Raw genomic sequence first — 72089 nt, forward strand, 5'->3', positions numbered from 1 at the left:
GGATCTCTGTGGCACATTATGACATCACAACTCTTTAGTTAATGAGAGATAAATGACTTGTTTTGGTGAGGGAAGTGTGTTAATCATCATTCGAGATGTTTTATTTTAAAAAACAAACACTAAGGATATGTGATACCACTTATTTCCTTTCAGGGACCTTCAATACGTTCTACAGATAATGATAGAGATTCATATGTGACATTTTATATTCAAATTCCTCATTATTATTCATGTCATATAATATGCAATAGGCTAATTATGAATATTAATCATACAAATATTTATCGTTTATGGTATTTGGCAGACACACTTATCCAAAGCAACTTAATTTTATCTCATTCACACTCAAGCCTCTACTTAACTCAGTTTATGTGAAAAGACTCGAATGTGACTCTCAACACACTGATCTATTAATTAAAACGATAATGACTCAAACACTGATTGATTTCTATTACAATAAGACCACGAGACCAAAACCTTCTTTTTAACTATTTAAAAAAATAAATAAATCACGTGGCGATTTCGAGTCTGGAGTTTCTTCATCATTTGTTCCTCTCCAAATGTTCTGCTTGATGTTGAACTGAATGTTGGTGATCAGTAGATGCACCAAGCGCCAATCAGAACGAGTTTAAAACAAAGCAAACGCTCGATCCTGATTGGTGGATCGGACTGATTTCACTCAAATGTAGTTGAGTAAAAAGATATCTGACTTTGAAATGTAGTCAAGTTAAAGTCTCCCTGGATGGAAATACTTCAGTAAAACACAGATACACGAAAAAATGACAAACACAGTAAATAGACATTTACTTCCTTCCTGTCCATTATTGTGGAAGTCTACAGAAGACGTGATTGATGATCCCTTGGTGGTCCTGGTGGTTCCCTGATGAAGAACTGATGTCATGTTATGGTTCAGGCAAACAGACGAATCTTTCCATGGAAATACGTGTGCACGTGTAACAGGAAATTTTGTTGAAAAATACATGGTTTTCACAAATTCCTCACCTACGACTGTCAGAGTTATAAAAAATTTAAAAAAGAGGTGTGGCTTTTGTTAATCAGGGCTAGTAAAGGGGGCGTGGCCTCCACCTCTCCTTAATTAATAGATTTAATCAAATCGCATTACAATTGCAGGAAACACACTCAAAGTCATGAATAACGAGAACAGAGACATGTTTAAGAATTTTTTTTATTGCTTGGCCTGCCATTGGGATGATCGACACCATAAAGGATTACGAACGACATCAGCACGATAAAAATGGAGGACAAAAAAAAAAAAAAAAAAAAAAAAAAAAAAAAAAACAAATCTGCATACATCACAAAAACTGAGAAAATAAATGGTCCTCGGCAAAGCGAAAGAGAAGCAGATGGACACGATCACATCACATCTGCGTTTATCAATAATATAACTCTGGAGATGACGGGGGGGGGCGGGGGGGGGGGGTGATGATGATGATGATGAACACGCACGAGGGGAGACGAGGGATGTTGCGGCGCGACGTGAAGTTTCATCATCGTCCTGCTGGAAAAGCCATCACAGGAATTTGAATAGGTTCCATTACAAATTTGAAATACACAGTGAGTCCGGATGCATGTTTCAATCCTCATCATCAAACCAAAGAATCCATTACAGAAACTTGATGATTCATGGCATCCTAATGGTCCCCAGTAGAGACCATCATGTGATCTACAGTTTGCCCCAGATGACTTCTATTGGTTCTTAATGGTATCAAACAGAAAAAAACCCCAACACCACTAATAGCAGGTATTGAATGACATTTTATACCATTATAACCAAAAATCTATGAAGGTTTCTGATGTTTCTTTTATCCCCAGCAGGATGAACAGGACCAGGATGAACATTTTCACATCACGAGAGTTCAGCACAGTTTACAAGATCTTTATGCATCGTTACCATTCGAAACTCGCGTCACCAAAAGTGTTGGGACACCCGACTTTCCCAGCCACATGTGGTTCTTCCTTCACTTGAAGTACGAGACCCAAAATTTCCCCTGTGCACAAAGCCAGCTCCATGAAGATACATGGGTTGGAGAAGAAGATCTCCTGCTATGAAGGAACACCTTTGGGATTATTTTTTTGCTGACTCCTCACTTCCTCACCTATATCACTACAGGGGGATTCAAACATTCCAGATTAAAGCTGTAACTCTCAGTTGTTGTTTCCCAGGTGAAGAACAGAAGAACAGAGAGGTAAAAAAAAAAAACCCAGGGAAGATATATTCCTACACAAAACGCTACACGTCCGTCAGTCCTCTGTGGTGTCCTGAACAACATCCTAGTCACTAATAAGGCCTTATAACCACCATCTAAATTTCCCATCCTTCATCATTCTGCTATGGATGTGTCTCAAACCACACCCTGATCAATAATGAAGCTTCATAACCACCATCTTCAATGTCTGTCCTTCATCAATTTGCTGTGGGTGTTTCCTAAACCACACCCTGATCACTAGCGAGGCTTCTTAACCACCTAAAATCCCCATCCTTCATTAGTCTGTTGTGGATGTGTCCCAAACCACACCCTAGTCACTAATAAACCACCTTCATAACCACCAGCTTCATAACCACCATCCTAAATGTCAGTCCCTCATCAATCTGCTGTGGAAGTGTCCCAAACCACACCCTAGTCGCTAAGAAGACATCCCAGAAGCCTCAAAAATCACACACACCATAGAAACAACGCCCCCTTCCCCCTACACTAACGCCTCATCACTAGTCTGCTGTGGACGTATCCCAATCCGCACCCTATTCACAAATGAGGTCTCTCGTTGGATGTGTCCCAATCCAAAAATCGTATTTACTGCACAAGCTTCTTATTCACCACAAAGCCTTTTTTCCTGAGCAATGGATGTGTCTCAATCCACACACCCCCACTAACAATTGGTCCCAAACCGCGCTTTATGCCACGTAACCGCCTCGAAAAACGGCAAGGCGCCGATCACTCACGATATGCAGGTTCTTCCCTACACGGGTGACATGAACACCTTTACCGGTGAATACGGATGTTTGTGTGGATCGAGTGAACACTGGAGTGAACACTGGAGTGAACACTGGAGTGAACACTGGAGTGAACACTGGAGTGAACACTGGAGTGAACACTGTGCGGATTTTAAATGTGTGTGTGTGGGGGTGGGGGTCGGGGGCAATAAAGACCTAGACGAGTGAGGAAAACGAAAGGAGCGGTAATAATAATAATATTAATAATGCGAAATAAGCGCCACAGATATATTTATATATATTTCTATATTTCTATAGAGAGACAATCTTCATATTTTTCCATTTTTAATATATACCAAAGTGTGCAAAAAATACAGTTATGGTGATTTACTATTGTTTACTTCTGCTATATGTGCAATAAAGAACGATAAGGAGCAAAGCGGATCGCTACAGTACATACAACACACACACACACACACACACACACACACACACACACACACACACACACACGTGCCTTTGGCGTCTCTACAGTCCAAAAACTAATTGTAAACACTGTTAAAGGGCACAAACGCGAGAACGCACAGTTCACAGCCTCGTCTCGGGAATTTGCCGCGCTCGATTTATTATTATTTATTTTCAAAGAGAGAGAGAGAGAGAGAGAGAGAGAGAGAGAGAGAGAGAGATCTGCGATTCCTCTGTGATCTTGTTGTTTTTTTATATTTGTTTTCGTGGATTAGTTGAAATTCTTTTGTTAGAGAAAGCGGGCTGGGAATAAAAGAAAAAAAAATATTCTGTTCAGGATCGTAGTCGTTTCGCAGAAGATCCTGGACTCACCGGGTTTGAGGCAGGAACACGCCCCCGGATGTTGACCCCAGGGGTTGAGTGACAGTAAATTAAATATAATAAATCTAATGTACCTATAAACCAGTTAACAGATTCATCTCTATGGAAGAGACTTCTTTTTTTTATTGGACTTCCTGTTCCACTTTCTCTCACACACACACACACACGCACACTCACACACACTTTCCCACCAGCATGTAGAAAACGATGAAGGAAAAATGTGCAGGAAGAATGAAAATGACTCGTTAAAGTGATGATGGTGTAACAGTTTGAGCAAAGAGAAGAAGAATTTAAAATAAACGACTGGATGAACTTTGAGACTCGTCACGTCCTGAAAAAATACAATAAATTAAAGAAATCGCGAATAGAATATCTGGTAAAAAAAAAAAAAAAAAAAGAAAGACGTGTCTCTGGGTGACATTTTGTATCGGTGGATCAGTTCAAGAATATGAGGTTAAACCTACAACACACACACACACACACACACACACACACGCACGGCGAGCATGAACGTACACAGGAGAGGTAAGAAAATAAAGCGTAGCTGGACCCTGCGATAAACAGGAGATAGAGGAGAGAAGGAAAGAAAGAAAGAAAAGGGAAGAGAGGGATTCAAACGGAGAGAGAGACGAAGCTGTTGTACTGCTGGATGTTCCTCTTGAGGATGTCGGAGCAGGGCCCGAGCACGCGCTCGAACCGAGGACGATCGAGTTTCACACACTTCAGGGGGCTGCGTGCGACCACGGTGGCTGCGCGAGGACGATTCATCAGCAGCGCGATCTCGCCTGAAAATCACACACACACCGTTCATTTCACAGCGAAACGCATCAAATACGCAACGATAAAGGAATAAAAACAAACTATTAACGCAATTAATAAACATAAATAACACTCACCAAAATAATCGGAGGATCCGAGACGGCCGACTTCCACAAACTCTTCATTCTCGGAGCGTCTCTGAAGCACCGCTGCTGTTCCCTGTGAACACCAGAACAGCTGAGTGTGAGTGTGTGTGTTTATCACGATATCTGCTCATTTCTAATATTGTTTCGTTAAAAGTCCAGAGTACAAGAGCAAAAGTTTATGGACACGTTTTTTTGGTCTCCATTTGGAACATCTCATTCAATATTCAGTCTTCATTTGCTGTTCTAAAAACCTCCACTCTTCTGGGAAGAGATTTTTAGCTTAGCATTATGTCTACCTCGAGGATGATGAAGAACTCGTCCCCTGGTTGACCCTGGACGACGATCTTCTGCCCGTCCTCGAACTGCACCGTCTCCAGGGCGTCGGCCACCGTTAGCCTCTCCCATTTATCCAGAGATTCTGAAAACGGGGAAAAAAAAAAAAAAAAGCTTTATTGGTGGATGTACGGATAAAAAAATTTTTTAAATTAACTAATTAAAATAAATAAATAAATAAAACGAAACGAGCGAAAACTCCCAACTTACCCAAAATGGACACCTTGCTCAGGAACTCCTCGTACATCTTCCTCTTCCTCAGCGTGCTCCCCTGCCAAACATGTACAACTTTCACGCTCGAGCTACGAGACTCATCATTCTTAATAACTGGAATTTCTTGGACTGGACAATATTGTTATTGAAATGGGAAATCTATTACATCATCCTTAAAGGTTTTGTGTGTGTGTGTGTGTGTGTGTGTGTGTGTGTGTGTGTGTATCTTAGGGTTGCAAAAAATTCCAGGGATTTTCAAGACTAGAAATTAAAGGGAAATGATGGGAACTTGGAATTGACTAAATTAAACGTTAAAATGGATTTAACACAATTCCAGTTTCCACACTGCACATTTACTGCGGGTTTACTGAGGCCACGCCCCCAACGTGCATTTCCTCCAAAACATAACGCACAAAATTTCCATTTTGGAGATCATTCACGTAAATATTAAACGTTTAAAACTTCCTTGTGCTGTGTGTAAGATACTGCGCAACAAAACGACACTAACAATTTAATTTAAGTCAAAAATTTAAATTTTATATTTGTATATGATACAGTTTATATAAATTTCCCTAAATTTCTTACAAATTCCCATAAATTCCTGGTAAGTTTCCAACTTGGAATATTTCCAAAATTCCCCAGATAAAGTTCCAGTGGAAAGAAAATTTTCCACCCTTTGCAACCCTAGTGTATTCTAATATATGTGTGTGTGTGTGTGTGTGTGTGTGTGTGTGTATATACCATCAGTATTCTCCTGTAGCTGTCTCTGTCGATGCCCCACAGTTTGACGTTGGTTTTGGCTCGCACGGTCGCGGCTCTCGGAGTGCCGTAAATCAGAGCCAACTCGCCGAAACTGCCGCCTTCTCCGATGCTCGTCACCCAGGTGTTGTTCACGTACACCTGCGCGACAAGAATCTCGTTACGTCCAAAACTTCCTTTCCAGAAATTACAATGTCGTCATGTGACAGGGGAAAAAGAAAATGCGTGCACGATTTACTTACATCCATTTCACCCTGATCAATAACGTAGAAGTTATCGCCCTCGTCACCTGGGGGAAAAACGGTAACGTGCCGTTTTTTTACAGTTCTTTCTCGTTTCAGTTTATTTGTACTCTTTTTTTTTACACACACACACACACACACACACACACACACACACACACACACACACACACACACACACACACGTGCACTGTGTACCTTGCTGAATGACAGTCTCTCCGGCGATATAATTCACAGGAAACATGGCATCAAATATATCACTGTAATGAAAAAATATAAATATATAAATATATATTGGGCACAATTCCAACAGTACAATCACTAAAGACCAAAAATTATCTTTATGAATTATCTATTATTCGCTTAATCAGAATAAGAAGCGCTTTTTCTTTATTTAAAGATTAAACGGGTCATTTGCTTCCTTTTCTAGAAAACGGTAACAATTTTATTGCTGATATTGCAGTCTGTAAAACTGAACCCATTTAGTGGATTTAATTGCCATATTACGTCAAAACGCAAATACAAATATAAAAAAAATCTATCCCGTGCTGTACTGCGTTTTCTTCGATCCCAAACTTTGTAAACTTTCTATCGCTTTTCTTCGGCCTGAATCTTCTCCTCGCCCCGTTCCGTTTTCTCTCCGTGCCTCGATTTTTCAGCGTCTTCTGCATTTACCTGTTCAGAGCGCTGCAGAGTTGTGCAGGTGGTGCGTCGGTAATAATGGTCCGTGGAGAAACAGGGTGCTCCGTGTGTAGTTAAAAGGAAGAAAAGAATTTGCCTTGATGTGTTTTCTGTATTCGAATTATGTGAGGTATCGTTTCAGCCCTACTCGTGTGTGTTTAGCTTTAATGATGTTTGGGATTCAGTTTGACAACATATCTGTGAGCACAAGAGGGCGCTGTTCACTTCCAAACTTACAAAAATTCCAGAACATTTAGATTTAAGGGTGCGCCTAAATGTAAAATACACCGTGGTGATTTAGATTTTCGTCCCTGCAGCCACTAAAACCTGATTTAACCCATCAAAACACACACACACGCACACACACTCTTCACCTTCTCTCATTGTCATCGAGGTGGGAGAACAGCACGTTCTTCTCGATGGCTTTGGCGAGAGCAGCCATTGTCTTGTAGTCTTTCGGAATAACCTGCGGACGAACGAGAACACGTTTTTACTGCATCATTGACGCTCACACGCTAAGAGGTTGCCAAAAGTATTGGGACGCCTGACTTTTCCAGCCATGGAAGCAGTTCCAGCACAGCTCCATAAAAATCTTCTACAGAGCTCTGACCTCAACCCTATTGAACACCATTGGAATGGATGTGAACTCTGACTGCACCACAGGCCTCCACACCTCACCTACATCAGGACCTGACTTTACTAACACCACTGTGGCTGAATGGATCTCACAAATCTCCACGAAATCCTGTGGATCTTCCCAGAAGAGTGGATTTTAGCAGATAAGGTATAACTGTGGAATGGGACATTAAAAAAGAAGCACATAGCAACTTACAAGCTTACGGTCAGGAGTCCACAAACTTTTGGCAAATTGTGTCCTATACAAATAATTTATCGGTTCATGTATGGAGAGAAGTTTAAATACTTTTCTGACGTAGGACGCGGCGTCTTCCTCCGTGTAAACCTCTGCACTGATGGCGCCACGGCGACGGCGGCCTTTAACCACCGGGTTCATGGGAGGAGAAATCTCATCTTCTCTGGAATCTGAGCGAGAACCAGACTTCTGCTGACTGAGCATCTGTTTGGCCTCCTCCTGACGGGTGAACACGAGGAATCAGACTCAAGATCAGTCAACAAGCTGATTTATCATGTACATCAATCAATTAATCAGAGAGAGAGAGAGAGAGAGAGAGAGAGAGAGATAAAAATCCAGATGAAGATTGACATATCTATATTTATCTATAGAGAAACAGATGAATAAATAAAGACAGACAGAGAGGAAATTGACAGTCCAGGATAAATGAAAATATATACAGACAGACAGACAGACAGACAGAAAATATACAGACTGAGATAGATACAGATAAATAAAGAGACAGATAAACAGATATACAGACAGACAGACAGAGAGATAAATATATAGACTGACAGAGAAATAGTCTGAAAGATGGATAAACAGACAGACGGATAAACAGATAAATAGATATACAGACAGAAAGATAAATATATAGACTGACAGATAGATAGACAAATAAACAGATAGACAGACAGACAGACATAGACTGACCAATAGATAGACAGAAAGAGGGATAAACAGATAGACAGACAGACAGAAAGATATATAGACTGACAGATAAACAGATAGACAGAAAGACGGATAAACAGATAAACAGATAGATAGATAGATAGATAGATAGATAGATAGATAGATAGATAGATAGATAGATAGAAAGACAGATAAACAGATAGATAGACAGAAAGATCTTTCTGTTGTTTTTTGCTGAAGACATGCAGTTTGCATTAAGCCTGTATATATAATCGGTGATGAATTGTTAACCTCGTCAGCAGTCCCAGTACACGATCTCAACATAAGAATAAAAGACCTCCTCACCTTCTCGAGTCTCTCGAAGTAGTCCCGGAGGAAGGCCATGGGTCGCTCAGGCCTGGACGTGCACAGCTGCACAATGCAGTCCTTCAGGAGCTGCTGGATGTTGTGCTTCTGTACGTAGAGCTCACATTCCCGCAGGCTCCTCTCCTCCTCGCTGCTCGAGCTGCCGGACGCCATGACGACCTGCAGACGACAAATCGATCAGAGAACTCTGCATTTAAGCTCAAGCTTTTGTTTATACGCTTTTTTGGTATCGGCTGGTCGTATTACAGGCAAACAAAAGATGGTATGAAGAGCAGATCGCTGAAGAATCAGTAGCTGTAGCTGGCAGCACACACTTTACTCTCCAGACAAATCCTCTGTTTATTTTTCACTCTTAACATTTTTTAAAATCCTCAGCAATCCCACGATCCAGAATCTAGTGGAAAATCTTCCCAGAAGAATAGAGATCATCATAACTACGAGGGACTAAATCCAGAAGAGGACGTTCAAAACCCATGTCCATCGGTGATGTGATGGTCAACAAACTTGTGCTCATTAGGTGTAAATCAGCAGGTGGGTTTGGGAAGAAAAACTGAAGGGTTTCTAGAACATGGAGCGAAGCAAAATAGTTTCAAACTTTTGATCAGTTATTAAAGAAATATATACAAATTACTAAAAAGGTGTAAAAGCACATTTTGATATGAACACTGGAGATCCAATGGTCTTGTTTTGGGGATAAAAATTAACATTGGCTCGTCAGCAAAAAACAAGCTCAGTTCGGGTTTTCTCAGGGTTGTCCAGTTTCCTCCAACTGTCCAAAAACAAGGCAGGATATGAACAAGTCTGGATTGCTGGGTTTGTGTGACCATAGGAATGAGTGTGTATTAGTGGTGTAGCGATACACAAAATTCACTACCAGGGGAAGAAATGCAAAATATACAATTGATTGTTTTTATGTTTACTTATATTATTATTATTATTATTATTATTAATAACATTAACATTTGTGAACATCAACAGTTCACACATTTTTTAAACTATTTTAAAATAAATGCCTGCTTTGTTAAATAATATATAAATTCATATTTTATCATATTTAGTAAACTAATGTAATATATAAAATAAAACAGAAGAAATTAAATTAATGCAATACACTTTTACTATAAAATGAATAAACTGAATAATTTATTAAATTGGCAACAATTAAATTGAATAAAAACAATAAAATAAATGAAAGAATTTAATAGTTCACATTTGTTAGACCCCATCTGGGTAACACAGATGTGAATATAAGTGTGTGTTTGTGTGTTTTGCATGTAATAGACAATTTTCTAATGATATGTTTTTAACTGTTCTACTTATTTCCACATAATTTAACAACCTCTTCATTCCATCCGTCCTTCATTCATTCACTCCATCGATATGCGAAATTAACAGGATTTTCTCTTTTTAAGATAAATTCTTGAAGCCAGTTTAACAATAAGTTTAACAATAATAAATAAAAAAGCTCATGTGCAAGGCAGAGACTTAAAAAACGTGCAGTCCGCCCCTTTATTCGTTCCTGAGGAAACGCAGATTTGAAACTACGTTCTGCAGATAAAGAATTGCGTTCGGTACACGTGTGAACCGAACCGAAAGCCGTGTATCGAAAAATTTCAATACGAATACGTGAACCGTTACACCCCTAGTGTGTATGTACAGTATGATCTCCTGACGTCTAAAACACAGTCGCAGTTTCCGAGAACGTCTCCGGATCCACTGCCACACTGAACGTGGTGGAGGATTAAACTCATACCAACAAAGAAGCCCGAAAATGAATCAAGAAGAAAATAAATAAAAACCGGAAACCAACCACCAAACCCACATCCTCACTTCCTGTACTTGTGGGAAATGCAGATAAGAGTATCAAACTGACAATATATAAATAAAGCTTTATAAACTAAACGACAACTAAACGAGTGGAAATTTACTCGTTTTATTGATTAGCATTTACATAAAACACACAGCTGTAACAGATGTTGCGTGTTTTTGTTTACCACATCCTATTCCATTGAGGTAGTTTCACCTATTTTTTCTAGTCTTAAATAAACCCATCGTGCAAATAACCGAAACAATTTTTATCTACAAACCTCCAATGCAAAATAAAATAATTTTTCTATTCTAAAAACAATTTTCTATTTCTCCTCAGCTGATGAGAAGCGTAATGCAGCTAGCCAGTTTTTTTTTTTTCAAACCCTATCCGTTTTCGCTAAACCCCGCCTCCCTCCACTGTGATTGGCTCCCTCTTTCCCGCTCTCTATCTATGAAAGCGCCATCGCGCGAACCGTCGACGCGCCGACCAATGGCATTGCAGGGGGCGGGATTCCTTCAACCAATAGCCGCGACGAACAGACGATGCGACGAAAAAGCGGTGGGAAAAGGTCACTGGTCCAGAGAGCTGCTGCGAGGACCGCCATCTTGTGAACGCTACCGTTATCAAAACAAACGGAAACCGCCGCATATTCTGACTCTCAGAATGACATTTGAAGGAAGGCCGAGGTTTTTATTCGGTGACATACCTGAGTAGACAGAGGGGGGAAAGTTTTCCTGGGTTGCTGCTGTTTTTAAATTAATATTTTATTGGAATAAACACTGACACTCCCGCTGGCTGCTCTCGGTCCCCGCTTGGATGGGTGCCTCAAACCGGAAATACGTCATCAGAGGGCACGCGCACACGCAGTGACGTCATTTTTTACCTCTCTCAGGGCTTTAAAAAGGGTCAAATAGCATTAAATTATATATATATATATATATATGTATACACAGTACTAGCCAAAGCAATTTCAACATTGTACATGAATAGTGAAGTCTTTCCAAACTCTGAAACGACACGTATGGAATTATGTAGTAAACAAAAACGTGTTAAACCACCCAGAAAACGTGTGATATTTTAGATTATTCAAAGTAGCCACATTTGCTGAGGTAACAACTTTGCAAAAATTTGACTCTCTGTCAGCCTCTGAGGGTATTTATGAGGTAGTGAGTGATTGTTGGCTGCTTTTCCTTCACTCTGCGGTCCAACTCAAACTATCTCAGCTGGATTTAGATCGGGTGATTGTGGAGGCCAGGTTATCAGATGCAGCCCTTCATCACCACAGATGACCACTCAAACACAGTCTTAAACAAACAACTTACATAATCTAGAGGTGTTGAAAACCATATAATGGTCCCACTAGGTGTAAACCAGATGGCATAGCATGTTGTAGCATAATGCTGGGTTACACTAATCCACAATCCACTAATCCCCCGTTTATCGCTGTGGCTACTTCCTAAAACCGCCCACGATAAACGAAAAACGTGAAAAAGACGCCATTGCAAAAAAACCTATATTTTTTATTGTTTAAGCCATAAATCATCCTCCCACACACTTTAAACACACACAGAAAACATTTGTAAGAATATAGCGAGATGGATTTTGTGTAAATTTGTAGAAATATAGTACAAAGTACCACATTTATAGTAGCCTATGCATAGTTTCTCTGCTTGTTTATTGGTTGAAGTTCTATGACATCAAAAAAGAGGCGGAGTTAAAGATACACGTCACTGCATTCTTTATTTTCTGTACTGTATTAACATTTTACTTCATTTTATAATTAATTCTTTTTTATTTCAACATAAAACGCCATAAAAACTTTTCCTTATTGGTCTATCGTGCTCTCCGTGAGAGATCGTGAAAATCAGACAAACTAATTAGTTATGTGGCAAACGCGATTCCGCAATAAACCGGGGGCGCCAGATTCCAACCGCGTTAAAGTGGGGGATTACTGTATTTTCATTGTCAGCTCTAGTTAAAGAATCTCTGATGTTCTGGGGGTTTATTTAATACAAGTTCCTTTTTTTCTTTGGAACTTCTCTGGGTTTACCAACCGTCTAAACGTTAATCTCTAACCACGGATTACAGAATCAATTCTTACCTTTGTCAATCGCTCCAATGAAACCGAATCTAAGATAGCCATGCAAATAAGTCTTGTTTTCTTTTTCCTGGCATTTAGCGATATTTTTTTTAAAGCTACGTCTTTTTTTAAGATACGTATGTATGTTCTGTCTCTCGCAATAAACTGCAAAAAATTCTCAAATCTTTTCATAAAAGAATTATCATTTTTTGGAATACTCAGATTCGAATTGTTTATCATGTTGTTATAAATTAAATAAACGAATACATTTGTTTTTAAAATCGCAAGTGCGCTTGGCGACCCCTTCGAAAAAACTTTAGCGACCCAAGTGCGAGTCGTGACCCAGCGGTCTAAAGCACATTCCAAAAGTAATAATGTCACATTTTAACTTTGGACAAGTCAAACCCGTGAACTGAAAACCATTCCAGTTGACTACCTCGTGAACTGGATAAGAGACTGGCACGAGTCTGCCGAGCTGTCATCAAAGCTTATTGGAGCTACTTTGGACAATGGGAAAAAAAATTCTCTACGTCAAATAAAATATATTCTACATGTACAAACACTTTCGTTATTTACTTCATAATAAATAATAATAAATTCTAAAATAAATTGGAAAGAACCCAATAAGCAGCCAGAACCCGATAAGGCCATTTATGGATGTAGCCAATTACATCAGAATAATTATAGACATGGGTGATGCACTGTAACTTTCACATGTTCAGCTGTTCTCTGGTTTCCTCCTTCCTCCCCTTAAAAATGTCATTAGGTGGCTTAATAAAGCGCAATTGCTTTTTTTTATGATGAATACCCCCAGTATGTACCCCTCACCCACGGTACTCTTTTTTTGATTGATCAGACCAGGAGAAAGCATTTCCAGATGAATGAAATGAAAATTGGCCATCAGGACACATTAAGAGCAACACAGTGCGTTTAAAACCTATTAGGAAACGCTTCAGAGTGCAATCCTGCATCCTTCCATTCTGCACATCTGAATGAGGAAACTTCCTGATAGCAGATTTGCTTCGCCTTGAGGTGTTTTTTTTTTTTTTTTTTTGCCAAACGATTATGTAATAAGCAAGCCGAGAACGCCCTTCATGCTGAAAACGTGTGCAGTTGGAAAGCAGGTGTGTCTTTGTGTCTATATATGGAGATCTTCGTAATGGTAACTGCTGTTGGTGTTGGGACATTTTACTATTGCTGCTGGATTTAGAAACAGTTCTGTGGTAAGATCGATCGATCGAACGAAGTACGGTGACTTCACTATATCTTTCTCTGCCAACATTTTACTCTCACTCATTAAATCTTTACACAAATACCTGTACTTTCTTCTTCTTACACTGTCAAAACAGCCTCATTACTTTACTTTTATTTAATTTGGTGATATGATCAATATCTTTTCTTCTCGTTGTGCACTGTTTTCAGACCATAAACCTGTTTCTCGATATTGCGTAACCTTTTCAACCTACCACTGGCCTATCATTTCCTGGCTCTCAAACACCACAGACGTGAGCGTGATTTTTACGAAGCAAACAATGAGCATGGCAGAAGCTAACAAGGAGTCTGTGGTTAACGTGGATGAGACAGAGGGAGTCAGTGATGTAAACATGACTGAGAACAAACACATTTCTAAACATCATCATGTTTTCTCTGCTTGTGTTCTATATGGTGGATCTTCACCCTGGATACATTCATGATTAATATGACGTGAGGTCCAGTTACCAGCATGACACTAAAACAGGTAGTAGTAAAGACTACTTTTTACTTGAGTACATAGTAGAGCCCAAACTTTTTTACTTCAACTTGAGTGAGAAGTGTAGTCAGAACTTCAACTTTTACCAGAGTCTTTTAAAACGTCTGTATCTGAACTTCTACATGAGTGAAGGATGTGTGTACTTTTGCCATCTCTGGTTGTTGCTGGATTGAGAAACAGTCCATCCAGCAGTTGTGTTGTAAGATCTAACACAGCTTAAAGGCTTTCAGATGACTAACTCACACACACACACATACACACACACACACACACACACACACACACACACACACACACACACACACACACACACAGGGTCTGGACAAAGGTAAGCTGTAACATTTACCTGTGCCTGAGGAGTGTGTAATAAAAAATTGCAATAAATTAATAACTTTTCTGACCTGCAACATGGCTGTACGTGATCCACTCTAATCATGAGCACACACACACACACACACACACACACACACACACACACACACACACACACACACACACACTCACACAAACACAGTGTCAGTGATGAGCTCTCCGGAGAAGCCCCACCCAATTTATTACGTTTTGAGGATATTAAGAATCAGGATGATATAAAATTGGGAAATGTTTAAAAGTATTTCTTACATTAAACACAGCGCCTTTTTGATTCATTCCTCACTCTATTGATCTCTACTCTGATAGAGCGATGCAGCAGCGCTTTAGTGTTTTAGCCTGTCCAAACATCTCATAGACTGCAATCTAAGTTCTGCACGTTCTCTCAGCACCGCTGCTGCTACGTGAATATGACGTATCAACACTACGGAGACCGAGGCGTGTCCTGAGAGTCACATAGAATACAGATTAACATGGCAGAGGTAGAGCTGTAACTTCCTGCAGACAGAACAGGAAAAAACATCTGGATTTATTTCATCATATTTCATCATCGTGTGTGTGAAAGGAACACGCTTTAGAAGTCTGAAGGCACTTAAGTAAATTGATGATTTGCTGAATTGATACGGAATCGGATCGCACTGCATCGTAATTGGGGGGAATCGTATCACACCGGTAGCTGCTTCATATGTATCTTTAATGTATCATTGGCTATGCATCAAGATGCGAATCGCAACACATCCAGACCGACTCAGGTGCTGTTTTTCAGTTTAGACACACCCACTTCCTTCTCCTCCTCCCTCACTCACTCTCTCTCTAGTTCTCTATATCATTCTGTTTTTTTTCCAGAGCCTCAGTGTCAGGCTGCACTTGTGTCGACTGCCCAGAGTCCACGGAGCCTCACGACTGACCTCAGGACTAGTTTGATTTACAGACAGGTGAAGTTTTAATTTATATACATGTACATTTATAGGCATATAATGTCATATTGGAAATGATTTAGTTTGATCATATTTTTGCAATAAGGAGCAAGCAAGAAAATGTATATATATACTTAGGTGATAAATGCTTTCTATGTTTTTATTAAGTTTGAGTAGAAATGTATTTGTTAGCAAAAAGAAAACCTGTAGCTTCCTACCTCTTATCGCTTATAAACCCAGTACTACGTGTGTGTGTGTGTGTGTGCGTGTGTGTGCGTGCATGGCATTCCAGAAGTCCTCTGTTCCAACATGTCTCTGTACAGCTTCGGGTTGGAGCCTCTGTCCTGTCACGCCTGGAACAAAGACCGAACTCGTAAGTGTGTGCACTTGTCAGCCGCAGAGCCGTCATTCTGTAGTGTGAGGATTGCCCCATTCCCTGCCCTGACTTTCCTTCCCCAACAACCCCCCCAACTCCATATACCCATATACCCATATAATCCACAATTACTCCACCACCGACTCTGACATTTCACTTTCTCGAAATCTCATACACAGCCTCGCAATCCACTTAAGCACGACTGAGAGAGCATTTAAGTGTATCAGCACATGTAACTGGAGAGCATCACTACCACCATCATCATCCTCTCCTCATCATCTTCATCATCATCATTGCTTTCATCTGCCTTTCAGAGATCGCCATCAGCCCCAACAGCAGTGTTGTGTACATTTACCAGAAGAAGGGGAAGGAGTGGAGCAAAATCCACGAGCTGAAGGAGCACAGCGGGCGAATCACGGGTAAATAGAAATGCAGGAAGTGGCTGCTCCATTAGTCACTATATCACTGATATACAGACACACACACACTCACGCACACACACATACATGGCTAACCCACAAAACAAACACTCCTGCATGGAGGATTGGAAATACACTCTTTACCTAAACACTTTGCCATTTACGCTCTCTCACACACACACACACACACACACACACACACACACACACACACACACACACACACACACACACACATATAACTGGCATGCATGCAGACAGACATATAGATAAACATACAAATAGATGACCAAAGAGACCAATTTTCAAAATGACCAAACAGGTCGGCAAAAAGACAGACAAAAATATAGACAAAAAACAACGTCATCTGTCTGTCAGACACACAGACAGACAGATGACCAGACAGAAAGTGGCAGACAAATAACTCTGACAGACAGACAGGCAGATGACCAGACAGAAAGAAATGAGATCACAATTCTTAAAGTCAGACAGACAAAAAGACAGAAGGTTGCAGACAAATAACTCTGATAGACAGACAGACAGACAGATGACCAGACAGACAAAAATGAGATTACCATTCACACAGACAAACAGACGAAAAGACCAAAAGTGGCAGACAAATAACTCTGACAGACAGACAGGCAGATGACCAGACAGACAGAAATGAGATCACAATTCTTAAAGTCAGACAGACAAAAAGACCGAAAGTTGCAGACAAATAACTCTGATAGACAGACAGACAGACAGATGACCAGACAGACAGAAATGAGATTACCATTCACACAGACAAACAAACGAAAAGACCAAAAGTGGCAGACAAATAACTCTGACAGACAGACAGGCAGATGACCAGACAGACAGAAATAAGATCACCATCCACACAGACAGAGAGACAAAAAAACAGAAAGCGGCAGTCAAATAACCAGACAGTCGACACACCGCGAGACAGACAGGGTGCAAGTGTAATTTTACTGTTGTTTCAGGAATCGACTGGGCCCCGGAGTCGAACCGTATCGTGACGTGCGCCTCAGACAGAAACGCCTACGTGTGGACACCGAAGGACGGCGTGTGGAAGCCAACTCTCGTCCTCGTCCGCATCAACAGAGCCGCCACGTGTGTCAAGTGGTCACCTCTGGAGAACAAGTTCGCTCTCGGAAGCGGAGCCAAACTCATCTCTGTGTGTTACTTTGAGAAAGAGAACGACTGGTGAGACACACACACACACACACACACAGTACACAGCACACACACACACTGAATTACAGAGCGTCAGTCTGTTCTCAGACCTTCTAATGACAAAAAACCTAAAGCTACACATTTTACTCATGAATTTGTCCAAAAAGCATTAAAAATGATTTTCCAGCTTGATCCAAAATCAATGGAAAATCTAATGCAATGCAATCTGTATAGCTAATTCATAGATCATATTTATAAGTGGTAGCTTAATAGTTAAAATGTTGGCTTTCTAATGAGAAGGTCATGAGTTTAAATTGCAGCACCACCAAGCTGACACTAGTGGGCCCCTTGAGCAAGGCCCTTAATCCTCAGTTGTATAAACTGTGTGCTCTGGATAAAGGCATCTGCTAAATGCTGTAAATGTAGATGTCTTATATCAGTAGGACTTAGGTGGAAGTCTGTTTTATACCATTGTACATGCCCACATGACGTCTGATTGTTACACTTTGAATGGTTTGTGATGGTGAGTTTTTTGTGTGTAGGTGGCTCAGTAAGCACATAAAGAAAGGGATCTGCTCGACGGTGCTCAGTCTGGACTGGCATCCTAATAACATCCTGCTGGCTGCCGGATCAGCCGATTTCCACTGCAGGTAAAAGCATGGTTCTGGCCAGAGTTTGCATCAAATAAAGGTTTTTTTCACCTCAGGAACAGTGTTGGGAAAAGTACGGTGTTTAGGAGGACAGAATATCGTATTGCATTAATGATTCAAATATTGTTCTCGTAGTTCAGCATTAGACTTTTGATACTTTTACTTCTATTCCCATTATTTTCTCTTCACCCAGATAAGGACGTGGGTCAGTTTTGAGTCAAAAACTGATTCCTTGCTTGTTTCCCTGCTCTGGATCGAAATCTGTACACAGATAGAGATGGTCCCCGAGTTATGATGGTTCGATCTTACGATGACGATATCGATACGACAAAATTGCTCAAATCTTTTCACGCAAACTGCCACTCGCAAACCGGTGCTCGTCCACACGCACTGCCACGTACATACACCGATCAGGAAAAACTTTATGGCTACTGATCAGGCATAACATTATGACCAAAATATTGTGTTGGTCCCCCTTTTGCTGGTAAACAGTCGTAACCCATCAAGCATCAACAGCATTCACTTCTTCAGCAGTTTGAACTTCAGGAGCTCATCTGTTGGCTCGGACCACACGGACCAGCATTCAATCTTCACATACATCAGTGAGTCTCGGCCGCCCACGACCCTGTCGCCGGTTCACCACTGTTCCTTCCTTGGAGCACTTTTGATAGATTCTGACCACTGCAGACCGTTAAGATCCCACATGAGCTGCAGTTTTGGAGATGCTCTAAACAAGACGTCTAGACGGCACAATTTGTTAAACTCTCAAATCCTTACGCTTGAACATTTTTCCTGCTTCTAACATCAACTTTTAGGACAAAATGTTCACTTGCTGTCTAATATATAAATCCACCTCACTAACAGGTGCCATGATGAAGAGATCATCAGTGTTATTCCCTTCACAGCTAATAATGTTATAATGTGGTAATGTTATGCCTGATTTGTGTATTAACTGTATAGTAGATACATTATAATAGTGTAAATTGCTCTCTTTTGCAAAATGATGTACCGTTTTTTTATGAAAGAAATTTATGAATGAAATTACGAACAAATTACAGTATACTACCGCATATTGATCACCATTCTCTAAGACTCCTGGGTGGGCTAGGCCATGTCGGGGTCATCGGAACGCATCTCAGTGACTACCTGTATGTGTGAAGATGCTTTGTGACAACCTCTACTGTTTAAATACGCTACTATACAAATAAACATGGGTTAAACTGAAGATTGTTTGTAGGGTATAGTGTGATGTAATGAATACTAAATGTCCATTTGCTAGTTCATGCTAGTTTAAATGATGATTTGCCAAATCATCATTTCAGGGTTCTAACTTTGAGTAGTGAACATTGAGTATTAGATTAGTAATGTTTCAGGCTGATCCATGATGTTTTTTCGATTCCGCAGGGTTTACTCCACATATATTAAGGAGATCGAGGACAAGCCCGGCCCGACACCATGGGGAGCCAAGATGCCGTTCGGCGAAATGCTACTGGAGAATAAAGACTGTAACGGCTGGGTGCACAGCGTGGCCTTCTCTCCATCTGGAGACACTCTGGCCTGGGTCAGCCACGACAGCTCCATCAGCGTCGCCGACGCCACGCAGGGCAAAGAGTAAACACCCCCAATTATCTACAGTCTGATCTGAGCATGAATTATAATTTTAATTACCAGAAGAACGTTTCTAAACCATATCTTACTCGAAACACGGAGAAACACAGCGCCACCTATAGAAATGTTGACAAAGATGTAAAGGGTTAGGAAAAAGCTGGAATGAAAAGATAGATAGATAGATAGATAGATAGATAGATAGATAGATAGATGGATAGATGGATGGATGGATGGATGGATGGATGGATAGATAGATAGATAGATAGATAGATAGATAGATAGATAGATAGATAGATAGATAGATAGAAAACATTTTTGAGACATTTTTCTTTTTGTTACAACAGATTTTTAGACTTTTTTTTTACTTCTTGCTGAGGTCAGCAACAATTTTAAAGCTGGTTGTAGATAAAAGAATGAGAGGAACCTAGAAATTATTAAAAAAATGCTTATTTTACTATTTCATACTAATATTATTACTGATGTGGCGTAAATGTGTGATTCAGGGTTACGCAGCTGACTACAGAACATCTCCCACTGCTCAGTGTGCTGTACACCAGCGAGACCGAGATCGTGGCTGCGGTGAGTCTGTGTGTTTAATAAATAGATAGATAGATAGATAGATAGATAGATAGATAGATAGATAGATAGATAGATAGATAGATAGATGGATAGATGGATAGATAGATAGATGGACGGACAGACAGACAGACAGACAGACAGACAGACAGACAGACAGACAGACAGACTGATAGACAGACAGACAGACAGACAGTTGTTTCCTCTCACCGGTATTGATTGTTGTTCTGTAAATCACAGGGCCATGACTGCTGTCCCTACCAGTTCTCCTACAAGGGGCTCGGCAAACTGGAGTTTGTGCGAAAGTTGGGAATCGCCAAACAGACGTCCAAGAACAGCATGTCGGCCATGCAGCACTTCCGCAACCTGGACAAGAAGGCCACGACCGACGATGAGGACGAGCTGACCTCTCTACACCAGAACAGCATCACGTAGGAACAGGAAGCATTAAACCCTGTTTCTTAAAAATATTTCAAAAAGTCTAACAATTTTCTCAAATATATTCATCAGCCAAGGTCATGAATTCAATATTTTGCACTCAAACCAAGTACACTATGGGGACAAAAGTATTGGGACACGACTTTTCCAGTTACCACATAGTTAGAGACACAATTACAGTACAGGACGTCTTTGGATGCTGTAGTATGAAATTTTCCCTTCACTGGAACTAGCAGACTCATGCCAGTTCCAGCATGATAATACCCATGTGCACAGATCCAGCTCCATGAAGATCTGCTTAACATGGGTTGGAGTTGAAGATCTCCTGCTATAGAGCTCTGACCCTCAACTCTAATGAACACCTTTTGGATGAATGTTTTACACTGACTGTGACCAAAGTACCTACAGCAGTACCTGACTTTGAAGCACAAATCTCCACAAGTACACTTCAAAATCTAGTAGAACATCTTCCCAGAAGAATGGAGGTTCTTATGATAGCAAACGGAGACTAAATGTGAAATGGAATATTCAAAAAGAAGTGCATACAAATCTTATACTCAGATGTCCACAAACTTTTGTCCACATAGTGTACCTCACTGCTAATATTATTATGTCCTGGCCCTTAGACTTTAAAGTGTCTCCATGTCCTCTACACTCGAGTTTACTGAACACTTGTGACTTTTTTGTGCTGCTTTTATTCATGTTTTTTAAATGCGTAACTGTCACATTAAGATGATCTTTTGTTTGATCTGCAGCCAGCTGTGCGTGGTGGAAGGAGAGAAGAGCAAAGTGGGGAAGTTCAGTAGCATCAGTCTAGATGGAGCCATGGTGCTCTGGGAATTCAAGGTACTGCATGTGTATGGCTTTCAATCCTTTACTTCATTATAATAAAAAAGTGCATAGCGTTTATACTGTTTCATATTTTTAAGCCAATAATAACATATCCACAATTTAGACTTTAGAGATAAATATACACACACACACTGTATTGCCAAAAGTATTGGGTCACCTGGTCATAAGTACGATATGTGATTTTTGAGCATCGCATTCCACATTTAGTCCCAATTTACTCTTATAATTCCCTTCACTCTTCTGGGAAGATGTTCCACTAGATTTTGGAGTGTGCTTATGGATATTTGTGTTCATCAAACACAAGGGTGTTATGAAAGGCAGGTACTGATGTAGGTGAGGAGACCTGGGGTGCAGTCAGCGTTCACATTTATCCCAAAGGTGTTCATTAGGGATGAGATCAGAGCTCTTTAGCAGCAAGATCTTCCTCTCCAAAGCATGTAAACCAGATCTTCAAGGAGCTCACTTTGTGCACAGGGGCATCACCATGCTGGAACAGGTTTTGGGTTTCCAAGTTCAAGTGAATGCAAAAGTGTATTATAGCGCCATCCAAAGACGTCCTGTGCAATTTAGTGCCTCCAGATTTGTGGTAACAGTTCAGATATATTTATGTGTGTAGGCTTGGAAGATTATTTACATTTCATTTAACCAGATTCATGTTTTTATGCTTTTATTTTTCATAAGATAATACCATAAATTTGGTTTGTGCTTTTTGGACTAGACATCCAGCCATACAATCAAATTCAGAAAATAAAATACAATATGTATTTAAAATACACTAGAAAACCAAACCAGACCATATGATTATGTGCTTCTTGAACATCCCATACCACACTGAGTCCCTATTTCCTCTTATAATAACCTCCACTCTTCTGGGAAGATGTTCTACTCGATTTTAGGGAGAATTTTGTGAGATCCGTTCAGCCAAAAAGGTTTTAGTAAAGTCTGGTACTGTTGCTGGTGAGGAGGCCTGCAGTAGAGTCAGCGTTCATATTTCAGTAGGGTTGACGTCAGAGCTCTATAGAAAGAGATCTTCCACTCCAACCCCTGTAAAGCAGATCTTCATGGAGTTTACTTTGTGCACAGGTGAAATGTCATGCTGGAACAGGTTTGGGTCTCCTAGTTCAAGTAAAGGGAAAATGAAATTGTAGCACCTCCACATACGTCCTATACAATTGTGTGCTTCCAACTCTGTGTTAACAGTTTGGGGAAGAACTGCATGTGGCTGGAAAAGTCAGGAGTCCGAATACTTTTGGTAATATAGTGAATTATGCAGTGTGAATAAGAAACAAGTCTTCTCATGCCTCTCTCTCTCTCTCTACTGTACATATACATTTCCTGTCTCATCCTTGTGTTTTTGTTTCTTTCATAGCCTTAAAACTTCATTACTACACCACAGAAAGCTTTTTCGGCCGATCCGATGTCGATGTCACTCCGCACCGAAGATCTCTGCCGTCAGTCTGCTGCTGTGCTCAGAAATCATTTGACGATCACATTTTTATTCTCTTTTACACAACAATTTTTTTTAATACCGTAATGTTTCCATGTCTGTACCTACCCAGTGAAAAGGTGTTAATCTCTACACTGGATCTTTTCACTGCCACTTTAGTTTCAAGTTTTCAAAGTACTCCAAATAAATATTTCGGATTAGGTTTTGTTTTTCGCAAGAAAATCAACCACATCAAATAAAAGACGTACATACAAAAGATTGTTGTTTATTGTAATGCATACACACATCATATCAACCCTGCTAGCCTTTAAGTTTTATAGTCATTCTGAAAAGCATGATGAATACGAAGCATTCAGTGAGTAAGAAAATGAAACAGAGAGAAACTGAAATCTGATCGCATGATGCAGCTTTGACCAGACATTTCTCCTCGTGTGGCGACTGCAACATGCTGATGAAAACGAATACAACGCAATAGGGAAAAACATTTGCTTCTGATGTGAGGTGATGTGTGTATAATCCTTAACAATCACACCCTGCTGATTGTTCTTTCTTAAAGGTATAAAGGACAGAAGAAGGAAATGGTAGCTCAGTGCTTAAAGCTCCGGGTTACTGATCAGAAGGTCTGGGGTTCAAGCAGCCAATCTTGGGCCCTTGTGCTTTAGGGGGTTCTGTATCATGGCTGACTCTGTGCTCTGACCACAGTTTCCTAATAAGCTTGAATATGCTAAGAAAGAATTTCAATGTGATAAGTACAAAACACATTGCGTTTTTTTTTTATTAAAATGACAAGAGCTTGTGCATTCCACGTTTTCCCCCCTAGTGGGATTGCTTTCTATCTGATTTGAAATCTTTTCCCGTGAGCAAATCATAACTCTGAGATTCGAAACAGCGTTACTAGAGCTGTGGAAAAAATCTTAGACCAATCTAAACCACCAGTTTAAAACATTTACATAAATTTTTCCTTACTGCCCTTACAGTAGCATACAAGCAAAAAGACTGCACAAGGAGTAAAATAGAGATACTGCATAGGGTCTAGATCATGTAACACCGTCCCTGACATTTCACACCAGATCCCCGTCCTTCATCTTGTAGATCGTGAGTTCACTAAATAGTCTCATGCTGAAATTTTGGCCTTGTTGATAAAACAGATGACTCCAGGAAGTGGATCGGGATAACTTTAGTCCAGGCAGGGTAGAGATCTATTTGTACTTTTCGTGAAGGTCTTTTAAATCACTCTAGTCTGACTTTCCTCAGATCTGTTCACTAAGGGCATTAGTGAACTGGGCATTAATTTCTCAGTAATATAGCTTCAAGGTTTATAAATAATTAAATAAACAAATAAATAAAGCAAATCAATCCATCAAATTAAATTAAATGTAAAAAGTATTTTTTGTCTACGTCTGTAAACACGCATATATAACAATACAAACAAACAAACAAATCAATCAACCGAACAATCAATCAATCAATCAATCAATCAACCAAATCAAATTAATGTAGAATCTTTTGAGTTTGGTTGTCCACTTCCATAAATACCATAAATAAATAAACAAACAAATAAACAAGCAAATCAATCAATCAATCAATCAATCAGTCAGTCATATTAAATTAAATGTAGACTCGTCTGAGTTTTCCATAAACACCCATAAATAACTTAACAAACAAACAAACAAACAAACAAAAAGCAATGAAATGAAATGTAATGTCTACCTCCGTAAACACCTATAATTACAAATAAACAGTCAATTAGTCAATCAATTAATCAAAATAAATTAAATTAAATTAAATTGTAATGTCATTTTTGAGTTCACTTTAGTAAACACCCATAAATAACAAACAGACGACAAGATCAATCAATCAATCAGCCATATTACAATATAACATCAAATGTAGACTCTATTTGTGTAAACACCTGTAAACTATTAAACAAACAAACAGTAACAATAAATCAATCAAATTAAATTCAATGTAGACTAGTTTTTATTTTTTTTCTTAAGTCCACTTCCGTGTTTGCGTCCAATCAGCGCACGACTTTGTCCTTTCGCCCAATCAGAACGACCCACAGCCCCTCGTAGCCCCGCCTACTGTGCGATGACGTGAAATGCCGTGACGTGACGCAAGAAACCATCAGCTGTTTTTGTTTTGCTCCTGTCCGGATTACGGGTCTGTTCTCACGCCGCCGCCGCCGCCGCTCACACGCACATTAGACCCGGTCACAGCGCCTCTGTAGCCGGTTTATTACCGGGCAGCGCCGCGGGGAGGTGGCCGGGAGGGATGTGCTCACGTGTGTGGGTTTGTTTTCCGCAGGTCCTCGGCAGCGTGAGACGACTCGAGAGGATCCGGGGGCTCCGGTGAAGGCGGGGCCGGGCGGAGGTCGCCGGCGTTCGGCATGGAGAGCGGAGATGCAGGCGGAGGAGCCCGCGGCCCGGCACTGCGCTGCGCCTCCTTCAACCAGGACTCCACGTAAGCACTTCTATAACCATTCAACCACACAAACATTACACACACACACACACACACACACACACACACACACACACACATACACCAGGGACTCCAGAGACCATCAAATACAATCTGCTCCTCTAAAAGGACAAGTTAATAATTTCTTCTTATAATATACTTATTAATAAATCGGTTTAAATGAATGTGAATACCAGAGTGAAAAAATCCCAAAATACCTGAATGCATGAATTAAGCATATTACAGGCTTAATTTAATTCATTGTGGTTTGAAATATAAAAAAAACACATCTATTTCTCACTCTGTGTGTGTGTGTGTGTGTGTGTGTGTGTGTGTGTGTGTGTGTGTGTGTGTATATATTTATATGTATATATATATTCCACCTACAATTCATATTTGTAAGTAATTACTATGGAATAACAACAACAACAAAAAGCAGCGTCCTTTTCACCTTGTCTCTCTGTAAGGCATAACACACACTCCAGGCAGTGCTGTTATGGGAAAATAATTCACTCTGAGGGGGTGGAAAATGCAATCTGGAGGCTGATATTAGACAACCTTTGGCAACCCTGAAAATGATTGGTGACTTTTAAACTGATTGGCAACCTTAAAAACAAAATGGTAATCTTTGAAAATGATTGGCAACCCTCCCTGAAAATTATTGCGAACCCATCCTGAAAATAACTGGCAACCCTGAAAGTGATTAGCAGCCTTGGAAATCGGAATGGACTTAATTTGTCTGATTCACAGAAATTGGGGTCAGTGGGGGCTTGAACACAAGACCTTCTGATTAGTAGCCAAGAGCTTTACACTTTTGAGCCCCCCACAGAGATTCTATATCCCTTTAATTATAAGGTCCTTAATTATACCTTTAATTATAGTTATATACAATTAATTACTGAACACCTCTCTCTTCTTTCTGGTTTATTGCTATTTAATGTAGTGGAATATCTGAGAGACGAATCAGTTCCTGTTATCATAGTCTGTATAGCCTTTCGAATAAACCGCCGTTCTCTCGCTAGACTTTCTCTCTCTCTCTCTCTCTCTCTCTCTCTCTCTCTCTCTCTCTCTTTTCTTTCTCAAAACAGATCATCAGTTCCTTAGAAATCAGATCACGGGAATTCAGCTGAGAAATTTTCCTGTTGCACAGCGTTTACATCCGGAAAGCTATCCGAAAAAAACTTTGCCAAAAATCAAAGATTTTTGACTTTGTTTGACTTAATGGTCCTGTAAAAAAAAAAAAGCCCAGGCGCATTGATGGTCTGTGTTCCCTTATTGCAAAAAAAGTACAGTGGAACCTCGGGTTACGAACGCCCCGGCATACGTATAATTCAGGTTACGAATCGCAGTTCATCAAAATTTTTGCCCCTGGTTACGAACAAAATATCGGGATACGAACGTCGCTCACCAAAAATCGCAGGCAAGTTGGTTGTTTTTGCTCTATCCACGCAGCTCGTCACATCAGTTAGCGTCCTGTGTCCCTAGCGAGAGCATCGTGTTACTTATCCGCTTGAACTTTTCCCGGCAGCAGCGTAACAACTCGTTAGTTGATGCTCGTGGAATGATGAGATGGACAACATTAGCCGATGCATAACCACTTTACTTGTTTTTATGAAGATAGATTAGCAGGGTTACTGTCTTTTCCGAAGTACAATACCCATAATGAATTTCACTCTGGACTTCAATACCAACTGATAGTAGCCTTAAAGAAACAGCTCTCATTTTCCCTCTAATGCAACAATTGTCTCAGCGTTCGTGTTAATAACACTGTCTTTAATATTCTATAATATAATATATAATAATATATAAATAATATAATATAATAAGATTCTCCTTCAAACAATAACTCTCCCTCCTCCCCTTCTCTGACGTCGTCTCCTGCAGCGAGTCTTCTCAAAGGAAAGTACCCGTAAAGATCTTTTCCTCTTTTGTATGTTTTATGTGGTATAATTTTAATATAACATGTTAAAAGTAAATAATATTAGTGAATATTGGCTTTATTTTTATTTAAGTAATATTTTTGGTTGTCCAGAACGAATTACCGAAGTTTCTGTTCATTATTATGGGGAAATTTGTATCGGGATACGAACTTTTCAGGTTACGAATAAAGTACCGGAACGAATTAAATTCGTAACCCGAGGTTCCACTGTACATGATGTATTCATTAAATCATCCCTGCTCAGTTCACCTACAGTGTCTGTGAAAAGTGTGAAAACTCCTCCCTCTTTGATTGTTCTTCAGAGACACGAGCACTCTGGGCATCCAGACAGTCAGTTTTCTGAAATACTTTGCTGTACCTCTTGTAAAACCGGCACGTTCTATGATAGACATCACTCCAGACGTCTGTCTGCTCTCTAAATAACACTTAGAGTTTAGACGTATTCGCTGCTTCGGCTCATCGTCTTGTCGTACGGTGAAGTCGCTTCCAATGAGCCTCAGTCCAGACAGAATTAAATGGTGTTGAAATATGGAAGGGTTGCCATGTTGGTTCCTTTCACCCAAAATAAGTCTCCAACATTCCCTGCTCCAGAACAACCCCAAACCATTAAGCTTCCTCCTCCATGTTTGACTGTGGGGGTGAGGGAGTCTGATCTGATCTCCTGATTCTTTTTACACAAGTTCTTCTGTTAGAGCAAGAAGTGTCAAATTTGGACTCCACAGAACTTCTCATCATTCACTGTTCAATTCTTGTGTGTTTGATGCATAGAAACGAAAGGAACATGCATGCATCTCAAAAACCACATGATTAGGTGTTTCCATGTTTTAGACATTAACTGTATGTAGAGTTGAATCCATTCTCATTAGCATCAGATGACCAGTCAAATTAACACCCAGATTTTAATGGGAACTCGAGCCGAGTGTTGGTTTGCACTGTATTTAATAACTCCTGTAATATTTAACGTCGTCTAGTTGTTTTTCCTCGCCTGGATTGGTACTGACATGTTTTTAAAGCAGAAAAACGTATTCTATAAATGAAAAGCTTCTGTACTGTATTAAACACCCGTCACGTCATGCTGCGTTCAACGTCTCGGCTTATTACCGAGTCTGTGTTGGATTTATCTGTCCCGCTTGGGAGATTATTCAGGAATTAGCAGTTCTACCGGCTATATTTACATCTCTCTCTCTCTCTCTCTCTCTCTCTCTCTCTCTCTCTCTCTCACACACACACTATAGTATAGTCTAGAGAAGGTAAGATTGACAGATTTGCAAAAGTTAATGATGCATCGATATAAAAAAGTGTGCATCAGATACAGGTTGCATAGCAATACATAGTTTTTAACGTATTTGCATCTGTAAAAGATTTATTTATATCAAATTAGATTTTATTATTCAGAAAGTGACCAATAGTTTCTGCCCGACTGCTGCTACGTGAATATGACGTATCGCAACACTACGGAGACCGAGGCGTGTCCTGAGAGTCACATAGAATACAGATTAACATGGCAGAGGTAGAGCTGCGTCTGGAGACTATACAGGAAAACAACGGGTCGTGCGTTATTTTCAGTGAAAAATCCTCCCTTAGCGTGAAGAGCAGCTTTCCACACTCTGGGCATCCTGGACAGTTCATATCTTCAAACATTCAGCTGAAATACTTTGCTGTGCCTCTTGTAAAAACCTACCAAAGAGGTTCTTCACTGTTTGGAGGTTTCTTTCTTGTGATCCAGTTCACTGGGTGTCAGACATCACTCCAGACGTATTCGGCGCTTCGGCTCATCGTCTAGTTGTACGGTGAAATCGCTTCCAATCAGCTAAAAGTCTAGAATTGCATGGTATTAAAATATGGAATGGTTGCCATGTTGGTTCCTTTCACCCAGAATAACTTTCCAACCTTCCCTGCTTCAAAACAACCCCAAACCATTAAGCTTCCACCTCCATGTTTGACTGTGGGGGTGAGGGAGTCTGATTACATCTTTTCTCCTAAACACAAGTTCTTCTGTAAACAGAACAGGAACAGAAAGGGGTCATGCAGTAGAAGTCAGAAGGCACTTCATGATTTTATGTATCGTAATGTTTGCTATGCATCGAGATGGGAATCGCTTCAGCCCCAGTTATAGAGATGCACATCCCTAATAAAAACTAGTCCAGTAACATCAGACTAGATGACTAAGACTGTTGCACTCCACCATCTTATGACCATACAAGAAGCAAATTTCTGTCAAGGTTAAAGAGTTCCATAAAGACCATGGCTGGAACAGAGCGTGTGACGCATCAAATTCAAAGTCCATATTCCACGAAATAAAAATAATTTCCAGCCACTTAAAAGATGTAAGTGGAACCAAGATCTAATATGCGAAGTTGTTCCTAAAATCCGTTGAATGCACCCTTGTATGTTTAGATGATACGTATCTAAGGACGAGTTTTATATATTTTTTTCCCAGTAAATCTGTATCTTTTGTCTCATTTAGAAAAGCAACGTTTCCACAACCCTTGTCACGTGTTTGTAATATGCTGAAAGGCAGCGTATGCGTAGGGCTGCAGAGGATTCGCTCAGGAACAGGAACAGACACGAAGAGGAATGAAGGCGGCTGGGGAACAGATGTAGGTCTGAAGACCTTGTTAACATGTTGATGGCAAGAGTTTGTGGCGCCGCCTGCACGGGGGGAAAAAAACAAAAAGCCCTAAAATTACATCCCGGTGTAAATGTTTCAGAAAAAAACTGAAACCACATTTAAAATAATGTTTACAGGTTAACCATGGAAACCTATCTGTCTGGAAGGGCGCGTTTACTTATTAACGGTTTAGTCCTTTTAAATCCGAGGTGCTCAGAGTTTTTCCTACGAAGAGCCGAATATCAAATTCCTGGAAATTTCTAGTTCAGCGTTTCATGTTTTTCAGCTGATTTGACATTTTAATTCCCATCAAGATTTTCCATCAGTGGGTTTCTGACCAACAATTGGGAGTCTTGCTACACACACTTTCTATCTTTTTTTTTTGTCTCTGTCTTCATCTGTTTGTGTTTATCGGTCAGGCTGTTTACACAACAGTCCATAGGTCACTGGACAGTGTGTGTGTGTGTGTGTGTGTGTGTGTTAAAGTCTCAGCTGTTCATTACAGTGAAACAGAACGTAGCTGTGCAGTGATAATTGATTATTGTAATTGATTATTATTGGTCTCTGATGTTTGAGGACAAAGAAAAAAAAGGTTGTGACATGAATCTTGTACTTGTCGTCCCACACATACAGAAGAGGTGTTAGCGCTAATGTAGGAGGCCGATCAGACTAATTAGTGAACGAGGAAGCAATAAATTATAGCCCAAGGCTCATAAGCGTTCGCTTTACACGCGATGAGCTGCATACCAGCGCTATGTGACTGGCAACCCAAACAGGAATTTCTACATCATCAGGTTTCAGCAGCATTTAAATGATTTTCTGATGTTTATATCGCTCGGAATCGAAGCGTTACTAGCTATACGATAAGGTTTTATCGATCTTGATGATGTGTGTGGATGAAAGATCTGTGGAGTCAAATGGGACATTTTTGTCTCTATCTGAAGAAGATGTTGATGGAGAACAGGAGAGAAGATGTGATCAGAGGTGAAAGCTTAATGGTTTGGGGTTGTTTTGGAGGAGGTAACGATGGAGACTTATACTAGACTTACACACAATGAAATCGTTTCCAATGAGAGACAGAATTGCCTGGTGTTGAAGTATGGAAAGGTTGCCAGGTTGGTTCAGGATTTCACCAACATGGCAACCATTCCATACTTCAACATACAACACAATATATGTATATATTGTTCTAGGAAGTGAAAGAAATCCTAAACCAACGTGGTGTGTGTGTGTGTGTGTGTGTGTGTGTGTGTGTGTGTGTGTGTGTGTGTGTGTGTAAGGTTTAAATCATATATGTATATAAGGCTTTATACTTGAATGAATGGAAAATATCCGAGTCACAACCTTTTGAAATGTCATAGGAATGTGTGTAAATGGCACATAAAACTTACACTACATTTTATTTTATTTTAATTTGTTGTATTTTCTGTGTTTATTTGTGTTCTGTGTTTTCTACATATTTAGGTCACTGGCTGTGGGAACTAAAGAAGGTTACAAGCTGTTCTCCGTCACCGCAGTGGATAAACTTGAGTGTATTCATGAAAGTGGTAAGAAGACCAAACTTCTTTAGATTTAGTCAAACGATTGGATTTTATGGACAAAAGTATTGGGACACCTGATTTTTTCCAGCCATGTTTGGCTCTTTTTTAAAACTGTTAGCACAAAGTTGGAGGCACATGATAGTATTGGATGCGTGATGAGGCGGTAGGATGAAATTTTCCCTTCGCCTTGAACTCCCAAATCTGTTCCAGCATTACATTACCCCTATGCACTAAGACCGCTCCATGAGGATACACGGGTTTCAGTAGAAGATCTCTTGCTATAGAGCTCTAAACCCTATTGAACACCTTGGGGATGAATATGAACGCTGCACTCCAGGCCTCCTCACCTTCTTACCTACATCAGGACCTGACTGTATTAACACCCCTGTGGCTGAATTTCTCCACAAAATCTAGTGAAACATCTTCCCAGAAGAGTGGAGGTCCTTATAACAGCAAACGGGGTGTAAATCTGGAATAGGATGTTCTAAAAACACCTAAGTATCTTTATGCTCAGGTGTCCACAAACTTTTGTCTCTTGTTTTTCTGAATAGTTCTATAACTGGGGTAATAGGGAATGTTTCTTATTGGTAAATAACCAGTGATGCAGCCAAAGAGGAAGTGATGTTACTGTTGAGCTTTTAATTTTTTTATAATATGTTCTGGTGTGTTTTATTGCTCTTATATTGCAGCATGATGCTAATTTTTAAATATGATGTTCATTGTATTGGACATTACACATGTATTTGCATTTTTCTTATAATAAGTACATTTAATAGGGCAAAAATGCAAATCTGTCCATCTTGAAGACTTTAGAAAGTACTGACACCGGAGACTCCTTCCACAAAAGGTGTCCGAGCTGCCGATCTAGAAAATGAATCGACACCTTCCGATCGATCTAAACGTTGTTATCAACATCCCTGTTTATATAATGCACTAAACTACTACAGAACATAATGAGATTAATTGTACTTGGTTGTTAAAAACCTGCCTAAGTTCAGGGCACAGTGGTTCTGAGGTGTTTCACAATTTCAGCAGAGAACCCGGACGTCTACATCGTGGAGCGTCTGTTCTCCAGCAGCCTGGTGGTGGTGGTGTGTCACTCGATGCCGCGCCGAATGAACGTCTATCACTTCAAGAAAGGGACGGAAATCTGCAACTACAGCTACTCCAACTCCATCCTCGCCGTGCGCCTTAACCGACAGGTGAATGAAGCATGGCTGCGTGTTCTGTCACAATGCTAGCTTTTGCTTAGTTGTTAGCGCTATAACGCTAATGTTAGGGAAAATAAGCATAAAAATAAATACATCTACCAGATTAGCATGCGTCTGGACTTGTTTATTTAGCTTCTGACTTTGTATTTACATTTACGGCATTTGGCCGACGCCCCTATCCAGTAAGACTGAGCACTTGAGGGTTGAGGGCTTTGCTCAGGGGCCCAGCAGTGGCAGTATAGTGGTGCTGGGATTTGAACTTGTGACCTTGCGATAAAGAGTCCAATCCCTTAACCACTAAGATACCACCTCCTTGTATCACACTCGTAAACTGACACACAAAAGGACATTCCAGAGGTAAAATTTATCACTGGCCATTTTGAAGCACATCATCTTGAGTGAGAAGTTTTATAGTCCTTTATAGTGAACGTGAAGGTGCAAAGACAATAAAAACGACACAGCGTTGTTCAGAATATCAACATTTTCCTCAAATGTGTGAGAATAATTAATGGGAAAGGCTTGGTGAGGTTAAAATCAGCCTGTAATTATACTTCGGTTCGTAATCACTCTTCTGGTAGCTCGGCTCCTGTGGGATTTAAACTGCTGAGGTGTAAAAATTAAACGTTTCTTGTCAAGTGCACAAGTGTTTCACGAATTTTGAAAAAGGAACTGAATCGACATAGAAATCTGAGGTAATGCTTGTGTGTTATGGTAGAGTTATGAAAATATAAATTTGAAAGCACAAAAGGCGTTCGAGTCAGATTTAATGCTAAAGAATGAATGTGTGTGTGTGGGTGTGGGTGTGTGTGTGTGTGTGTGTGTTACTCGACAGAGGCTGGTGGTTTGTCTGGAAGAGTCCATTTACATCCACAATATAAAGGACATGAAGCTTCTGAAGACCCTTCTGAACACACCATCCAATCCCTCAGGTAAAACAGAAAACTCCTTGTGTGTGTGTGTGTGTGTGTGTGTGTGTGTGTGTGTGTGTGTGTGTGTGTGTGTGTGTGTGTGTGTGTGTGTGTGTGTGTGATTTTTTTTCCTATTAATGAGTAACTTTGTTGTGCTCAAACAAGTGTGTTGTGTATTTCTATTCCTGAACATGATCTGCTTATAAAATACGAACCATGTTCTAAACCCTAAATTTTTTATTTATTTATTTATTTATTTGTATTTATTTTTGAAGGTCTCTGCGCTCTCTCCATCAACCATTCCAACTCTTTCCTGGCGTATCCCGGAAGCAGCACCATCGGAGAGATCATCGTCTACGACGCCAACAATCTGGTAAATGCACCGCAAACCAAAATACAAAAATCTTCAGCTCTGGATTTCTTCTTGATGACTGTGTGACCATCAGGACAGAACACTGTTTGTAGATGTAAATGTCATCTTCACAGATTTGACTGAATATTGCACCTAGATGAGATTTAGCTCTTTTATTTGCATCTATGTGACCCTCTGTTTGATTTTTACATATAAATTTTAATCCAAACGCACAATTATTCTCAAGATCTTTATGGGAGTTAGTCCTTTATTTTGAAAGTGTGTGTGTGTGTGTGTGTGTGTGTGTGTCTTATCTTTGTTTTTCCACACAGAACACAGTGACCGTGATTCAAGCTCATGACAGTCAGTTGGCCGCCATCACCTTCAATGCCTCAGGCACCAAACTGGCCAGTGCCTCAGAGAGGGTAAACACACACACACACACACACACACACACACACACACACACACTTTTTATGTCTCAATCCACATTTAGTCTCCATTATCCTGTTATAATAATCTCCACTCTTCTTGAAAGATGTTTCACTAGATTTTGGAGTGTGCTTGTGGAGGTTTGAGCTCCTTCAGACACAAGGGTCTCAGTGAAGTCAGATACAGATGTAGGTGAGGTGAGGAGGCCTGGGGGTCAGAGTTCACATTCATCATCTTCAATAGGGTTGAGGGTCGTATATAAGGAGTAGTGGAATCAGGCTGATGGAAGAGGTGACCATCTGTGAGCAACAGTATGGTTTCATGCCGAGAAAGAGCACCACAGACGCATTATTTGCTTTGAGAATGTTGATAGAGAAGGTCAGAAGGAGTTGCATTGTGTGTTTGTGGATTTAGAGAAAGGGAATTATAAGGGGAACTCGGATTGTAACTATGTTAAAAGGATCGCATTCAGTTCACATGTGGAACGAGTCGAAAGCCCTGTACCGAAAAATATACACAAACATAACCTCGCACTATATTTCTCTTTTTTCCAGGGCACAGTGATCAGAGTGTTCTCCATTCCAGAAGGACAGAGACTGTTTGAGTTCCGCAGGGGAATGAAAAGGTCCAAATAATATCAATGACCATGACATTATTTCAATATCTCATTCTTTTTTCAAAGTTTTGAATTAGTTACCTTACGGTTTGAGTTAACAAAAAAGCAGCTAGTATGATGAAACCCTTGCTCTAAACGTGTGTGTGTGTGTGTGTGTGTGTGTGCACAGATACGTGAACATCAGCTCTCTGTCCTTCAGTCCTGATGCTCAGTTCCTCTGTGCCTCGAGCAATACCGAGACGGTCCACATTTTCAAATTGGAGCAGCACGGACACAGGTATGGAGTCTACACACACTCATCTATTTTTTATTTTATTTTTTTAGATATGTTCTACATCCTCAGGTCTGTACACTTGCATTTCCAGTTCCAGATTATTATTGTTTTGTTACAAAAATGACATCGGTATCAGTAGCTAGGTCGAATCATACTTGCCGATAACCGATTAATAAACCAGTTGTTTTTAAATTAATACTGGTTAAAAAAAAGAACTAACACTACATAGTACTGAACTTTATTATAAAAACTGTGTCGAATCATTAAAAGGTGTGAAATGAAATAAATATGAATATTTTATTTATATTATACATATAGTTATATAAATCATAATCAATAAATATAATAGTTCTTTCTGTGCAGCCTCTCATGTAAAAACAAACAGCACGTAAAGCAGTGATTCGCCTCTAGAGGCCGCTCTAGTAATAACTGCAGACCTTCTCAGCCACAGCAACGGATGCTACCCGAAAAAACTATCAGTTAGTTATCAGATAGAACAAGCAGTCAACTACTGGTGCCGATGACGATAATTTGGTCAACCTTTATATTGGATATTATTAGATTAGACAAAGAAGGAATAAAAAAAGCTATGCTATTATCAGAATGACTCAGTGTGTGTGTGTGTGTGTGTGTGTGTGTGTGTGTGTGTGTGTGTGTGTGTGTGTGTAGTGGCGAGGAGGAGAACCCCTCGTGGTCAGCGTACGTAGGCAAGATGTTTTCAGCAGCAAGCAGCTACCTGCCATCCCAGGTTTCAGGAATGATGAGTCAGGATCGAGCGTTCGCCACGGTCCGCCTCAACACACACGGCCACAAACACACCTGCACTTTAACAACGTGAGTGTACACATGCACCCACACGTCGCACTGCTCCGATTGTTCCTGCAACCAAATCATATTCTCTCATTCGCGATCAGACTCTCCACGTAATGTGGTCGTTATTAGGTGTATCACGGCTAACTAAATAACCCGCCGAGGGAAGCGGGGAACATTGAAGTGGTGTACAGTTTGTAAGAAAAAAATGATGAGGACAATGATGATCGTTATAAAGAAGTTGTTTATAATACATTGAAGTGCTTTGGTTTCATCGGAGTCAAGAAAGAACCCTGGACCAACTCCTGCTCTTTACACTTCAAAGGGAAGAACAGTAGATGCACATTTGCGGCATTTAGCAGACGCCCTTATCCAGAGTGACGTATAAATAATCTTTACACTTCAAAGGAAAGAACAGTATCAATCCTCTTTACACTTCAAAAGGAAGAACAGTATCAATCCTTTTTACACTTCAAAGGAAATAACAGTATCAATCCTCTTTATACTTCTAAAGGAAATAACAGTATCAATCCTTTTTACACTTCAAAGGAAATAACAGTATCAATCCTCTTTACACTTCAAAAGGAAGAACAGTATCAATCCTTTTTACACTTCAAAAGGAAGAACAGTATCAATCCTTTTTACACTTTAAAAGGAAGAACAGTATCAATCCTTTTTACACTTTAAAAGGAAGAACAGTGTCAATCCTCTTTACACTCCAAAGGGAAGAACAGTGTCAATCCTCTTTACACTCCAAAGGGAAGAGCAGTGTCAATCCTCTTTACACTTCAAAGGGAAGAACAGTGTAAATTCTCTTTACACTTCAAAAGGAAGAGCAGTGTCAATCCTCTTTACACTTCAAAGGGAAGAACAGTGTAAATCCTCTTTACACTTCAAAAGGAAGAACAGTGTAAATCCTCTTTATACTTCAAAGGGGAGAACAGTATCAATCCTCTTTATACTTCAAAAGGAAGAACAGTATCAATCCTCTTTACACTTCAAAGGGAAGAACAGTGTAAATTCTCTTTACACTTCAAAAGGAAGAACAGTGTAAATCCTCTTTATACTTCAAAGGAGAACAGTATCAATCCTCTTTATACTTCAAAGGGAAGAACAGTATCAATCCTCTTTACACTTCAAAGGGAAGAACAGTGTAAATTCTCTTTACACTTCAAAAGGAAGAACAGTGTAAATCCTCTTTATACTTCAAAGGGGAGAACAGTATCAATCCTCTTTATACTTCAAAGGAAGAACAGTATCAATCCTTTTACACTTCAAAGGAAGAACAGTAAATTCTCTTTACACTTCAAAAGGAAGAACAGTGTAAATCCTCTTTATACTTCAAAGGGGAGAACAGTATCAATCCTCTTTATACTTCAAAAGGAAGAACAGTATCAATCCTTTTTACACTTTAAAAGGAAGAACAGTATCAATCCTTTTTACACTTCAAAAGGAAGAACAGTGTAAATCCTCTTTATACTTCAAAGGGAAGAACAGTATCAATCCTCTTTATACTTCAAAGGAAGAACAGTATCAATCCTCTTTACACTTCAAAGGGAAGAACAGTGTAAATTCTCTTTACACTTCAAAAGGAAGAACAGTGTAAATCCTCTTTATACATCAAAGGGAACAACAGTATCAATCCTCTTTACACTTCAAAGCGAAGAACAGTATCAATCCTCCTTTTGGTTAAGAGATGATTTTTGACTGCTTGTTGCTTCTCTCAGATTGATTAAATTAAATTGAAATTCTGATTAAACTGCACAATGACTTCTGTGATATTGGAGCCTTTTCTGGATGAGCTCATTCTCGTATATATTTTGGGGTGGAATCTGGGTTGAGGCAGTGTGTAAATTCTTACAGGTTTCACTCGTAGTAGTGGATCTTCCCTTTATACCATGGTCACTTCCCAGAAGTTTATGTTTCATTTATGTTTGCAGTGTAGAATTGAATGGATCGAAATAACACATCATTTTGATTATATATATATATATATATATATATGGCTCATTAGATCTTGAATTCTGCTGCTTGAAAGAGATAAAGATCATCAGATTACACTTATTTACACACGTAAATAAAACAATGGCGAATCTTTACTAATAATAAAGCTGTTGGAGTTTAATCCTGGTGCTGTTTTTTTGTAATTTTTTTATTTGATTGTTTTCTAGAGGCTCGAGTTATTCATTGAAATCACCATATGAGCAACACCACATTAAGGATGATCATCTCCATAACTGAGGCCGATGCGATGAAAATCTCGATGCGCTATTCAGATAGACTGTAGTATACATCTCTATTGTCCTGTTTGCTCTTTAACTTTCAGAATCCAGAAGCTTCCACGGCTCCTCGTCGCCTCGTCTGAAGGGCAGCTCTTTATTTATAACATCGACCCTCAGGACGGGGGCGAGTGCACCCTGGTGCACACGCACAGGTGAGAACGAACAAGAAAACAGTCCACCACACGCTGCCACCTCGTCCCGTCAATCATTAAGGGGTTGGACTTTGGCATGTGGATGGACTTCTTACTTATTTCCTTCAAATGCAGTTGATTTTTATTGTTTTTGAAAGATCTCACGGAACCATGAAAATCGAAGGAAACATCCACTTCAAACAAACATCCACTTTACGGTCAAAAGTTTGTGGACACCTGACCGTGAGATTATGAGCTCCTTTTTGAAGAATATTCCATATAATATAATGAGATATTTTACTTCTTAGAAGAACACTCTTCTGAGAAGATGTTCCACCAGATTTTGTGGAGATTTTTGTGAGAATCATTCAGCTACAAGGGTGTTAGTAAAGTCGGGTACTAATGTCGCTGAGCCGAGGAGGTCTGGGGTGCAATCAGCTTGAAAAATTCATCCTAAAGGTGTTCAGCGCTTAATAGCAGGAGATCTTCCATTCCAACCCATGTAAAGCATTTCTTCATGGAACTGGCTTTGTGCACAGGGGCTGAAAATGTCAGGTGTCTCACAATACTTTTGTCCCTATAGTGTATAACGAAATAGAATAGAATAAACATTTATTTTGGAATAACGAATGCAAGGGAAGAAGGGTGTTAATTAATTAAAAAAAATCTATAAATAATTTTTGTTGTTTTTTTTGCAACATCAAAACGGGTGCAAACAATGATTTTTTTTTACAGGTTTATAAGGAAAAAATAAAATGTATGAAATAGATAATACTAAAATAATAAATTTGATCGTGCGCTTTGAGATCGTTCACGCTGAACAGCAGGCAGCTGCAAATGTCACCACTAGGGTGTGCTCTTTCTCTCCTGTATATTATAACTAAAAGTGTTTCTCAGAGTCATGACTGATCGGTCCTACGGTGAAGGACGTGTGTCCACCATTCTAGAATCTCACTCCCAGTGCACTTTGCTCAACTCGGTTTTCCCATCGCTCACCTCCAATTTCTACAGTGTTTGGTATATAAACAGATAAAGAAAAATAACGCAGGTTTCATTGTCTCGGGTTTTGATATATGTAGTGCGAGTTGGGTATTTTTCTACAACAGCTTGAACACCATATCAGATTCCCACATCAGTTTGCCAATATCAATAAAACCAGATGAGCATGTGAAGAGAATAAAAAAAAAATCAGGGCAAGGTTGCAGCAAGGGCAAATATTTAACAAATTAAAATTTTTACATTAATTTACAAATTAGTTATCTGTATATAATTGACACCATAACTGACCTTTGACCCCTTCAGGCTGTTAGGATCGGAAGAGGAGTCCGAGGTGTCCGAGGAAACGGCGGCTCCTTCCTACGCTGCCACGGCGGCCATCGGCACCCACGGACCCGTCTCTACTACGCTAACCGGTACGTATTTATCCCTGTCGTGTCTCCTAGGTTTTGTTACTATTTTGAATTCTCTAATCTGATTGGTCAGAAGTTTCTCGAAGCTCAGTCTCAAGTTTCAAGCTGCTTTTTTATCATGTCAACTTCAAAAGAGGGGAAGAGATGCAGAGCTCCAACACCGGGAATATCGAGATTTGTTTTGAGGATGTATTTGTTGTTGAATTTAAACATATCTGGATCCAAACAATCGCCGACGCCCCCTAGGGTCACCAACTCCTGGTTCCAAAATTTTCTGTTTCCCTGCGCCACCCTGTAAAAGAGGAATAAAACACTTCAGGAAGTGCGTCTTTGGCATTGTATCAGTAACTCTGCTGCGTGTTATGTATATAAAGGGTGCAGCAGTGTGGATATAATACTACTAAATAATTAGTATATAAACATATTAAATAATTACACAACTTGAGGCAAGTTGAGGGTTAAGGGCCTTGCTCAAGGGCCCAGCAGTCTCAGCTTGGTGGACATGAGCTAGCACTCACTCTGGTTAATGTTAAAGCATTGGACTTTGGATCCGAAAGTCATGAGTTCAAATCCCAGCGACGCGAGGCTTTCACTCTTGGGGTCCCTTAACCTCATTGCTGCTCAGTAAATGTAAGTCGCATTGTATGAGTGCGTCTGCCAAATGTTGTTAATGTAAGACAGGCTCAGAAGGTTGTAAGTTCAAGTCCCAGCAACACCAGGCTGTCACTCTTGAGCCGCTGAGCAAGGCCCTTAACCCCATAGCTACTTACGTGTATGAAAACCCTCAAATGTTTTAATGTGTGTGTGATATTCCTCTCAGGATATTCCGAGGACGGAGGGGTGATGAAGGGCGAGGTGATTCCCGAGCACGAGTTCGCCGCCGGTCCCGTGCGCCTGGACGACGAGACCGAGTTTCCTCCAGTGAGCATTCAGAACCCATAAAATCCATCCGCATCCCAAAAAACCGAATCACTAAACTCCACCTCTGTCCAGCTGTGTGTGTGTGTGTGTGTGTGTGTGTGTGTGTGTGTGTGTGTGTGTGTGTGTGTGTCCTCGTGCCTTAGGCTGTGTGTTCAGGTTTTACAGCAATGATCACCGATTGTTTAGTTTTGTTGTATAATCTTCACCTCAGGCTGTAGGAGCTCGAGGTTCCTCCTGGTGAGGTGAAGATTATGGGCATCACTAAAAGTAAAAAAAAAAGTTTAGCCATTTTATTTTATTCTCTGTAAAGCTGTAAAGCTGAGCAGATCTTCATTGCCCACTGGGTTCTGGTTTACTTTTTCACTCAGTCTCCTAAATCCTATTCATCGGAGCAATAACTTCACCCGAAACGTCCTTAACGTCTCCTGTATCAGGCACGCCGGCGCTTGATGTACGGTATTAGTCACCATCCTGTACACGAGGGGAGATAATAAATATGCGTAACTTCCGTGACCATCACTCGTCTTTCTCAGTTCCATGTTTTTTTTTTTTATCCAGAAACCGAACTGCACTCGAGAAACAAACGGTAGCTGAAGTAACTGGCTCGTTCGATTCTACCGCACATCATGTTTGCTGTCTCAGAGGAAAAATGTGGCGTTACAGCGCAGAGATTGAAATCGCAGACGCATCCTCAAAAGAGTGTCATGGTGTTTTGTTGTGTTTTGTTTTTACTTTTCTTTTTCCCAGCTTTAATTTTTTCTTTAACTGCATTCGTACAGTTATACAGGCCTGAGTGACTCTGTTCTACAAACATCCTTTCAACTTTTAATATTTTGAACTGAAATCACTGCTCACGGCAACAACAGCGTCAGCCGGCTAACGTCTGTGAGAGTATTGGGACACTTATGTTGAGAGACAGATGGAATGACATTAAAAACAGACCGACACATTAACAGACAGACGGAACGACACATTAAGAAACAGACAGACACATTAACAGACGGACGGAATGACACATTAACAGACGGACGGAATGACACATTAACAGACGGACGGAATGACACATTTGGAAACAGACGGACGGAATGACACATTAACAGACGGACGGAATGACACATTAACAGACACATTAACAGACGGACGGAATGACACATTAACAGACAGACGAACTGACAGATTAACAGATGACGGAATGACGCATTTGGAAACAGACAGACACATTAACAGACGGATGGAATGACACATTAACAGACAGACACATCAACAGACGGATGGAATGACACATCAACAGACGGATGGAATGACACATCAACAGACGGATGGAATGACACATTAACAGACGGACACATTAACAGACGGACAGAATGACACATTAACAGACAGACGGAATACATTGAGAAACTGACTGCCTCTCATGCATCTTTAGCTCACCTACATCAGTACCTGACTTTACTAACACCCTTGTGCTTGAATGAATCTCCAGAAATCTCCAGAAGCACACTCCGAAATCTAGTAGAACATCTTCCCAGAAGTGTGGAGGATATTGTAACGAAGAATGGGGACTAAATCTGGAATGGGATGTTTAAAAAGAAGCACATGGCAAATTTATGGTCAGGTGTCCACAAACCTTTGACCACGTAGAGTAGCTAATGAGAGTAAAAATCATTTCTTGTACCTGTAAGATTTCAGCTTTAACTTTCACTTGTTGGCGATTTCTGGATTCTCGGTGGGGCGTCGATTTTCTAAACAGCATCCGTCACGTTCTGTAATTTAATAGGTTTTTTTTTTTTGCGCAAGTCTCTGATGTTGGCACTTTGTAACAAGAGAGGAAAGAAACAAAGAAGTGAAAGCTGGTGAGGGAACGGAGTTTTATCGCTGGCTGCTGAAATGAAGTGATGCAGGAACGTGTTCATTCATTCATTATTTCATAAAATCACTCACGGTGAGAGAGCGGAGGACAGGGGTGTGTCCGAGCCCATTATCATAAAACTACAGCAATTATTCCATGTATTGTTTTTGCATCAAGCATCAGTGTGTGTGTGTGTGTGTGTGTGTGTGTGTGTGTGTGTGTGTGTGTGTGTGTGTGTGAGTGTGAGTGTGAGTGAGTGTGAGTGTGAGTGTGAGTGTGAGTGTGAGTGTGAGTGTGAGTGTGAGTGTGAGTGTGTGTGTGTGTGTGTGTGTGTGTGTGTGTGAGAGAGAGCGCGTGTGTAAGATGATCCCGATAACACACACACTTTTGCTGCTGCACTTGTTTTTGACTCCAACACCCCCTCCCCTCCCCCACCCCTGAGTTTGAGATTAAAGGAAACCCTTTCTTGTGGTTCTGGTTTCTGGTAGATAAATCGGTGTCTTGGTGGATCTCGTCGTGGCAGAACCGGCCGCCCGTGAGAGCCTTCCATCCGGACCGGGACGACCCTCAGTACACGAGCCGGCAACTAATTAATGCGTTTCAGGAATAATTAACTCCCAGTTCCCGGAGTAATCCGAGTCATTTCAGGGTGCTAACGATTTCACGATCACGAAAAACAAAACCCCGCAGAAGCACCGGGAGGGGGCGTAGTCAGCATGGTTGCTCGCTCTCCCAAAGGGCCGTGTTATATGCATGAACAAAACCGTCGCCACGGACACGACACGCGTCTCAGCAAGATGTTAAAAAAGAAAGGAGGGAAAAAACCTGTAGCATCGTATATTATATAATATAATATTTTATTCTATTATAAATACGGATACATTTTGTTTAACCTCGTCATATTTACTGATGGATTCCGTTGTTTTGTTTTTTTTGTTTTGTTTTTAACGTGTATTAATACCTAATCCTTGTTTACACGTCACCATCCTGAACACTAATACCACAGGATGTGCTTTTAAAATAAAAACATGTACGTGCCTATGAGTTTCTTTGTACGTCGCAGAAGTTTGCTGGAAGACCAAAAAAAAAAAAAAAATGTAGAAACTAGGAATAAATTGATGCAAAGCACTTCTCTTTTCTACTCGTGATTTTTTTTTTTCTCTCTCTTTAAATACTCTTCTGTATTTACTCAAATACATCATACACACATTTGAGCGTTAGGGGCCTTGCTCAGGGGCCCGGAAGCGAAAGTTCAGCATGGTTGGGATTTGAATTCGGGACCTTCAGATCCAAGGGCCAGTGCCTTAACCACTAAACTATCACGTCGCCAAATACATCATACACATTTCAGGGTTAAGGGCCTCGCTCAAGGGCCCAACCGTGGCACGTTAGCGATGCTGGATTTGAACTCGCAACCTTCAGGTCGATGGGACTGAAAAGCCATCATTTCTAACTTGAACAGCTAAAAAACAGTGTGGTGGAGCCCAAGCATGTTCCAGCTTAACGTTCAGCTCTATGAAGATCTACTTACATGGGTTGGAGTGGAAGATCTCCTGCTATAGAGCTCCAACCCTTTCAAACATGCTGAATGTGAAGACTGACTGCACTCCAGGCCTCCTCACCTCATCTTCATCAGTGCCTGACTTTACTAACACACATGTGGGCACAAATCTCCACAAAATCTAGTGTCATAACATGATAACGTTCTAAGATTATGAGCGGTGAACTGAAGAACACTGAAGATCAGCAGCAACTGAACATTTTGTCCTCAAAGTTGACGTGCTAGAAGCAGGACAAATGGATTTAAGGATTTGAGCGCCAAATTGTGACGTCTAGACGACTGACTCGGAGCATCTCCAAAATGGATGTTTCTGTCTGCAGTGGACAGTATCTATCCAAAGTGCTCCAAGGAAGGAACAGTGGTGAACCGGCAAAAGGGTCGTGGGCGGCCGAGACTCACTGATGTAAGTGAAGATTGAATGCTGGTCCGTGTGGTCCGATCCAACAGACGAGCTCCTGTAGCTCAAACTGCTGAAGAAGTGAATGCTGTTGATGCTCGATGGGTCACGACTGTTTACCAGCAAAAGGAGGACCAACAAAATATTTTGGTCATAATGTTATGCCTGATCAGTGGCCATAAAGTTATTCCTGATCGGTGTATGTCCGGCAGTGCGTGTGGACGAGCGCTGGTTTGCGAGTGGCGGTTTGCGTGAAAATATTTGAGCAATTTTTTCGTATCGCTATCATCATCGTAAGATCGAAAAATCAGAAGTTGAACCATCGTAACTCGGGGACCATCTCTAGCCGGGTACAGATTTCGGTGACAGGGTCGTGGGTGGCCGAAGTTAATTGATGCACGTGTGGAGCGAAGGCTGGTCCATGTGGTCCGATCCAACAGACGAGCTCATGTAGCTCAAACTGCTGAAGAAGCTCATGCTGTTAATGCTCGATGGGTCATGACTGTTTGGGAAGCTAAAAGGAGAACCTACACAATATCAGGCAGGTGGTCATAATGTTATACCTGATTGGTGTATGTATGTTTTTATATATATATATATATATATATATATATATATATATATATATATATATATATATATATATATATATATATATGCAAACGTTTGCACAACAATAACAGTATGCACAGTATTGCAATGCAGAGTTGATTATCCAAATATTAGAATGTTTGGTGAAAGATGCCAATCTGGTAAAAAAGCGAAATTCGGTCATAAATCGAATCGCATCTCTGTATCAGCATGTCTTTGAGTTCAAGGGTCCATAAAAGCCATAAAGCTGCTTTTCTTTCGCACACACAATCAAGTGGAGTGTTGCAGTATCTTATAACGTTTATATGGAATCTTATCGGCTCCTGCACCTCAACTGAACTCAGATAATTCTGATAAACTCAGGTAAGTCAAATCAAACAGCTTACAGTACACAGATAAACAGAAGAAAAAACAGACCACAGTGCTTTATAAAACACAAGATACATAATCAATAATACATTAATAAATAAAGACATTAACAATACAGTCATGGTGCAGAGGAGGTCAAGTGATGCAGTGCAATGATCATTTTTCCAAGTCCAAAGTGCAGGGTTGCAAAATAGTGGTCCATGTTGATTGTGTTCATGTAACACATATGAAATGAACAGTGTGCGATTTACATTACTGTAATGTTAGTGTTAATAGAAGCAGGTCATGATGACGATGGAAACGATGGTGGGTTCTTGGTATTATTGATGAGGTCGGTTACAGGTGGGAATGGTTTTGGTCCTGTTGGTCCGTAGCTTTCTGTCAGAGCGGGGGTGAATTAAAAAGTCTGGACACAGACATAAAAATAATAAAATTGTCAAGTCAAATGAAATTTAATGACTTGGGGAACTAGTAAAAGCTTCTAATTTGGGATGTAGGAATGAAACAATCATAAAAACTTGAAGGAAGTAGACAAAAAAACATACCTAGAAGGAAAGAAGCCTAAGATATGGATAGATGGAAACTAAATAACCAGCCAGCAGTAAAGCGAAAAAGAAGCATAAAAACCCCACAAGACAAAGACATCAGAATCAAGCAGAAAAGAGGAACAAGGAAATTAGAAACAAGATGAACTAAAAGAGCAGTAATATGAGGAAAAAGTCACTAGGAGGCTAAAAAGAAGGAAATGATTAAACACGGGATATATATATATAACGAAAACCCAAGGGAACTAAGGAACCAGGAACAAACAACGGCAGTAATTAAAACAAAGAGGCAAGGCGATTGGAGGAGAAGAGACAGGCCCATCCTGTAGGAAATGGCTGCATAAGAACCAGAGACAGATGAAGGACAAAACAACCAATGTGAAGGTATTTATAAAAACTATTTGACCCTGGAGGGCTCCAGGATTGTTGTCTGGTCATGTTTAAAATCTGTTTTTTTCCCCCTATTTAATAACTGATTGTACCAGCATAGAAGTAGAATTAGAATAAAACATTTAGGGGTGTTATAGTAAAACCACCAATAGTATGAGCATGAAGCAAAATAACTGTATATCCTCCACTCTACTGTGAAGGTGTTCCACTAGATTTTGGAGTGTGGTTTTGGCGATTTGTGGAGAGTCATTAGTAAAGTCAGAAACTGGTGTATGTGAGGTGAGGAAGTCTGGGGTGCAGTCAGTTTTCACATTTGTCATGTTGAGCTCAGAGCTCTATAGCAGGCCACTTAACATCTTCAAATCCGATGAATGTACAGCATATCTTCAAGGAGTTTGCTTTGTGCACAGAGGAATTTTCATGCTGGAACAGGTTTGGGTCTCCTAGTTCATGTGAAGGGAAAATTTCATGCCATAACCCCCAATGACATCCTATACAGATGTGTGAATCTAACTTTGTGATAACATTTAAACATCTGGCTGGAAAAGTCATGTGTCCCAATACTTTTATTCATACTTTTGTTAATATATGCATTTTTGCCAAGGGTCAGTTCAAGCTACAAATAAATTCTATAGAAAAATAATATATTAGATGCAGAAGATTTCAGGAGTATAAATAAAATTTGGTCTTCTGTCCATAAAATAGTTGTGACACATAACAAATGACTCACTGGGTGTCCTGGGATGACCGGACCAAACTAAATCAGTCCAGACGTCCCTTTTCCAAACAAGGTTCCAGTACAAAAGTAGATTTGCTTCCCTCGTGCCCATTTAGCCAGACAACTCTTATAATTGATAGTTACAAAGTTATTATTACAGTTCCAGGCCTTTTATATGACAGTGAAAACTTCCTGAGAAGAAACCGAGCCTAAAGGGTTTAACGTCGTCAGCGCAGGAATGAGGCCAGGCTGGGGGAAGCAGGCATCGGTGTCACGCGATATTTCCAGAAGCAGAAGTGAGTCAGGATTTCCTTAGAAGTAAAAAGGCCGATCCAGACAGTGTAGGAACCCAGGAGGTGGATTCGGTTCTGAGCTGTCCAGGGTCCTGAACAAACGAGAAGGATTTTCATCACTATGCTTATCTGGGTTTGTGTTTCAGCAAACATCTGGTCTGAAAATATTCTTATTTGAATTCTTGTTTTGTTCTAGAAAAATATATTACAATAGTTCTTTTGCTGATCTGATCTCTGTGTTAGTCTGACTACATTTATTTGAGTAGTTCTGGTAGTTTGTTGCCTAATGCTTGCTTGTTGTTAGCTTGTTTACTCTAATGCTTGTTTGTGGTTCCACATTTAGTCCCCATTTGCTGTTCTAATTCCCTGCACTCTTCTGGGAAGATGTTGGATTTTGGAGTGTGCTCGTAAAGATTTGTGCTCATTCAGCCACAAGGGTGTTAATAAAGTCAGGTACTGATGTAGGTGAGGTGAGGAAGCCTGGGGTGCAGTCAGCATTCATGCCAAAGGTGTTTAATAGGGTTGGAGCTCTATAGCAGGAGATCTTCCACTCTTGTAAAGTGTATCTGCAAAGAGTTGGCTTTGTGCACAGAGGCTTTGCCATACTGGGTCAGGTTTTGGCTTCCTCAAGCATAAAACAAAAATTTCATGCTAGCACATGCAAAGACATCCTATACAATTGTGTGCCTCCAAATCTTTGGTTACAGTTTGGGGAAGAATCACATATGGCTGGAAAAGTGAGACAATGTCCGTTGTGAAAAGCGCTATAGAAATAAACTTGACTTGACTTGACTTGGACTTACTCCACCTACTTACTCAAATTCCAGTTTGATGTTAGCTTGTTTAATCTAATATCAGCTTATTGCTCACCTGGTTACATTAATAATAGCTTGTGGTTGGCTTGTTTAGTCTAATGCTGGGTGGAGACTTGGCTAAATTGGAGGTTTATTTGATAGTTGATTAAAGACTTATTTCACAGGTTAAAACCAGGTCCTGCTTGTTTGGAATGAATACTTCATCCACACCAGGCAAGATTGACCTCTGCTGTGAAACGTTCACATTTTTCCAAAAATTTGAACATGTTTTCAAATCCATGCGTGATTAAACTTTTGATTCGGTTTTCTCTATAAATCATTGACCTTCATCGAACTCCTCACACCCTGCTCTGTATTACATTCCTTTCAAGTGACTACCACGGCCTGACTTCACACTCATTCCCTAGAGATATTGTATAAACAGTATCTCACTTCTATGTTTTGCACCCAGGTAATGGACTGAATCTCTACAAACATCTGGGTCACTCATGTTTCTTTAAAGACAGGCCCTTATATTTAAACAAAGCCTTCAGGTTTACCAAAAACTATTGCAATATACACATTATACCAATAAAATTGATAACCCAAGATTTGAAATAACCATCTGTCTGTGAAACTTCTTCCTTAAAAATATCCAACAAGTGTCAGAACATTCACTCGAAGGTCAGGGTCACTTCTTCAAGATTGCACCAGAGTCCCTATTACACAACACACCATTGCATCATCATCATTATCACCTGAATAAACATCGACTCACAGTCCAGCCGAACAGAAACTAAATGAAGTCAGAACTCTATAGCAGGCCACTCAACATCTTCAAGTCCAATGAATGTACAGCATATCTTCAAGGAGTTTGCTTTGTGCACAGAGAAATTGTCATGCTGGAACAGGTTTGGGTCTCCTAGTAATCTCCTTCTTGTGGAGATTTGTGTAAGAATTATTCGGCCACAAGAGTGTTAGTTAAAGCAGGTACTGATGTAGGTGTGGTGAGGAGGCCTGGGGTACATTTAAAATAAAACATTCATCCCAAAGGTGTTCAATAGGTTCGAGAATCAAAGCTCTATAGCAGGAGATCTTCCACTCCAAACCATGTAAAGCAAGTCTTATCACCCATAAAGTCTATAAGAAGCCTGAGGATAACAACAACAACTCAAACACCTGAGTGAAAAAAACTTGGGTCATATTTTGGGTTTTGACCGAAAGCTAATGTAAGAATTCCTAAATAATGTGATTGCTAGTCTCCACCCTATTCAGGATTCTGCCTGCTGAAGTTTGAACATATTGGAATTTTGTATTCAAAAAATAAAACGTCTAACTGGAGCAATATTGTTACCCAAATCACTCGGTTGTAGTTGTAGCTCAGTGGATAAGATGTTGTCTGTCTGATACGAAGGTTGCGAATTCCAATCCAAGCACCACCAAGCTGCCACTGCTACCACTTGAGCAAGGCCCTTAGTCATATAAATATAAATATAAATGCCAAATACCCTGAATAAATAAAGGGTTACTGAATAAGTGACTCAGAAAACTGCTCAGTTGTATAAATGTAATCACTGTGAATGCATCTTCTAATGATGGCATCTTCTAAATGCCAGAAATGTAATGCATTTTAAATTCAGGCCTTTTCTGTCTTGCGCCACTTTAAACTTCTCATTTGACTTGAACAGGTATAATTAAGTGAGAAAATGCAACATGAGAGACATTACACAAATTACATACAAAATACAATAACAAACTTCATTATATATATATATATATATATATATATATATATATATATATATATATATATACAGTGCCCTCAACAATTATTGGCACCCCTGTTTAAGATGTGGTCGTGGACTTCTAAAAATTCTCCTTTTTTTTAAAACAACATAGAACCCAAATGCAAAAAAAGAGAAAAATCCAACCTTTCATTTAAGTACATAACTTTGGTGGTAAAAAAAATCATACATTTAGAAAAAAAAAACTTGAAATCATGTGTCCCACAATTATTGGCACCCCTAACAATTCCTCTGAAAAATTTAATTGTTTTTTTTTTATATATTTTCTGTAGTTGCTAAGGTTGGTCAGGGTATCTAGGGACTTTTAATTAGTAATTCATGATTTCCTGTTTCCTGGGGTATAAATATGACGTGACACAGAGGCCTAATTCTCTTACCCATTTGTCAACATGGCAAAGACAAGAGAACACACCATTCAAGTAAGGCAGATGTGTGTCGACCTTCATAAGTCAGGCAATGGCTACAAGAAAATAGCCACTCGCCTTAACTTGCCGGTATCTACAGTCAGAGGAATCATTAAGAAGTTTAAAACAACTGGAACAGTGACAAACAAGGCTGGAAGAGGTCCCAAGTTTATCTTGCCACAACGCACAGTGAGGAGGATGGTAAGAGAAGTAAAAAAATTTCCCAAGCTCACCGTCACAGAATTGCATCAAAGAGTGGCATCTTGGGGTCACAGAGTCTCCAAAACAACCATCAGAAGCTCTCTACATGCCAACAAGCTGTTTGGGAGGCATGCAAGGAAAAAGCCTTTTCTCACTAACACTCACAAACGTAAACGTCTGGAGTTTGCTAAGCGGTACTGGGACTTCAACTGGGATCGTGTGCTTTGGTCAGATGAGACTAAGATTGAGCTTTTTGGCAACAAACACTCTAAGTGGGTCTGGCGTAAAACAAAAGATGAGTATGCCGAAAAGCACCTCATGCCCACCGTGAAGTATGGTGGAGGATCTGTGATGCTGTGGGCCTGTTTCTCTTCCAAAGGCCCTGGGAACCTTGTTAGGGTGCATGGCATTATGAACGCTTTGAAGTACCAGGATATTTTAAATAAAAACCTGATGGCCTCTGCCAGAAAGCTGAAGATGGGTCGTCATTGGGTCTTTCAGCAGGATAATGATCCAAAACATGTGGCAAAATCTACACAAAAGTGGTTCAGCAATCACAAACTCAAGGTCCTCCCATGGCCATCTCAGTCCCCAGACCTCAACCCAATCGAAAACCTGTGGGGTGAGCTAAAGAGAAGAGTGCATAAGAAAGGACCCAGGACACTGGATGATCTAGAAAGATTGTGCAAAGAAGAATGGTCAAAATCCTCTCTCTGTGTTCTCCAATCTTGTGAAATGTTATAGGAGGAGATTAAGTGCTGTCTTGTTGGCAAAAGGAGGTTGTACAAAGTATTAACATCAGGGTGCCAATAATTGTGGCACACATGATTTCAAGTTTTTTTTCTTTTCTAAATGTGTGATTTTTTTTACCACCAAAGTAATGTACTTAAATAAAAGGTTGGATTTTTCTCTTTTTTTGCATTTGGGTTCTATGTTGTTTTAAAAAAAAGGAGAATTTTTGAAGTCCACGACCACATCTTAAACAGGGGTGCCAATAATTGTGGAGGGCACTGTATATATACTGGAAATGTACTATATAGTGCACTGTATCAGGCATCGGCCATTTTGCAGTGGTGTCCGGATTCTGATTGAACAACTTCCTTCCCTACATTCATTCCCTCATTCATACCCACAATTTTTTGATTGTAGATTTAATGTACACTGGTCCACAGACTATTTCTCATATTGCAACCCAACCCAATGCAACGGATAATTTAGTTTGGACAAAAAATGTTCACCACAATTTATGCCGTTTAGCTCTGGAGTCAGCTAGACAGGGAATGCTGGAAAATGTTGTGTGTATGTTTATATACTTGTTTATTCTCGTTGATTGTTACTTAATGTTTAACCAATGAAATAAATGTGGCAGACAGTGGTGTTTTTTTTACTATTTTATTTAATTATTTCTTATATTGAATGTATTTCTATATGAAAATAAACAAATTGTGAATACAAAAATGACATATAATTGACTGTTTCACATACACACAACGTTAATATGACGGAGGGGTAACAAATATGATGAAATAGTCTATGACAGTCTCTAATCTCTAACGTCAGGATCCGAATCAGTTCACTCCTTTTCATTCCCTTCTTCCTATAGAGTGAACTGAACGACCATGCACTACACAGGGAAATGATAGTTCAGTGGTTAAGATGTTGGGCTTCTGATTGTAAAGGTTGTGAGGTCAAATCCCGGCACCACAAAATAGCACTATCCTTCACTATTGCAGGAGTACCGAAAAAACGAGTGTGTCATGGGATAAAACAATGTATTTTTATATAATTTTAGCTGATGTTCATGTCCTGAAAAATTCCAAGTTCATGTCCATGTCTCAAATAAAACAAAATCTTTTTGTTTATTTTCTGCTTTTATTTGATTCATATTCAAAATGCAAGTAAAACAAAAAAAGCGGAGTAGCAGGAAGACGCAGTCAGTAAATAGCATATTTTTGCGAGAGTGGGACTGAAAAATTCGTCCCTTGCAGAACTCTACCACCAAGTTGCCACTGCTGGACCCTTGAGCAAGGCAAGGACTCTCATCTGCTAAATTGTATATGAGGTGGTATCAAAAGGTTTCAAAACTAGTTTTGTAACACTTATGATCCCTAATGCCTACTAAGATCTAAAGGTACAGGCTAATTGTTGGTAACTCAAATAATGAAGACTAGATCAGGGGGCAGATCTTTCTCTTATAAACCCCACAGTTATGGAACAACCTTCCAATCAGTGTTCGAGACTCGGACACAGTCTCAGTGTTCAAGTCGAGGCTGAAAACATATTTATTTAGTCAAACCTTCTGCAGATTTTCTTAGGTAAAGAAACAGATCTGGAGAGATCATAGATATAGAGTGTTTGGTGAACTGGGATATTTGGATGCTGTCGTCCCCTCAACCTCACACGTTTACTTAGGTTTGTTGACGGTGGTGTGGTGGGTCGTCTCTTATCCCTGAGATTCCTCATGGTTCTCCCTTTTATTTCTGCTGCCAGAGCAAGTCTTGCCGGAGTCCCAACTGCACAGTGTCCTTAACTTTTATACAACAATAAGGACACATAATAATCCATATCCTTCTCTTCATGTCACCCCTCTTCTCTCTCTCTCTCTCTCTCTCTGTCGAGTTAAACATGTTCCTGCCCCTCTCCTCGGATCTGCCCACTTCGTCCCGGCCTGCCTCTGGATGGTGTTCTCTTCGATTGGAGGCGACTCTGTGCAGCTGTTGATGGTTTTACATCAACGGTCTAGGGGATCCATGAAATTACGGAGTACAAACAGGAACTTTGGATGGATTTAGACTGTAGTTAATGTCAACAGTCTGCTACACTGACTCAGGACTACAGTTTGCATCTGATCACCATCACTGCACCCTGCAACATCGTTTAGCTGTAAGAAACCCAGATGAGGATGGGTTCACTCTTGAGTCCGGTTCCTCTCAAGGTTTCTTCCTTATAAAATTTGTTCAGAGTTCACTCATCAGAGACAAACTTACACTTATAAAGAACTATGAAGAGTCAATGTTCATTGTTAAAAGTGCAAATACAAATAAAAATGTATTGAATTGAATTGCAAAAATACTTTTGTAATTAAGGAAGTGAAGTTCAATGTGAAGTTCTTGTAACCAAAAGCATTCGTGGAAAATGTGTCCTCGGTGTCCCTTATTTGTTAAATAAGACAAAACAGTTGGGAACAGGGCGTTCTTGTGAAACTGCTGATAAGTCCTTATCAGCCCTGAGAGTGTGAGGGAGCCGAGTGCGCATGCGCGTGACGTCAAACACCGCAGCATGGCTTCAACTCGTGCAATAATGCGTTTAAGCGTCGGTTCTATGAGACAAGTGTGCAATTGCAATCAAACAAAGTCAACACACACACACACACACGGTGTCGGGAGCAGGAGCGGGTGTGTTGAATAAGATCCCTTCGTCGTGTCTCTGCAGTCATGTGGCAGCGGCGCAGAATAAACCGGAATAAACCTGTTCTGCCCGGTACGATGCCTCACGCGCGCTCCGACGCAACACAAGAAACACAAGAGCATGCATGCATAATAATAAATAAATGAAAATAAAATAAAAATATATACAGGTTTTCATGCACATTCATTTATTATTATTTTTTTAATCTTTCCAGTACTTTTACATTCTTTCCTATTAGTATACAACCTTTATTATGTATAAAGGCTCTATTATTTAATTTAATTACAAAAAATATATACATAGCTAAATAACAGTATAGAAGGTCGCAAAAGTTCTGGCTGAATGCACAAAGTTTTTGAAAAATATATTTAATATTTATTCTTTAAACACACGCATACTCATATTAAATGTTCACATAAACACATTTTCCTGCAATGCAAAAGTGCTTATAAATAATATACAGTGGATACTAAGAACCTGGGTGAACCTGGGTGAACCTGGGTTGCCTTTGAGAGGAGGGCAGGGGAGGAAAGGGAGGGGGCATATAAATAAGGCAATTGGTTTATTAATATTTATATTCATATGCCCAATGTTGTTATGTTGCAGTCGTATGCTACAATCATTCTAATGGATTTTTGGCTCATTAATCTACACTCAGTACCCCATAATGACAAAGTCTTCCCCTGTCAGCCATCGTGGGCATAAACAAGTCTAACTCAGATGTATTAACGTGTGCAGAGCTATTCTGGCACAGCTAGCTGGTTCTGTGAGGCGAATTTGACATCTGATTGGTTAATAAAACAGCCCCATTGCTGATATAGACTAAGGTAAAAAGGCCGACACTACTGATTCTGAAGGCCTTGGGTAGATTAGATTGACATGGCAGCACATAGAGGCTGAAATCTGAATGGATAAAAAAATATAACATCCACATACACGTACTGGAAGCAGTGCAGCCGAGAAAAACGCTACGCAATGAAGATAATAAACTGTTGGGAATAAATTAATACAATTTCATGGAACAAATATTAGAATTTAGGTTGTAAATGCAGGTCAGGCCTCTGATAGTGTTTAGGCCAGCAGAGAAGGTGCACATATACATATTATAATATATATATATATATATATATATATATATATATATATATATATATACATATTATAATATATATATATATATATATATATATATATATATATATATATATATATATATATATATATATATATATATATATATATAATTTATTTATATATATTTATACATATAGAGTATATATATGTATGTATGTGTATTACATACTGTAAATCCCATATAATATATTTACTGTATATATACATATACACTGTATATTTAAATATATATATATTATATGGGATTTTCAGTATGTAGTGCGACACGGGAACGCGCACTGTCAGAGAACACACATGCACGCGCGCGCGCACACACACGTCTCTGAACAAGCCGGTCGCGTTTGAGCGTGTGCCCCATACCGGCTCGAGCCGGTATATAAAACAATTGCATAGGAAGAGAAAGAGGGATAGAGAAAGGGGATAGAGGGAGATACAGATAGAGGGAGAGGGACAGGGGATTAGGGACACGAGGACCGGCCGGTTACAAAAGTGATGCTCGCGATAGAAACGGAGTTCCGGTTGATTTAGAGCACGCGAGCGCCGGTGAGTTTTTTTTTTTCTTTCTTCTCTTCGAAAGCGGCTGGATCAAACGGGATCCTCACGCGCTGCTTTTATCATGACCAAATAAAGAAATGAAAAATAAAGAAATAATCCATATTCGAAGTCTTCAGTAGGAGAAAGTATCTGTAGACTCGGAACCTTAAGATGCTCTTCGGGGGGCTGATAGGAAGGGAGTTTGGTGCCTTTTATTTATTTTCAAGCGAATATTTTTCACGTTTTTGATTTCTTTTTTTTTTTTCGGTAAGTAAATTTAATCCAATATTTATATTTCTGGTATATCTCAGGTATATTTCTGGTTATATTTTTGTATGATTTTTGTTTGCTGTTTAAATAAATCTTTTAATTATATGTCCCTTATTTGCATATGTAGGACATGTGCGTGTATTTCCTTTATTACACCTCATATTCTTATATTCTAACAAAACAATTGTGTAGTAACTGGTTGGAGCCGGTTTTCGGTTCGTGCGTTCCGCATTGCTGTGCAGTGAAATGATGCTGATGCACCATGAAGTGAAGAGAAAAACAGATCATATCAAATGTTTGTAATATATATATATATATATATATATATATATATATATATATATATATATATATATATATATATGTATATATTTATGTATGTATATGTCATTATCGAATAAAGAAGGATTTGACAGGCAGGAAGTGAGAAGTTCACAGAAAAAAAAAAAAAAAAAGACAGTTTCCTGTAACTAACGGCCGTGTCTGACGTAAACCACGCCCAACTGTGACGTAATACCCCCCCCCCCCCATGTTCATCTCCGTAGCGAGCAGCAGGGGGCGGGTTCGACTTATAAATATTAATAATCACGGGCTCGGAACTGACATGTGGTTGCCGTGGAAACCGGGCGTGTTTACTTAGTTTGTTACTATTGCTTTTGATCTCGGTCGATTTGGAGCATTAGCATGAAGGGCGCACGGTTTTAGTGTTTCCTGAAAAAATTTGGAAAGCTTTAGAACCTCTTTCCTGATGGTAGGAGAGTGAGGAGTGTGTATGAGTGTGTGTGTGTGAGGGGTGTGTGGGGGTTGCGGATGTTGCGCAGCGTGTGGTGTAAAATGTCCATGATCGAGGGCAGAGAGACTTTGATGATCTTCTCGGCCGTCCTCACTTTCCTCTGTAGGGTCTTGCTATCCGAGACGGTGCAGTTCCCAAACCAGGCAGTGATGCAGCTGCTCAGGATGCTCTCAATGGTTTCTCTGTAGAACATGGTCAGGATGGGTGGAGGGAGATGTGCTTTCCTCAGCCTTCTCATGAAGGAGAGGTGCTGTAAGCTTTCTTGGTGATGGAGCTGGTGTTGAGTAACCACCAGGTGAAGTTCTCCGCCAGATGTACACGAAGGAATTTGGTGATCACAACGGTGGATCCATCGATGATCAGTGGAGAATAGCTGCTCTGTGTAAAGTCAACAACCATCTCTTTGGTTTTGTGGATGTTCAGAGACTGGTTGTCGGCATTAGTCTATCCATTCTATCCAGTCTGTGTGTGTGTGTGTGTGTGTGTGTGTGTGTGTGTGAAGTTATTTGTTCACTCTTTGCTGACTAACCCATACACGTTTTCCTGTCCCTTTCCCAGACAGGACGTGACGACTCCACAATGATGGGGTTGATGCTCAAGCTGCGCGGCTGCATGAAGCCCAATGTTTACTCCCAGGTTCCGGAAGGAGGTTGGGGATGGGTCGTGGCCGTAGCCTTCTTTTTGGTGGAGGTTTTCACCTTCGGCATCATCAAGATCTTCTGCATCTTTCTGCAGGATCTCACCAACCATTTCGAAGAGTCAAACAGCCGCGTGTCTTGGATCGTCTCCATCTGCGTGTTCGTCATGTCCTTCTTAGGTTAGACCCCTGGCTGAGACCATTCTCATCTTCTTGTATTTTTTTGTTTTTTTTTGTAGGAAAATGCTGCTCAAGGAGATGCTTCAGGAACAAACTAATTAGTGAGAAAAAAAATGAGGTCTCAAATTATCACAATGGACCAGTTCAGTTAGGGGACATAAAGAAACTGTTGAGGAATGTTGAGGAATGTGACACTCATTATAATATGTAGTTGAACCTGTTCCAAGCGTGGAAGTGATGTTTCCTGAAATTTGGATATTGGCTCTTAACACACACATCACATCTATAGACATTTTCCCCAGAAATTTCTTGCCACACGGGAGCAGCTTTTCCATGGCCCGTACTGGGGGACCTCGGATTTAGGGTTAAAAAAATCTTTAAAAATTTCTATTGAAAAATACAATATTTAATGCAACATTTTTTGGGAAAAACAGGACTGTTGCATTCAACAATTTATAAATCTGTGTGAGGACAACATTTTACGAGCAGTAGAACATTTTATGGAAACATTTAGTTGTTTTAGGAATTTTTTTAGAAATTTAGAAATTTTAGGAATGCTGTAAAATGTAAAGAATGTGATTTAAAAAAAGAAGATTTGTGTACATTTTTTTTAACAGTTAAAAAAATAGGCAGATTTTTGTTTAATTAAAATACATAAATAAAAGCAGATTTAGGAAAACAAATATTTATTGGGATTTTTTTTTTTTAAAATATGGAAGTTCATTTCTACTACCTTTTCCTAATTCCAGCTTTATTTCTGTCAATTCCGACCTTTTTTATTTTTTTGCAATTACAACTTTATTACAAGTTCTTTTTCTTTTTCCGAGTTCTCTCCAGTGATCAGAGATGCCACATGATGCTTGTTACTGGAAAAGGCACTATAGAGGGGGTGACACTGCCTGATTGGCTAAAAATAAAGTTGGAATTGTGGGGAAAAAAAAGTCGGAATTGCGAGAAATAAAGTCGGAATCACAATAAATTAGGCGAACAAATATTTTTTAAGTGGTGGAAATGGACTTCCATAAAATCAAGAATCAGTTCAAGGGAATAAATAAAAAATAGAAGACTTTTTTAAATAAAAATTTTTGGGTCCATTTTTGCGATTTAGAAACAAATTTGTCGTCCAGAAAAAAAGTGCCCAGAAAGCATCCCGTTGTTCTCAAGCTCTTGTTTGCTCTTCGTCTGCCTTGAGACTCATTTATGTCATTGTAAGTAGCAGCACTTGTGTGAACCTTGTTAATAAAATAAAGAGCACTGTGTGTATGGAAACGCTCTTAAACCCTGAAAGCACTTATTAATGGCACTTATGCGTGGCTGCAGTCTCCTGCGAGTCATTATGAGAAAGTGGTGCATGTTTGCTGAGCCCCTGGTGAGTTTGGTGTGTGTGTAGGAGTTCTCTTTTAAACCAGAAGGTCAACGAGGCAAACACTCTGTAAAAAGAAATGTGCTGTGTCATGGTTTGTTGCATGTAGAGCAGATCTGAATCTCTTTAAGGGCAGATCTGAATCTCAGCCTCGTAGTTCCATGCGTTATTTGCTTTGTCATTACCTGAGGATAGATTTGGATTGTAATTAATATCAACAGTCTTATTACAATAGCTCAGGACCAACAATGCACACCTCAACCATGATAAAACTGCAATGAATGAACATTTGGATGGATTCCCTCAACGTTTCTTCCTAATGCCATCTAAGGAAGTTTTTTTCGCCACAGTCTCCACTGGCTCAATCATTAGGGACTTAAACTTATAGGCACTAAACAAATAAACTCTTTTATACAACTTAATAGAAGTCGAAGGCACCGAATGTTGTTTGCTGGGATCGGTTATCGGTAAAAAAATCTGACTCGATAGTTTTTCCGGCTCCCGGGCCACTTTCATTACGACAGTGGCCTCTAGAGGCGAACTGATGCCACATTTTATCTCTGCAAATCTGCTTTGAGACAATGTCCGATGTTAAAAGTGCTCTTCTACGTGTTAATTCTGTGTGTGTGGTTGTGTTTACAGCTCCTCTATCCTCGGTGCTCTGTAACCGGTTCGGATTCCGGCCGGTCGTGATGGTTGGTGGTTTCCTGCTCAGTTTGGGTACCATCACCACCGCCTTCGCCACATCCGTTTCTCAGATGTACATCACCACAGGCCTTATTTCAGGTACTTGTGCTTTTCTAGGCATTTGTATGAGTGTGTGTGTGTGTGTGTGTGTGTGTGTGTGTGTGTGTGTGTGTGTGTGTGTGTGTGTTAGTGTGTTCATACAGGTGCAGGATGGGTCTGGGAGCATTAAATCAAGTCGACATCTGTTTCAAACCTGAACAAATTTATTGAATCAATGGGAAAACCCTATTTATACAATACAGTATCCCGGCATACACTATAGGGACAATAGTTTGTAGACACCTGAGCATAAGTTTGGTTTGTGAACATCTCCATTCTCTGTTATAAAAACCTCCACTCTTCTGCTAAGATGTTCCACTGGATTTTGTGGAGATTTGTGTTCATTCGTCTACAAGGGCGTTAGTAAAGTGAAGTAATGGTGAGGAGGCCAGTCAGTGTTCACATTCATCATGTTCATTAGGGTCGGAACTCTATAGCAGGAGATCTTCCACTCCAACCCATGTATCTATATGGGTTGTAGTGTTTGGGTGTCTTAGTTCACATGAAGGGAAACTACTACATTTAAAGACATCAACTTTGTGGTAACAGTTTGGGGAAGAACCACTGTTGGGAAAAGTTAGGTGTCCATATAAGGTATCAATGGAATAAAACATTCTGAGAAAAGGACATGGGGTTGGAATCAGTGAATTAACCAATTTGTGAATAGAGGAAGAAAACCTGCTCTTTTACCTCAGAAAGACATCGATACCAAACGATATAGTCGCCTTGATTTAATGCTGCAGCTGGTGTAAAATGTATTGCTGAGTGCTGATTTGCTAATACGCCACCATCTGTGTGTGATCAGATTTGTGGATCTCCTCAGAAGTGTGTATAATAGCAAACAGCAAGCGTTTTTGTCCTGTTTTCTGCCGCTCGCTTCCCCCCCGACGATCAGAACACTTTAGTTTGAGCTCAACACAAACCCTTCCCTAATGCAACACTTTTCTTTTTCTCCTCTTTCTTCTCTTCTCTCTTTCTTATTTTTTTTTTGTTGTTTGTCTCTCTTAATTGCAGTTTTCTTTCAGCCCAGTCTCCGACGCCAGCCAGAGGCCGAGCGGGTTAGCGTGACCTGAGCCCCGCGCACGAGCGCCTGTTACTCTTCCTTTGTGCTGTTTTATTTCAGGCTTTGGGTGCTGCCTGTCTTTCCTGCCCACCATCACCATCCTCTCTCAGTACTTCGACAAGCGCAGGTCACTCGTCACCTCCATCGCCTCCACCGGAGAGTGTTTCTCGCTTTTCGCCCTCGCTCCAGGTAACGAGCGCTCTCCGTGTTCAGTAGAAATTGCCATTTTCAGTCTTTTCTTTTTATTTCGAAGACATATACAAAATAGCATACTGCCGTAATGACCATAAAATCGACTTCACTGTTAGAATGTTTGCCTTCATCATCATCATCCTTCTCATTGTTTCAGCCTTCAGCGCTTTGAAAGACCATGTCGGCTGGCGGAACTGCATGATTGTCATTGGGCTCCTACAGTCGATTGTGATCGGCTGTGGAGCCCTGCTCAGTCCAATCATCATCCTGCCCAAATGTGCCAAGCAAGAAGAGGAAGAAGAAGGTTCTCGGACCCCCCTTAAGAAAATCGCCGAGGACAAATACGAGAAGGAGAACGAGTTGACACACACGTCCCTGAGCTCCGTGGATTCTGGGGTTCAGTCCATCTCCTCGCTGGAGCAGAACACGGCCCAGTCCGGAATCTCAAAAACGGCAGAAAAAAGAGAAGATTATGACCGGGAACTGGCATACATTCCTCTGAAACAAGAGACGATAAAAGGAAAAAGTCTCGACTTGTCACCTCTGAAAGAAGCCAGCTTTATTTGTTACTCCCTCTTCGGGCTCTTCGCCACGCTGGGTTTCTTTGCGCCGCAGCTCTACTTGATCGAGCTAAGTGTGATGTGCGGCGTGCAGCGCAGCCAGGCCACCTACATGCTCTCCATCATGGCTGCGGCAGAGGTGTTTGGCCGCCTGTCAATCGGGTCACTGATGACCCGCAAGCCCATTCGCAAAATCTACATCCTGCTGATCTGCACGGTACTACTGAGCCTGGTGCTCGCCATCTTCCCTGCTGCCTCATCGCAGTTCTGGACACTCGCTTTCTGCGCCGCCATATGCGGCTTCCTGTTCGGGATGGTCGCCTCCACTCACATCCCCATGCTGGCCGAGGCCGACGTTCTAGGCGTGGAGAGGATGGCGATGGGTGCCGGAATTTACATCTTCATCCAGAGCTTTGCCGGCCTTGCCGGTCCTCCACTCGCAGGTAAACACTGTATGATGTACAGATGAGTAAAAATTCATTCTCTAATCTCTAATATCAAAAAGAACCAACAGAAATCTTTATAAGCCTAAAGTCGTTCACTTCAAACTAAAGGACGACCGTTATCGATAGCTAGGGTGGATAGTACTTGCCTATAACCATAGTTTTTAAAATGGATGCTGGAAAAAAAAATACATACCCCCATGTAAAATAGTACTGATCTTTATTATAAAAATAAATGAAATTTATGCTCTGGCCTTTGTGAAGACATTTAAAATGCATGAGCATGACTGTTTGGATTTATTTATGAAATGAAAACACTTTGAAGTACAATTCCATTTGAAGTTGATAAATACTTTAGAATTTTTTGTTTATTGCTTGTATATTTTTAAATCAAGTTAATTTAATTTATTAACTTTAGTTAACGCGCTATGAACTAACATGCATGAGAGAAAATGCGCAGTCTCCCGTGTCCAATCCAATAGCACGTTGTGTCAGCGATTCGCCTCTAGAGGCCACTCTCGTACTGTATAATGACAGGGGAATTTCTCCAGCACAGACGCAACCCGGAAAAACTATCAGTATGGATTTTTCCTGATAGACTTATATATGGTGCACTATATGCACAAAAGTTTGTGAACCCCTGACCATAAGATTGCTATGTGCTCCTTTTTGAACATCCTATTTCACATTTAGTCTCCATTCGCTATTATAAGCTCCACCCTTCCTAAAAGATGTTCCACTAAATTTTTCATGTGGAGCTTTGCCTTTAAAGTCACGTACTGAGGTGGTGAGGTGAGAAGGCAGGCAACGTTCACATTCATCCTGTTTAATAGGGTTGAGTTCAGAGCCCGACAGAAGATCTTCCACTCCAACCCACATGTCAGGGGCATTGTCATGCTGGAACAGGATTTTGTCTCCTAGTTCAAGTGAAAATAATACTCCTTTACAATTGTGTGCTCAGTCCCAACACTTTTAAACACACAGCGTGTGTGTGTGTGTGTGTGTGCGTGTGTATATATATATATGTGTGTGTGTATATTCAACTGCCTTTTTTACTGAAAGTGTGTGTTTGATTTTGCAGGCGTGTTTGTGGACATGACGACGGATTACGGCTATGCCTTTTACTTCAGCTCGGCCGGGGTGTGTGTTGGCGCTTTATTCCTCTCGCTGGTGCGACCGGCTAAAACCGGCTGGAAATGCTGCAAGAAGGACAGGAAGTGTGTGAAACAGGAACAGCAAGTTGTTCCAGATGACTTCCTGGAAGTAGACATCGTTCTGGAGGGCAGCGAGGAGACAAGGAACACCAACCAAGTCTGAGATGCAAGCGTACACGAACACGACACGCACAAAACTTAAACGATCCACCAAAAGACATACGTTACAGATGTTTTTTTGTGTGTGTGACCAAATGAAACCTCAAGCTGGTGATGCTGCTGTTTCTCATTTCTTGATTTTTATTTTGTAAATTTATTTTATATTTTTCTTTGTGAAGATCTCCGTATGGGTGAGTGACGAGTTACAGAGGTTACCATTTAGCATCGTTTTACACACACGAGACACAAATGAGAGTCGTTTTTGCTTCCCGCTCCATAACGACGCTAATTAGAGGGCAAAATTGCCAACACTTCTTCAATTGTCAGTGATGAAAGCGTCATTGAGTGTTTTAATAATGTAAAAAAAAAGTGTCACAGTAGCAGAGAAACAACCAGTATTTGTCTTTCTTATAGTGTCACTTGTATAAAAATGTCAAAAACTCTGCTCTCAGCAGGCTTCTGAGAGAGTATGAACTAGAGGTCGACAGATTTTACCGATAACCGATTAATCGACCGTTAGCACTTTATTGCAAAATAAAAATAAATTTTATTGCAATGCAGTAGTCTTTACGAAGACTTAAAAAAGATGGCCATTTTAAGCACGACTGTTTGTAATTATGTGAAATGGTAACGCATTAAAGTAAGAGTCCATTTTTAACATTAACTGAAATGAATAAATGCTTTAAAAGTTTTTTCATCTATCGTTTGTTGCAAAATTTTAATAAATGTTTAATCTGTTAACTTCAGTTAATGCACCGTGAACTAACATGAATGAGGTACATCGCGCAGTCTGACGTGTCAAAACAAACAGCATGCGACATCAGTGATTCACCACCAGAGGCTGCTATCGCACTCTATAATGACAGCAGACCTTCAGAGCAGACGCAACCAGGAAAAACTATCGGTATGATTTTTGACGATAGATGGTGGTTCCTGCAATCAATTTTGATGCTGATTAATTGGCAAAACCGGTGAATCGGTCGACCTCTAGTTGAACCTGATGCATGGTAATGAATCAAACTCACTGAACTACTATTTTTTAGGAAAAAAACACTGCATGACTTTGTTCGCTTCTCAATTGATAAATAATTCTGACATTTTGAAATTTTGTGGCTTTTATTGTGTTTTCACAACTCTGTGTGTGTTGTGCGCACACAACACCGTAGACATCATTGGCAAGCCGCCATTGATAGCAGAACTGCCCTCTGATTAGCAGATTGTATCCTGATACAATCAAGAGAATCGTGAGGAAAAAACAAGGTTGGGTTCGTATCCCATGGGTTCGTATGGCCTCTGAGGAGTTGCTTAGTCCATATGTAAAACCCAGACCTTCATCATTCATATGCGACATCACATCATTCATCGTTCACGTCTGATAACATTACATCTTATACTGTAGTGAACGGAAATGCAGGATGTCTTTCTCTAAGAAGGAAACCTTAAAGGACAGCTATTTCCTACCTTCTAAGGAACATCTAATGAGCCTTAGAAAATCTGGCGGTCCACAGATCTGTTGCGATCGGTGCACAGTACGATACTTACAATGGAAACAGTGTGCATTTTGAATGCTCTACAAAATGATTGTACTTTGTTTTCGTCCACATCATCTTTATCTTACACTCCAGGTAGATCCAGCGCTACGTCTTCCATGTTATCATAGTTATGAAAAACATAAAAGATAAAGAATGAATGTAGCAACTCTCTTTTTTCTTTTTTTGTCCCTTAACGAATCCTGCTTTACTACAACACAACAAATCAAATGAACAACATTTAATATGCTTATTTATTTTCAGCCATTGGTAAAGATGATGTTGCGGGCGAGAAACAATCGGACATCGAGTGCGGCTGTAATTATGTGATAGCGATAATCCCCGCCCTCTAATGCTGATGAAATGTGTCCCTTAAGCTGTATTAGGGTGTAGGGATGTTTAGACTTGAACTCTGATGCGCACACACACATAATCTTAATGACTTGAACAGTGTTGATTTTCTCGGCCATCATTAAATAATTTATTGCACTGTTTGTTTTGCAATCTTTTTTTATATATATATATATTACATCATATCAAGTCAGTCTTTGTTAATGATTATTTTTTTTTGTTTTGTTTACAATAATGAAACCTGCGTGCAATGAAACCAAACCCTATTGTAGTAATGCTCTGAAATGCTGCAAAAGATGGATTGCAACAAGATTCATATTTACACAGGAATAAAAATCTGTTGATTATTTTTACAGGGTGTCTTTGTTTTTTTGCACTAATATGCACACGGGAAGCCGAATAACCCAGAACTTGGAAAGGCGTCATGAAAGGTTCATACTTCTGATAGCAAATTCATATCTGTGTCAGGAATGAGGATGTGGAGGAAAAAAAAACATTTCAGACTGAGAGTCCAAAAGGATCATTTCCACACACTGAAACCTAAAATTGTGTGTATTGTGTAAAGAAAATAATGCCATATGTCATAAACGTGAATATAATGAGTAGCTTGGTGATATCGGAGCTTGAATTCCCAAACTTCTGATCACCTAAACAATGAGCTTCCACTTACTTACTTATGGAACAGAATCAACACTATCTGGTCAACTCAGAATGGAGAATTTACCGGCACTGAGGTATGAAGGAGAACTATACACAGATTTAGTATAAATATACACTAATATTAAATAAGCAACATGCATTTGGTCCGTCAGCGCCACCTGCTGGTTGCTTTGATTCTGTTAAACATAGGTAAAACCTTTCCAGCCAAATGTACTTTTCCAAACTGTTAAGTTGGAGGCACACAATTGTACCGTATGTCTTTGGATAGAAGACATGAAACCTGTTCCGCATGACAATGTCCCTGTGCACAAAAGGGAGCTCAGGTGTCCACAAACATGGAGAGGAAAAAAAAACAGAGGAAAATGAAAAATAATTTAGCATCTACATTTTTTCAATTAGAAAAAAAAAAAAAAAAAATCGCAATTAAATCAATTTAAAGTTTCGTGTAAAGTTTGCAGTAGATTGAAAAAAAGTATATATATATATATATATATATATATATATATATATATATATATATATATATATATATATATATATATATATAATGCAAATGTTTTGCCATAAAATTGTGCTGTTAGATTTTTTCTCCTGAAGAATCTCCCCAAGGGTGTAAGTGTTTATGGGTTTTTTGAATCTAAACAAGAGAAGATAAAACTTCAGATCATGCACGGTCACCTACAGCCTTCCAATTGACTAGGAATCATTACATTCATTTCTTCCACAAACAAGCCTCCACAAAAGAAAAAGATGAAATAAAACCAGACGTTATTTTCCCGTTCTGTCTGCAGGAAGTTACAGCTCTACCTCTGCCATGTTAATCTGTATTCTATGTGACCCTCAGGACACGCCTCGTCTCCGTAGTGTTGTGATGTGTCATATTCACGTAGCAGCAGCGGTGCTGAGAGAATGCGCTTGAGATACGGTTTAGTGAAGAGATATCGATCTACATATCAAGTATTGGCTACAAATTATTGGTCACTTTCTAAATAATAAAAGTATAGCCCTAATACTAATAATTATATATAAATAAATATTTTTTACCGATGCAAATATTTAAAAAACGATGATACAAACGCCAGCTTGTATCCAACATGTACCATTTTCCCCCTAACAGACAGTTTCCCAGTACTGATCATTGTAAATTTCTTAATGTTTACCTGTTCACTTTACTCAACTCATTACCTTTTAATATTTGTTCGGATGAAGTCTGTCAGGAGATTCCATTCTGTAGTGTGTTCTGTAGTATCACAAGTTACACGCTTCTCCATTTCATTCACTTGTAGAGAGATGAAAAAAGAATGGGTTATTTTTTAACCCAGTGGGGGAAGTGGTAGTTCAGTGGTTAAACCTCTGAGTTACTGATCTGAAGGTTGGGCATTTAAACCTCAGATTTGCCAAACTGCCACTTTTGGGTCTTTGAGAAAGGCCCTTAACCCTCTGGGCTGCAGGGGTCACTCCAGAGCTGATCTCTGACTTCTAACTTCCTAACATGGCTGGGATATGCGAAGAAAGACTTTCACTGTGCTGTAATGTGTGTGTGAGAAGCAAAAAGCTACTTTACTGCTTTCCTAATGCCCCAGTTCCATCTAATCAGCTGATTAACAGCTCTTTCTGAGTTGAAGTGGGTGTGGTAGATAGCGGGGGTTATACGATTAAAGGGGCCAGACGATATCAACGTACAATTTACTCAACAGGCGTTTTTTTTTGGACAATATAATAAATAGTAAGAGTAAGTTCCCTGGTGGTCTACTGGTTAGGATGCAGCGCTCTCACCGCTGCAGCCCGGGTTCAAATCCCCGGTCAGGGAACCAACCCGGATAAACGGGAGGGTTGCGTTAGGAAGGGCATTCAGCGTAAAAACTTGTGCCAAATCAAACATGCGGAGGATCCGCTGTGGCGCCCCCTAATGGGAGAAGCCAAATAAAGTTTTAATAAATAGTAAGAGTGACAATGGTAAGTCAAGCCAATAAGACAACGTTCCTCCAGAACTCTGGTGCTACATAAAACAACATAAAGCTACATAACAAAACACAGAGCTGAGGATTAAATGAATGTGTCCTCGCCACATAAAGTGCATCATGTGCAACCTGGTGCAAAAAGACAACGTAGGACAAGTACACAAAACACAAAATAGCGCCGCCAGTAAACTTACTGTATATTATACAGTACAGTGTGCACAAGAGAACTGGATACAGGTGTGTACATGTAAATAAACACAAAATGTAAACCCAAAATGTCGTGCAAACAGCAACAGTCAAATGGATGTCCAAGAAAGTAGCATGTACACAGTTATGCAGTTATAATAAAATAATAATATAATATGGGTGGAAGACGTTGATGTGTGAAATGAGAATGAGTGTGTGGTTGAGTTGAGTTGAGTTGATCAGTGTGTTGATAGTTTGCTTGATCATCATAACATCCCACTGTGTGTATGCATTGTGAATAGAATATAGAAGCACTGATGCACTAGGCACTGGAAATGCAAGCTACATACTAACACTTGGGACTTTGCTATAAATTTGAGCAAAATGTAGGAGTAATCCCCTTTTGAGTTTCTCACACAGTGTCCTTTTTTATTTCAGTTGAGATCAGTAATGATCACAATGTTCAGTAAAATAGAAATGACTGAAATACACTGAAAAATAAAGGAACACTAAATTAACTATTAACTTAATTCCAAATGTGTGTGTAAAAAAAGAAAAGAGAAGTGAAAATGTGTATGAGACATTGTTCCATATAGAATATCTCACTTTATTGTCAATACCATTAGAAATCAATAGATTTTGATTAACCAACGTAAGAAGGCCACATCAAACATCCAATGCCTTTCGAAGGTTCGGAAACATGGAATCTTTTATGCTTTTTGAGAGACATATTCATGCTCTCATTTGTTATGATGCAACAAACTCGGTCATTTCATGGTATGAAGATTCACTGTGACCAAACAAATCTATAAGTGTCCAGATGTTAAATTTTATTTCCAGTAAAAAAATCCTTCCTTAGAATGAATCACAGCTTTGTACACTTTCGGTTCTCCGAACATTCAGCTGAAATACTTTGCCGTGCTTCTTGTAAAACTCCCCAAAGATGTTCTTCACTAGTTGGAGATTTCTTTCTTGTGATTCAATTCATTCCAGAGCAGTTCAATAGGATTTGGTGACAGGTGACTGGGCAGGACATTCCACAAGAGATATCACTCCAGATGACTATTGCTCTCAAAATAACACTTACTGGTGTTTGACAGAATTGCATGGTTTTGAATGATTAATGGTTGCCATATTCGTTCCTTTCACCCAGAACCAGTATTCAACCTTCCCTGCTCCAAAACAACTCCACACCATTAAGCTTCCACCTTCATTTTTTATTTTGGCAGTGGGGCAGTCTGCTAACATGTTCTCTCCTGTTCTCTGTCTTACAGAAGTTCTTCTGTTCGAGCCAAACATGTCCTATTTGTATTCCACAGAACTTTCTTCCAGCCATTTACTGAATGATTCTTGTGTGATGCCTCTTACCAAGTTTGAGAATTATCTTTATTGAGTTTGTTAAATAGAAACAAAAGGAACATGCCTGTGTCCCAAAAAACACTAAAGGCCAGGTGTTTCCATACTTTTGGCTTCATTGACTTCACATTAGAAACAGAAAGCTGGATTTTTTTGAGAGTCCCCACTTTAACTCCTCGGCACTTTCAGGAACTGAGGCCTTCTTCTTCTTTCGGGTTCACCCATTAGGGGTCGCTACAGCGGATCATCCGTCTCCACACCCCCCTGTCCTCTACCTCTGTCACACCAACTACCTGCATGTCTTCCTTCACCACATCCATAAACCTGCTCCTTGGTGTTCCTCTTTACTCCTTCCTGGTTTTCCTCCATTCCTTCCTGCTTTTCCTCCATCTTCAGTATTCTTCTACAAATATACCCCATGTCCCTCCTCTGCACATGTCCAAACCATCTCAATCACACCTCCCTCACCTTGTCTCCAAAACGTCCTACATGCGCTGTCCCCCTAATAAACTCATTTCTGATCTGAGGCCTAATATCAGAAACAACAAAAAAAAAAAAAAAAAAGTGCGTTCTAGAGACATCTACTGGTCAGGTTGCGTAAGTACAACGAACAAACCACATTCTAATATACAGTATTACACACTTTTCAGGAAGCTTGTTCATTTTCTGTTGAAATATGTACTTTTATTATATAAAACATATAAGGTTAAAAATGCAATAATTAGATAACTCTGGTTTGGGATCAGATCATCAGATCAGATCATTGGGAATATAGGGATGGCTGGGTTTTATTCATTGTAGGTTATAAAGCGGAATAGTTTTTATTTCTCAACAGAATAATTTACAGGTTCGGGGAAGAGACACTGAGGAAGACGTGGAAGTTCTCAAGGCGGACCCGTAAACCCGTATTTCCGGTATACAGCGAACCACGTGACGTCTGCTTCATGTATATATATGTAGTGTATGAACTTATATATGAATTAGAGACGCCGGTTTAGACACGGTACAAGTGACCCGTGTGAACGCTCGAACCGTTTTACTTTCGAATTATTTATTTTCGTTTATTTTTGAACATGTCTAACGAAGGAACACCTGGTAAGTGCCATCGTTTCTTTCCTTTTTTTCAAATATATGGCGAATTTTACACCACTGCAACCTCAACATGTTATTTCCTCAATCTACAGATAAACAAATTGGGGAATCCCTGTTAATCAGGTGAGTGTGTTTCCCCCATGCTGAATGTTCCTCCGGTCATGTTCTCACTTCTTCCCATCTCACTTTCAACCAGGAGTGTAGATACTGTAGATGCAGCAGAAAGACCTATACACAACATATTTCTGTGTATTTATGATACAGAAAGTCGTAAAACGAAAGTGAAAGTAAACTTTGAGTGGATAAAAAAAAAAATAGAGGGTTATTTTTTTTAGGATTAATATACAAGTCAAAGGTTATTTAAATTTTTTAAAAAATCAGACACTTTTTGGGTTTCAAAACACCAAAAGTGAAAACTAAGTAAAGACCATGAGATCTGGAGTGGCAGCCATTTCATCTCTACCTCCTACACATACTAAAAAACTGCCTGTAAATTTGTGTGAATGTTCTCGTACACTAAACTGACCTAAATATTCTCATCACACTGGGTTTGGTGTAAATGCCAGGCAGTTTGAAATGACCCAGACGTCCACTCCATGGTTTTACCCCCCGCCCTAGAAAAAGCATAAAAAGCAAAAACTGACAAACACAACAAAATGATGAATGACAAAATCTTTCGGTAATGAAGTTTAACATCAGGTATCTTCTCAGGGAGTTTTTCCTCACCACCACTGCCTCATTTGTTAACTTATAAGGACAAATGTGTGAATTAAAATGTGACATTCTCAATCTATATATGTTATAAGTGCTATACAAATTAAAAATTTATAAATTGAGCTATCCTGGACCAAATTTGGCATCTGATGGTTGTGAGTTCAAATCCCAGCTGCTCCTAAGCAAGGCTTTTAGCCCTCCAGCTGCTAAGTTGTATGGAAAGGTCGCTCTGGATGAGGGGCGTCTGCCAAAATTCGGAACATTGACATCTTCCTATTTTTCTAGGGTGCTATTAGTTTTGAAAAATGGCCGCGTATTGTGTATTGTCGCAACTATATGATTCGAAGCTGAAAAGTTGGGGATCTCCTTCATACACATTTACCCTAACCCCCAAATAAATAAATAAAATAAAATAATATAAAATCCAATAAATATATA

General features: G+C 39.9%; 5 protein-coding genes across 11 annotated transcripts in view; 4 read left to right on the plus strand and 1 right to left on the minus strand.

Moving 5' to 3' along the window:
- Positions 1-3285: 3285 nt before the first annotated feature.
- On the minus strand, positions 3286-11505 carry prkar1aa (protein kinase, cAMP-dependent, regulatory, type I, alpha (tissue specific extinguisher 1) a). The gene is made up of 11 exons (XM_046865461.1): positions 11358-11505; positions 8821-9000; positions 7855-8022; positions 7307-7398; positions 6450-6511; positions 6252-6298; positions 5992-6150; positions 5248-5308; positions 5001-5122; positions 4696-4777; positions 3286-4584 (listed from the first exon to the last, which is right to left on the minus strand). Exons 2-11 carry the CDS (start codon positions 8992-8994, stop codon positions 4412-4414), a joined length of 1140 nt encoding a protein of 379 aa, XP_046721417.1. The 5' UTR covers positions 8995-9000; positions 11358-11505; the 3' UTR covers positions 3286-4411.
- Positions 11506-13838: 2333 nt separating this feature from the next.
- On the plus strand, positions 13839-23565 carry zgc:86896 (uncharacterized protein LOC415190 homolog). Its single transcript, XM_046865462.1, has 11 exons — positions 13839-13954; positions 15697-15785; positions 16060-16140; positions 16458-16562; positions 17546-17768; positions 18281-18388; positions 19793-19999; positions 20500-20575; positions 20813-21003; positions 21766-21856; positions 23232-23565. The coding sequence occupies exons 3-11, from the start codon at positions 16077-16079 to the stop codon at positions 23235-23237; spliced, it is 1071 nt and encodes a 356-aa protein (XP_046721418.1). The 5' UTR covers positions 13839-13954; positions 15697-15785; positions 16060-16076; the 3' UTR covers positions 23238-23565.
- A 1817-nt stretch (positions 23566-25382) lies between these two features.
- Positions 25383-44186, plus strand: wipi1 (WD repeat domain, phosphoinositide interacting 1). Of its 4 annotated transcripts, XM_046865464.1 has the most exons (14): positions 25383-25472; positions 25617-25772; positions 31787-31869; positions 32896-33065; positions 33907-34003; positions 34258-34355; positions 34667-34759; positions 35321-35391; positions 35552-35659; positions 36326-36490; positions 38793-38900; positions 40182-40291; positions 41109-41209; positions 43547-44186. In XM_046865464.1, exons 2-14 carry the CDS (start codon positions 25699-25701, stop codon positions 43595-43597), a joined length of 1329 nt encoding a protein of 442 aa, XP_046721420.1. In that variant the 5' UTR covers positions 25383-25472; positions 25617-25698; the 3' UTR covers positions 43598-44186. The 4 variants fall into 4 exon arrangements, with proteins under 4 accessions (XP_046721420.1, XP_046721419.1, XP_046721421.1 ...); XM_046865463.1 differs by lacking the exon at positions 25383-25472 and having other exon boundaries at positions 25479-25772; XM_046865465.1 differs by lacking the exon at positions 25383-25472 and having other exon boundaries at positions 25479-25772; positions 32899-33065.
- Positions 44187-56002: 11816 nt separating this feature from the next.
- slc16a6b (solute carrier family 16 member 6b) lies at positions 56003-66035 on the plus strand. Of its 4 annotated transcripts, none has more exons than XM_046866425.1 (6): positions 56003-56211; positions 57824-58082; positions 60088-60231; positions 61355-61483; positions 61644-62489; positions 63571-66035. In XM_046866425.1, the coding sequence occupies exons 2-6, from the start codon at positions 57845-57847 to the stop codon at positions 63804-63806; spliced, it is 1593 nt and encodes a 530-aa protein (XP_046722381.1). In that variant the 5' UTR covers positions 56003-56211; positions 57824-57844; the 3' UTR covers positions 63807-66035. The 4 variants fall into 4 exon arrangements, with proteins under 4 accessions (XP_046722381.1, XP_046722383.1, XP_046722382.1 ...); XM_046866427.1 differs by having other exon boundaries at positions 57828-58082; XM_046866426.1 differs by lacking the exon at positions 56003-56211 and adding an exon at positions 56244-56469.
- Positions 66036-70621: 4586 nt separating this feature from the next.
- LOC124397372 (apoptosis regulator BAX-like) overlaps positions 70622-72089 on the plus strand; it is a 7194-nt gene continuing 5726 nt past the window's right edge. The window contains exons 1-2 of the mRNA XM_046866957.1: positions 70622-70940; positions 71030-71060. Coding sequence (XP_046722913.1) covers positions 70919-70940; positions 71030-71060 — 53 coding nt within the window. The 5' untranslated portion in view covers positions 70622-70918. The remainder of the gene's footprint in view (positions 70941-71029; positions 71061-72089) is intronic.

This window comes from Silurus meridionalis, chromosome 14 (assembly GCF_014805685.1).
Source record: "Silurus meridionalis isolate SWU-2019-XX chromosome 14, ASM1480568v1, whole genome shotgun sequence".
NCBI lineage: Eukaryota > Metazoa > Chordata > Actinopteri > Siluriformes > Siluridae > Silurus > Silurus meridionalis.

Bases quoted from the DNA above. Each gene is read 5' to 3' on its own strand.
- zgc:86896 (XM_046865462.1), top strand. From the start codon at position 16,077: ATGTCTCTGTACAGCTTCGGGTTGGAGCCTCTGTCCTGTCACGCCTGG. The intron at 16,141-16,457 runs GTAAGTGTGTGC...TCTGCCTTTCAG, and splicing joins CTGGAACAAAGACCGAACTC to AGATCGCCATCAGCCCCAAC. The intron at 18,389-19,792 runs GTAAAAGCATGG...TCGATTCCGCAG, and splicing joins TCAGCCGATTTCCACTGCAG to GGTTTACTCCACATATATTA.
- wipi1 (XM_046865464.1), top strand. From the start codon at position 25,699: ATGGAGAGCGGAGATGCAGGCGGAGGAGCCCGCGGCCCGGCACTGCGC. The intron at 31,870-32,895 runs GTAAGAAGACCA...TCACAATTTCAG, and splicing joins TGAGTGTATTCATGAAAGTG to CAGAGAACCCGGACGTCTAC. The intron at 34,004-34,257 runs GTAAAACAGAAA...TTATTTTTGAAG, and splicing joins CACACCATCCAATCCCTCAG to GTCTCTGCGCTCTCTCCATC.
- prkar1aa (XM_046865461.1), bottom strand. From the start codon at position 8,994: ATGGCGTCCGGCAGCTCGAGCAGCGAGGAGGAGAGGAGCCTGCGGGAA. The intron at 6,151-6,251 runs GTAAGTAAATCG...CTTGTCGCGCAG, and splicing joins TTGATCAGGGTGAAATGGAT to GTGTACGTGAACAACACCTG. The intron at 4,585-4,695 runs GTGAGTGTTATT...TGTGATTTTCAG, and splicing joins CGGATCCTCCGATTATTTTG to GCGAGATCGCGCTGCTGATG.
- slc16a6b (XM_046866424.1), top strand. The intron at 58,083-60,087 runs GTTAGACCCCTG...TTGTGTTTACAG, and splicing joins GTTCGTCATGTCCTTCTTAG to CTCCTCTATCCTCGGTGCTC. The intron at 61,484-61,643 runs GTAACGAGCGCT...TCATTGTTTCAG, and splicing joins GCTTTTCGCCCTCGCTCCAG to CCTTCAGCGCTTTGAAAGAC.